The 67,646-nt window shown below is 47.8% G+C and overlaps 6 protein-coding genes across 7 annotated transcripts in view; all 6 read right to left on the bottom strand.

Moving 5' to 3' along the window:
- The window catches only part of LOC103904454 (keratin, type II cytoskeletal 5), a 3,987-nt gene extending 2,144 nt beyond the window's left edge, over window positions 1-1,843 (bottom strand). The window contains exons 1-4 of the mRNA XM_009285947.1: window positions 1,326-1,843; window positions 681-895; window positions 303-363; window positions 98-193 (exon numbers count right to left, since the gene is read on the bottom strand). Coding sequence (XP_009284222.1) covers window positions 98-193; window positions 303-363; window positions 681-895; window positions 1,326-1,820 — 867 coding nt within the window. The 5' untranslated portion in view covers window positions 1,821-1,843. The remainder of the gene's footprint in view (window positions 1-97; window positions 194-302; window positions 364-680; window positions 896-1,325) is intronic.
- Window positions 1,844-5,788: 3,945 nt separating this feature from the next.
- Window positions 5,789-10,281, bottom strand: LOC103904443 (keratin, type II cytoskeletal 6A). Its single transcript, XM_009285936.1, has 9 exons — window positions 9,778-10,281; window positions 8,533-8,747; window positions 7,924-7,984; window positions 7,632-7,727; window positions 7,218-7,382; window positions 6,874-6,999; window positions 6,408-6,628; window positions 6,094-6,125; window positions 5,789-5,985 (listed from the first exon to the last, which is right to left on the bottom strand). The coding sequence occupies exons 1-9, from the start codon at window positions 10,279-10,281 to the stop codon at window positions 5,789-5,791; spliced, it is 1,617 nt and encodes a 538-aa protein (XP_009284211.1).
- A 7,774-nt stretch (window positions 10,282-18,055) lies between these two features.
- On the bottom strand, window positions 18,056-24,521 carry LOC103904435 (keratin, type II cytoskeletal 6A). Its single transcript, XM_009285923.2, has 9 exons — window positions 23,928-24,521; window positions 23,104-23,318; window positions 21,302-21,362; window positions 20,710-20,805; window positions 20,247-20,411; window positions 19,585-19,710; window positions 18,881-19,101; window positions 18,463-18,497; window positions 18,056-18,336 (listed from the first exon to the last, which is right to left on the bottom strand). Exons 1-9 carry the CDS (start codon window positions 24,510-24,512, stop codon window positions 18,056-18,058), a joined length of 1,785 nt encoding a protein of 594 aa, XP_009284198.1. The 5' UTR covers window positions 24,513-24,521.
- A 5,265-nt stretch (window positions 24,522-29,786) lies between these two features.
- Window positions 29,787-34,705, bottom strand: LOC103904625 (keratin, type II cytoskeletal 5). Of its 2 annotated transcripts, XM_019473847.1 has the most exons (10): window positions 34,441-34,705; window positions 34,034-34,344; window positions 32,989-33,209; window positions 32,339-32,399; window positions 31,722-31,817; window positions 31,434-31,598; window positions 31,178-31,303; window positions 30,628-30,848; window positions 30,477-30,511; window positions 29,787-30,235 (listed from the first exon to the last, which is right to left on the bottom strand). In XM_019473847.1, the coding sequence occupies exons 1-10, from the start codon at window positions 34,703-34,705 to the stop codon at window positions 29,787-29,789; spliced, it is 1,950 nt and encodes a 649-aa protein (XP_019329392.1). The 2 variants fall into 2 exon arrangements, with proteins under 2 accessions (XP_019329392.1, XP_019329389.1); XM_019473844.1 differs by having other exon boundaries at window positions 34,034-34,705.
- A 4,510-nt stretch (window positions 34,706-39,215) lies between these two features.
- Window positions 39,216-46,015, bottom strand: LOC103904615 (keratin, type II cytoskeletal 4). Its single transcript, XM_019473832.1, has 9 exons — window positions 45,464-46,015; window positions 44,041-44,255; window positions 42,828-42,888; window positions 42,410-42,505; window positions 41,427-41,591; window positions 40,868-40,993; window positions 40,217-40,437; window positions 39,726-39,754; window positions 39,216-39,610 (listed from the first exon to the last, which is right to left on the bottom strand). The coding sequence occupies exons 1-9, from the start codon at window positions 46,013-46,015 to the stop codon at window positions 39,216-39,218; spliced, it is 1,860 nt and encodes a 619-aa protein (XP_019329377.1).
- Window positions 46,016-60,426: 14,411 nt separating this feature from the next.
- LOC103904605 (keratin, type II cytoskeletal 4) lies at window positions 60,427-65,975 on the bottom strand. Its single transcript, XM_009286102.1, has 9 exons — window positions 65,454-65,975; window positions 64,373-64,587; window positions 63,981-64,041; window positions 63,221-63,316; window positions 62,458-62,622; window positions 62,246-62,371; window positions 61,747-61,967; window positions 61,405-61,433; window positions 60,427-60,905 (listed from the first exon to the last, which is right to left on the bottom strand). Exons 1-9 carry the CDS (start codon window positions 65,910-65,912, stop codon window positions 60,427-60,429), a joined length of 1,851 nt encoding a protein of 616 aa, XP_009284377.1. The 5' UTR covers window positions 65,913-65,975.
- Between the last annotated feature and the right edge of the window lie 1,671 nt (window positions 65,976-67,646).

Genomic DNA, 67,646 nt, shown 5'->3' with positions numbered 1-67,646 from the left:
GAACAGAGTGGAAAATAATCAGTCCTGAGCCTCTGAAGTGGGAAAGGAAGGCAAGGACATTGGAAACTGGGAGAAGGACGTAAATGCTGGTGCTTACGGCTTCATAGAGGGCTCTGAGGAAATCTATCTCCTCCATAAGGGAGTCCAGCCTGGCTTGCAGCTCTGTCTTGTTCATGAAGGCAGCGTCCACCTCCTAGAAGAGGAAACACATCACAAAAATGAAGTGATTTTCAGAGCAGAAGAAAAGCTGGAGAACGTGTTTCTTGCTATGCTCGTGCAGGGCACAGTGTGCGTGCACCCACCTTCTTCAGGATCACAAATTCATTCTCAACAGCTGTGTGCCTGTTGATCTCCTCTTCATATCTGTGGGATGGAAATTGAGGGTTGGTCTAGGCTTGTACAAAAGTTATTTCATATTTTCAGGACCAGCCTCTTGGGGTTTTTGTATGTATAGTTTTGTACCTTGGTCTTTTAGACCTATAATTTTCTGCCTGTGACTTTCAGCCATGGGGAAGTGAGGCTGAATATGTCTCATATTAAACTTAACATGGGCCTTACTCAGAAGTTTATATCAGCAAAAAGGCCTTCTTTCCTTGTTTGATTGCACAGATGCAACAGAGAGCTGGCATCTGTTGCAGCCCACCCTGCTCTCCAGGCAGACCACAAATGGATAGACTTACTTGTTCTTGAAGTCCTCAGCAAGGCTTTGCACCTTGTTCAGCTCCCCTCCCAAGTTCTCCTTGTCTGTCAGCAAGCTGTTCAGCTGTCTCCTGAGGTTGTTGATGTAGGTCTCGAAGAGGGGCTCAATGTTGTTTCTGACTGTTTTGTTCCCCTGTTCTTGCAGAAGGGCCCACTTGGTCTCCAGGACCTTGTTTTGTTGTTCAAGGAATCGGACCTGGATAGAGAAAGGAGATGTTTCAGAAACAGTGGTTTTAGGATGGTTTTCCTAAGAGAGGCAAGGTACAATTCTGCAAGGATTCACTTGCTGAAAGGTGGGAGCTCTCAGCCCTTGGGGAACAGCTGACAATTTATACAAGCAAGCAAACATTGCACATCTGATGTTAACATTCGTGCTCTCTTTGCAAACTCTGCTTCCTTACATCCTATATTACCATTTTCCCCCTGTTGGCTGGTCTCATCTCAGCATTAATGTGAGGGATGAATGGTCTCAAAGCTGGAACCCCTCGTGTTTTATTCCCAGGCTGCTGATGTTAGAAATGGCAGTACAAGGGCAGCAAAATTGCTGATAAAGGTATAACTTGCTTTTCTTTGTGCTTCCCCACTGAAGAGTCAACACAGCATAACCAAGAAATCTTATGTCTCACCTTGTCAATGAAGGAGGCAAACTTATTGTTGAGAGTTTGAATCTGATCCTTCTCATCCTTACGGATACTCTGGATGTTGGGATCAATCTCCAGGTTGAGAGGTTTCAGAAGGCTCTGGTTGACTGAGACTTCATGGATGCCCCCAGCTGGGACAGCAGGGAATCCGAGGCCACCCATGCCACCACCAAACCCGAAGGCACCACCAACTGCACCACCAAAACCACAGGGTATCCCAGTGCCAGCACCAAAACCTGCAGGTCCGTAGAAGCCACCACCTCTTCCAGCTACGGAGATCCTCTTGCATCCACCAAGACTGTAGAGACTCCTGCTTCCAAAACCTCCAGCAAATCTTCCATACCCAGCGGCGGTACTGCAGCTTCCACCTTGGGACGCAGAACGTAAGCAGAAGCTGGTGCTGCTGGCATTTGGGATGAAGGCAGAAGAAGCACTGAAGCCAGTTTTGCTCTGGTTCCTTGCAGCACACTGGCGAGACATGGCAGCTGATGTGAGCAGGGTGAGAGCAGTAGAAAGAATAAAGCAGCGAGGAAGTGGATGAAGGCAGGAAGGTGAAGTTGTGCTCCCCCAAGCTGGGACTGGCCCTTTTATACCCTTACTAGCTGGGGATGGGTCTGGCATGGTGCTTATCCTGCTGATTAACTGGGCTCGGCACACCCAGCAGCAAAGCAGACGGTGAGTTCAGCATGAGCACAAGCACCTATGAAGCACTCACAAAGTGCAGGATTTGCATTTTTTTTTGTGACAGTCATGATCTGGCTGTCGAAATATCTGAGAAAACACTAAATACTGCCTGCTCAACTCTTGTTTGCAGCTATCCCTTTCCCACTCCCTCCTTTCACCTCTGCAGTAGATGGTTCCCCAATGTTGGGCAAGCGCTCGCTCATCTCTATTTCATGGATGAATCAATCCCTCTGTTGCGTAAAGGTGCATTATTTCACGGTGCAGTGGTCCGAGGTCTGAGAAATCTGTTATTGCGGGTCTGTGTTTTCCTGCTGCTGTGGTTTTGAATAAAGCCCAGCAGGGCATCAGCACCTCAGGCCCTGACTTGTCAGAAATTCTGGACTCCTGTTCTCATGCCCAAACAAGAGTCATTTAAACCAGAACTGATACAGAAAGGAGAAAGGGGTGATGGAGGGAAAAGCAGGATGGTGATGGGGCATTAGTGAAAGTCTTGGACCATCACCTATCAAAAACCAACTTGGGAGTGGGAGGGACATGTAAGGTAGTTTTATGAACGGTATTTTCAAACCTTTTCTTTCTGTGAAAAGTGTCCACGTTTCATCCTGATTCAGAATGACAACAAATGATGAAATACCAGAGTATGACCTGGGGGGGAGTTACCGTTGGCTGTGATGACACAAAACCTGAGTCGGCGATTTCTCAGGACTTCACCTTCACAGATTTTTGGGCTGTTTCCTGACTCATGAGGTGACCTTGCCTCTACACGGTGTGAAGCCTGTTCCCAGGCTGCCCTCCCCACATTTGTTGTCTTCCTCCTCTGATATCTCTTACTCACAAGGAAGTGCAGTGCTTGGGATCCGGGCTTACGACATTGTTCACAGACAACTCCCTTTACTGTTATTCTGCATAGCACCCAGGAAAAGTCAAATAGTGCATTTCTCTAGTGAAAGACACATGGTGTCTTGACTCGCCCTGTGCATGCTGTGCGGTAGCACTGTACGCACGGGCACTTATCCTAGAGCACGCAAGATGCTCAAAAGCAACTCCTAGTGTCTTGTCTGGATGCGCAGGGATGGACATGCTTCTCTTGGACCCTGCAGCCCTTTGGGTTTGCCAAGGTATGTCCCTCTTGTGGATGCCCATGCCCAAGCTGAACACCTACTCATCAGAGGAGGTAGCAGCCCACCTGCAGAGCGTTGCTGGGAAGTCGTAGCTTTCCCCAGCCATGAAAAAGACACGTGCAGGCCCCAGGGTATGGAGCAGGTGTTTGCAGATGCATCTTTCAAGTGCGCGCTTGTGCTTGCCATTTCACACGTGGAGGCTGGGCATTCAAGTGAGCTTGACCAGAAGGTCCCAGGAAGGTAATTTGCAGATGCCTGTCATCTCTTTTTGCCTTTCAGCCATGCTTCCCCCCCCCCCCCTTCTTCCTTCTATTTTCCTCTCTATTCTTCTAATGTTTCCATTACACACCCTGGAATGAAGCTAAAATAACTGTTCTGGGAGTGTTTCAGCTACTGTGCGTTACAACAAGCAGCAGTTTTTAAGAGAGAGGAGCTTCTGTGACTAAGCTACCGACTGTCTGTCCTAAAGAACTCTGTAAAAGCATTATGGGTAGCAATTAGCAATTGGTTCCCTCCACACATTGCAAATTCAAGCCCCTGAGTGCAAGCACCATTCATTTCATTATGACTAAGGTTTTAATCTGGGCTGTGCTAGAATTAACGAGGGCTGTCCTCTCCCCTGAAATATAAGCCCCAGGTCATCGCTACATCTGTTTAATTTGTCCAGCAGGACTGGATGCAGAAGGTTATGTACATGGTGACCAGAGCCCTGCTCTGGAGCAAGGGCAGCTGTACATTGGTCATGTATCCAGAGATGCGAACCTTTGCCAGGGTGTTTTTTTGTATCTTGCTTAAAAAGGGATGCCCTGGGAGAACAAATATTCTGGCTCCAACCTTTCCCATGATAGATGAAGGGCTTCGTAATCTCTGTGTTATGACCCGGGTGTTGATGCAATGGATGGCATCCGTCTGACGTGCCTGTTGGCTATATACATTATATCCTCTTTGGTTAGAGGGTGTGTTTGGGCAGCAGTGAGGAAGACCATTACTTAAACTGGCCCAGGCTGCTGTTCAGAGTGAGGGTATTGCTCCTTCCCAGGAAGCTGCTGTGAGTATTCATCAGGGAGAGGTGGTGGAGCAGGAGTGCAGAGCCGCAGCAGACCCATAACCAAGCCTGCAAGTTTTGGGGAAGGAGATTTCCTGAGGGATAGAGAGGACCATGCAGAGTTCAGAGCATCCTAGAAAATTACGGGAAACTGCTGGTCCTGAAGGAAAACCCGAATACAGCCTATCATTCAGGCACTGCCAATTCCCCTCTATTTGCCCATCTCTTCGAGTATTTTCCTAAGAGTACTTCTCTACCCATTACTTGAACTTATTGACATACATGGGGCAAGGGTTGGGACTTTTTTTCTAATCACATCTATTTGTTCAACTGATCTTCCAGCAATGAGATCTGTCACTCTGTAGCTTTCAGCCAGATGATGCTCTGCTTTTAGTTCTCAATTATTTTCTCCCGATTAGTCAGAACCACATCTAAAATTGCCACACCTCCTCTGTTTTTTCTCCACCTTCTCAAAACAAGATCTTGTCTCCAATGTATTCCAGGAATGTGAAGAAACATTGGATCTTGAAGACTTTCGCTTTCCAACAGGTATCCCATTCTTGGATATTTTTTAAAGTTCTTGGATGAGCAACATCTAATTCAACGTAGCATGTGAATGCATATGGACCAGATCCTCCACCTGCTTGTAGTCAAAGGAGAGGGAACATCAGCATCAAGACCCAAGATAAACACCCAAAACAGTGTGGCTAGTGCTCTGAACAGAAAGGGAGTGCTTTCAACCTGCTCAGGCAGATGTTTGCACTGCTGGCACCTAGGCTTAGGTGAGACAGCTCACAGTAAAAGGGGTTTTGAGATGGGCTGATATACTTGAACAAGTCAGGTGGTTGTTCTGACTCCCCTAGTAATTAGTTCCCTATTGTTAGAAGTCTATGCAGGTACATCACACACTTGGCAGTGTCCTTTGTACCCCCTGGGAGCCAGGCTGTTGGATGTTGTGTTGGCTGGAAGCTGCACAGTAAATGAATCTTAGACCTTTTCCCCTGTGCCCAACTCTTGCCGTGGCGTGCCCTGTGTTTAGCTTCCAGGTGTTCTACTTGCACGATGGGGAGAACATTGAAATCAACAGCAAACCTCCCTTTGGTGCTACGCTGTGCCTGTGTGTTTTGGCTGCTAATGGAGAGATTCAGGAAATGTGAATGAGGAGCAAAAATCTGCGCCTTTAACTGGGCAGGGCCCTAGGAAAAGTGCTTGTTATCTGCATTTGCATTTGCTGTTCCATGTCTTTAATTAAAAGGTCCACAAAATAGAATAAATTACATATGCATTTTTATTAGACAAACACCAGAAAGTGAAGAGAGACAGTCTTAGGACACATTTTATATACAAAATTCGGCCAAAAAATGCTGAGCTGTAACAAGCAAGTTGCAAATTTAAAACACTCGGACTCATGTTCAATTGCAGAGCCCTACACGATGCGTGCTAGACAACACAGCTGAGAGAGAGTTCCTAAAGTGAGGCTCCTGTGCGACAAGACATAGGGTTTAGGCGGCCCTCATTCTGTTGACCCCAACTACGCTTTAGTAAAGGACCAGCGTTAAGGTGTTTTCTGGCAAGTGAAGGCGTCTGAAAGGAAACTTTTAGCTTCTGTAACTTCTTCTGGTGGAAGAGGTTGAGACGAACTTCACGCTGGAGCTGCTGCCACCTCCAAGGGTGGTGCTGCTAACCCCGGGACCGCTTCCACAGCTGAAGTTGTTCCCCATATTGCAGATTCCCCCTCCCATGCTGAGGTTGCTTCCTCCTCCGTATCCCGTTCCCACAGTTGTTCTGGTCACGGCTGCATGAAGGAGAAAGAAAAGCTTTCAGTTTCTCTGGGCATTGGCTTCTTGTTGCAGAGACACACTAATGCTTAAATAAGGTGATTACATATATTTTAGAGACTTACAGATATTCACTGGGACGCCATCTCCAGCCAGCCTGTTAGGGGAGAGAACACAACAAGGTAAGAGAATAAGAAGTCTGTTGATAGTGGGGGAAAAAATAGGGTACACTTACTAGAGACCTTTGGGGAGAAAAATAAAACCTTGGCGTAATGTGGGGATGCTTCCCGCAATATTATTTCCATTAGCTAGGACAATCTTCCCCCCTCCCCACCCCCTAATGCCCTGTTTAGCATTTCAGAAATGCTGAGCATCTCCAGTGCTCGCATTGCTTTGCTCCTCCAACATCAAGACTAGAAGGGTTGTGTTTCCTACCCACCTGTTCTCCTCTCCCTCCAGCAGCTTCCTGTAGGTCGCGATCTCGATGTCCAGGGCCAGCTTGACGTTCATGAGCTCCTGGTACTCACGAAGCTGCCGGGCCAGGTCTGCCTTGGCCTGTTGCAGAGCATCTTCCAGCTCGGCCAGTTTGGCTTTGGCATCTTTGAGGGCCAGCTCCCCACGCTCCTCAGCGTCCGCGATGGCCGCTTTCAGATTTGCGCACTACAGAAAAGAAACCCCAGTCAAATTCCCCATACAAGACCTAGACTTGTGCTTTATCTACCCTGAAATCACAAGGTCTTATTCCAGCACCATCAGCTCAACCATTTTTAGTGATAGTTCTCTTTTTGAGAGAAAAAGCATCAAACTGAGCAGAACTTGCCTACGTTGCCTCTGACATTTTCCTTCCTCTCCCTTGCAAGTCAGGGGGTAAATCGGTTAGAAGTGTGGGTTTTGCTCCTTTTTACCTGTTTCTTCACGCTGTCAATTTCAGACCGCAGCCGCTGGACGTGGCGGTTGAGCTCTGAGATCTCCTGCTTGGTGTTACGGAGGTCATCCCCATGCCTGCCTGCCGTAGCCTGCAGCTCTTCGTACTGTCACAGAGAGAGGAACAATCACCCAAGGTAAAATCCATCGTTTTTGGAGTAACCCAGGTGCCTGAAAGCATGGGTCCCTCCTCGAGTCCAGACTAGCAGCTGGAGTGCTGCTGTGCAAGGCATAATATTTGAGAAGGTTTTCTTGGAAGAGAAGGTCTTTAACTGTTCAAGACAAGACATGAAGATAACAGCACGGAAACCCCCAGTTTCTTCACCTTGGTTTGGTACCAGGACTCTGCTTCAGCCCGGCTTCTGTTGGCGATGTCTTCGTACTGCGCTTTGACCTCCGAGATGATGCTGTCCAGGTCCAGGTTTCGGTTGTTGTCCATGGTGAGAACGACAGAGGTGTCAGAGATCTGTGTCTGCATCTGAGACAGCTCCTGCAAAGTGCACAGGGGATTAGGTGAGCTAATTCACTTGAGAGATGCCTTTTCATCCTTTCAGATGAGCACGCAGACCTGGGAGAGGCTACAGATTGTTATCTAAACAGCTAAGACGGTTGGTGTAACTCTAAGGAGGTAAAGGATTTAGCATCTCCTGGGGGAAGAAATTAACAGGCTTTCAGAGGAAAGGAGGGAGGGAAGCTCTTAGCTGAGGCCTGAAATGTCTTGGGAGGTGGTTGTACTCACTGCTTCGTAGAGGGCTCTCAGGAAATTAATTTCTTCAGTCAGCGCATCTACCTTGGCTTGTAGTTCCACCTTGTTCATATAGGCAGCATCTACATCCTGGAGGATGAGAGATTTAGGTAATGTGTTTTAAACTCTTATTAGCAAGTCAGGAACACGCGTATCTCTGCAATAACAGTCCAGGGAAGAAACCGTAAATAAATCTTTTGGAATATGAATGGATGGATTTGTGAATGAATAGGTGATTAGAGCTCTACAAATAGTCATCAGATGGTATTCTGTAATTTGCTCTCACCTTCTTGAGTGTCACAAACTCGTTCTCTGCAACTGTACGCCTGTTGATTTCATCTTCATACCTAATGGAGGGAGGCAGAAGGAGCATTTGTTTAGGCAAGTAACAGACGGAGGTTATTTTAGTTTGCTGGAATGAACTTCCTTAAGAGCATTTTGCATACAATCTTCTTTTCTCCTGCAGAGCATCTGAATAAGAGACCATGAGCATGGTCCTAGGCTAAACTAGTTAAAACAAGTACATCAAAAAAATTTTAAGGAATCTATTCTTTTTTTCCTATTTTTGGCCATTAGTCATACTCCTTCTGCCTGTCTTAAGCAAATTAAGCATGCTGTCCTGAAACTCTCAGACCAACCGTGTAATTTTTTTTTTTTTTTCTCAGTAGGTAATTTAGTTAATAAGTCTTTGATCATATTCTAAATTATTCCCTAAATGTTTGTGTATTTGGATCTGTTACTCCGTTACCGTTTATCTTGAGAAAATGTCACAACCTTCACTGTCGGGAATTCCTGTGTCCCAGACTCTCCTGGATCCCCCAGTTGGCTTAAGGATGTTGAATGGAGAAAAGCTGCACCTACCTAGGTAAGTCGACCACTATCTCAATAGACTTACTTCTTCTTGAAATCCTCAACCAGGTACTGTGTGTTGATGAGCTCTCCCTCCAGCCTTCCCTTGTCGCTCAGCAAACTGTTCAGCTGCATCCTGAGGTTGTTGATATAAGTCTCAAAAAGCGGCTCCAAGTTGTTCCTAACTGTTTTCATCCCCTGCTCCTGAAGCAGGCTCCACTTGGTTTCCAGCACTTTATTTTGTTGCTCAAGGAATCGGACCTGCAAGCAGAAATATCCTGAAGATGTTTTGAAAGAGCAGAGATTGTGGAGAGCTTTCCTTGCAAATGTGGGATGTCAGTACTAGCTGAGGTGGTGAAGTACTCTTTCCAGCTGGTTTTCATAGCCAAATTCTCATCTGGTAGAAGAAGGAATTTGCTATTTGGCTGCAGGGACCCTGCTCAGTATTGCAAACAAACTCTGGAACGACTACTGATTTTCTTGCACCATGCTTCCCCTTCATTGCTTTGCTAAATCAAGGCAAGGTGCATACATTTTGTGTGAAGAGTGCATGCAAAATCAGATAAGGAGCAAAACAGGGTTTGCACTCTTACTAGGAAAACAATAGTAAAGTGCCATTTCTCCTTCCCTTCAGTATAGCTCCCCCACCCCACAAAAGCTCCAAAACAATGTAGCATTTTCCTTGAAACCAAAGAGGAACTGCTCACCCAGAGCAGAAATCAAGCAGATTCTCTCGTGCTTCTAATACAGTTAACAAGGAAATGAAGTGGACAGACAGTGTTGGATCAGATTTTGCTATTTTGAACTAACAGTCCAAACATGCTGGTACTGTTGCAGAGATAGCTTTAAATGCCTTTGAGGAAATTAAAGCGATGAGAAGCTTACTTCTCCCTAGTGCCAATTCATGTGATTCCTTTCTTGGTCATTTTAGATGGGTTGCTTGCATCTCGCTTTAACCATCTAAAAGACTGTTATCAAGGCTCCTGTAATGCTCAATGGAGAGAGCCCAACATCTCCAGAAGGATGGGGTTGTCTTCTAGAGCTTTCTTTCTCCACTGCCTATGAGATGTCAAGCAGCAAATGAGGAGGACCTCGAATACTGGATGATTAATTCATAGCAACCACTATGTAGCAGGTACTGTTCCCTGGAGTTTCCGGGGACTGGGCATCTTCCAGTCTCATTCCTCACTTCTATTCCTTCTTGATCAGCTTATGTGCTCATAAAGCAGCTAAGAAAAAAGTCCCCATCAAAAAAATCAGGACAAGATATTTAGGGAAGCTCATGTCTCACCTTGTCAATGAAGGAGGCAAATTTGTTGTTGAGGGTTTTGATTTGTTCCTTCTCTTCCTTTCGGATCCTTTGGATGCTGGGGTCAATCTCCAAGTTGAGAGGTTTCAGAAGGCTCTGGTTGACGGAGACTTCGTGGATGCCCCCAGCTGGGAATCCGGAGCCACCCATGCCACCACCAAATGCACCATATCCATAGCCAAGGTTAGCTGGCATGCCAAAGCCACCACCGTACATGCTACCAGCGCCACCACCAAAACCTGCAGATCCATAGAAGCTACCACCCCTTCCAGCCACAGAGATCCTCTTGCATCCACCAACATTGTAGAGGCTTTTGCTTCCAAAGCCGCCACCAACCCTAGCAAACCCGCTGCCAGCATTGCAGTTTCCAACCCGGGTGACAGAGCGTGAACTGAAGCTGGTGCGGCAGGTGTTTGGGACGATGGCCGAAGCAGCGCTGAAGCCACTTCTTCCCCTCTGAATCCTCACGGTGGACTGGCGAGACATTGCTGGCTTTTGGATTAGGACGGATGCTACAGCAAGAGTAAAGGAGCAAAGGTGCTGGGCTGGAGCAAGGAGTAGGAGGGAGAGGAGAAAGATGAACCTGTGCTCTCCACGGGCTCAGGAGAGCCCTTTTATGCATGTATGAGACTGGGATGGGTTTGATGAGGTGGATCATCTTTCTGATTAATTAGGCTTGGCATGTCCAACAGCATTCTGGAGAGTGAACTCACTCCGCACACACGCCCTTCTGAAATAATATAGCCAGGTTCTGAGCAACCGTAGTATTGTTTGGGAATAACTGTCGCTTTCTGCCGTCTTTGTAGACAGCCAGACTCTTCACCATATCAAAGCATTTGGAAGTTGCGATGAGTCACATTGGGCACAGGGAGGAAAACACCGTTCAAAATGCCTGTCAGTCAACACCTCTCTCATTTGAAAACTTCATCCCTCGGGATTGCTTTCGTCCCTTTTCTGTTCACAAGCAGAGCTTTGAAAAGTTACAGTCCCTTGTGTTTTAGGAAGGGGATCTGTGTCGGGGAGAGCAGTGTTTTACAGCAAACTCTGCAGTAAATTGTTCTGTCCTGTGTTTTTGTGGTATGTACTGCATGGTCCCCTCTATGCCACCACAATATATCTGCAGAAATAGTTTTGCTTCCCTCCCTATAAAGGCTCAGTTCCCTGAGCTGATCTCTTCTGAAAATCCTGCCTCTGCAGACTTATTCTTCTGTCACTAAAAAAAATACAGGAATGAAAATGAAATGGTTTTTACAAGGTCTTTTGATCATGTGTGGATTTTGACAGCTGCCATTGAGCTCTATCACAAATAGTTGTGCTAGTACCTCGGCTTTGAAGACTTGGACTTTGGTATTTTAGCAGGATGGAAACAAACAAACCAGAAAAAAAAAAAAGAGGAGGAAAGATTGTGGGAATGGGAACTGCTTTGAATCCACTGGCTGTATGGAAATGGAGTGCTCCGGGGCTGTTCTCAACTCACAGTTTATAAACACGACGTAGTTTCCCCGAAGATTTAATCAGGTCTTTCAGTGCTGCACATCTGAATGTGTGATCCTGCCTGCTTGAATCCACTAGGAAAGTGCTCTACAGGATTCCCTCTGCCCAGATCCACAGCAATCTGGACACAGTAAGACATCCTGGATCTTTCCTTTCTCAGCTGCAGGTACCAACGCAGCCCTTCTTTGCTTTGCATTTAGCATGGCAGGCAGTTTGAGTAACAACTCAAATAGAAGAATGTGAAAAATAATTCATTTTGAGGGGCAGCAAGTGTTTCTGTCCCTCATTGTGTTTCGGGTTGTTCAGGAAAAGATGATTCATACGTGATTTATTTATACAAGAGACTTAATTTGCAAACGCGTCCCCCCCGAACAGCTTCCTCTCCTGTTGTCTGCGAGTCCGAGCAGCTGCTGGCTGCGGTACAGGAATAACGTAATATTGAGGAATCACCATGGTGGAGGGGTGTTGTGCTTCAATCTGCCCCTGTCTGGCAAGTGCAAAGGAAACTCCCAGAAATACTTTGTGTCCCTGTTGTTTCCCCAGCTGCTTTCTTACAGATGGATTCCATTTGCAATTGAGTTTTTAAATGAAGGGGGGAATAAATAGCAATTGTTAGTTTATTTTGCTGTCTATTACAAGACTGAGCTTTTATTGTAAGGAAGAGCTTAATCCTGCAGTTTTTGGCCAGTGGGGCTGTCTCATTGGGTCTGACTGTCTGCACATTCACACCCAGGGGAACTGGAAGTACATGGATTGTGACCAACAGGTCTGCATCCAAAAGGCAGTGGATTATTGGTCAGCCTTAGGGGTTTGCCCACCGATTGACGGATGTCGTGACATGAATGCATGAGATTGATTTCCCCCGACATAGCATGCTTGATTCATATAGATGCAAGTCCCAGATAGCAAGATATTCAAAGGCAGATGCAAATTGCCAGCCTTCTTAAATGCCTATGGCTCCTTTGGGAATTGCTCTCTCGGGTGCTATCCATCTCACATAACTTTGACTATCTGAAAGCTTTTCTGTATTCTTGTGTAGTCAGTGGAGATCACCACCAAATGGCAGATTCTCCCATCTAAAGGTAGATGGATGGAGAGGCCCCTGAAGATGGCTTGTCCACCTTCACCAACACTACGTGGGTAGACCAGATGGCTGACTCAGGGTGTGCGGAGTTAGCCAGGCTGAAACCCACCCTTGGTTACTAACAGCGTGATGTGTCAGTACTTTCCTTTTTCCCCTCAGGCTCCTTTTACATATGAAACTTGTCTTTTTTGGCTAAAGAATATGCCAACTGCGTTGGAGTCCATTGTTAATAATAGTAATAATACAGCTCCTCCAACCAAGTAAAAAGAAATTAATTTCTTTCCATTTCACGTTTGCACTAGGGTGGAGGTGATGCGGTTGTCACTCATCTGGAAGGAATTTGGGAGGTAATTACAAAAGGCAGAACTGTGAGCACAAGGAGCTGTAGCTACAGGTTTGGGGTATGGGGTGATGGCAAGGGGGGCCCCCACCCTGCTCTGTTGATGAAACACAGGGTTTCCAGGTAGCTCCTGGGAGAGTGTCTCCCGTGCACCCTGAAGCTCCAGGCATGTAATGAAATGCTGCTCTGATGCAGATAGCTTGCTCTGATACGGACTTTTTCTCCTCCACTAGAGGATAATGCTTGTGCTCACTCAAGCAGCTCTGTAGTTTTTCCTCCTAATCAAACAAAGGGAGCTGTGTTTGGGCAGGTCCCGCTGGGTGAGAGCCCCCCTGATGTGGCAGAGACCATCTGCAAAGTTGAGCAGGCTCCGAAGCCTTTTTCTTCCCTTTCCCTCCTCATTTCCTCCTACCAGGCTGAGCAGAGGGGGCAGGCAGCAGCGGATACAAGTGCCAGACCAAGAGGCAGGAGATCCCCTTACACCATGCTGTAAAGCTGGGAGTAAAGTCTTGGCTGAGTTTGGTTCCGGCATCATGCTGATATCAAGGTAGTAACTGTCCTTTGAGATTAAGAAAGTGAGTTCTGGCTCTATCAGGGCAATAAAGGCAACTCCATCCCCTTTAGTGAGAAGTTTGAACCATTTTCTGTGTACCCAGCCAGTGAACAGGGGATACCTCCACCAGCTTTTCATCACCTCTTCTCCATCTCTCTGCACCGCTGCTCCTCTCCAGCATCCGCCTCGGAAGCTTTCATCTGATGATGGATGCCCTTTCTCAGACAAGGCTGAAATTTTTAGAAGTGCCTCTGTGTGTTTTGTTTGCAAAAATACATCTATTTGTAAAATAAGAGCGTGTCTTACTAACTTGGGTTGGTTCACCTGTGCTACCTAATCTCAGTTTAATTATCAGTAAAGTCAAGGCTGTAATTTAGGTTAATTGCTTAAATTAAAGCCTTTGGGTTAAACTTGGGCTGCTAACCTAAATTCAAACCCTACTCATTTTGACCGTAATTTACTATTTCATCCCAAGTTAATGAAGTCCTGCTGATCACCCTGAGCTTTTTCTACGGGGGACCACGCAACTCAGAGCAGCCCTGTGCTGCAGGGACGGGGACCTCTGAGAGACCTCCTGAGCAGGAGGTGAGTGTCCGTGAATCTCATTTCCCGAAGGGATGAATTAGGATGAACTCCTCAGAAGCTTTCCCATAGGTGTTGCCCTGTGATGGGTGTTACAGTCCTTTGAGCCTGTTCCCAGCAGTATCTGGAGGCCAGTCAGCTATAACTACTAGATGACTTTGAAGTGTAGGTGTGACCTGCTTTCTCCAGATAATTGTTTTCTGTGCTAGCACAGAGACACCGATACAGCCCAGGGTTTTGGAATAACTTTGCCTTCATTATTGCTGTTGTTGCCAGATGCTTTATACAGAGTGGGGAGGTCTCATTTCCCCCGACGGCTTGTTGCATCTTGAAAGTGCCTCTGACCTTAGGTGTGTATTAGCTGATACCTCCTTTAAGCTATTCTGCATGCAACACTGGTGCTTAGATGGTGGTTCCCGAAGAAACCTAAATATCCCGAATTGCATTGTAATACTTTCTGAGCCTGTCTTTAATCCCTGAGTAGGGCTGCTGTGGGGCTGTGATGTCTGCAGAGCTCCATGTGGAAAGCAAGATCTTGCAAACACTGAAGGTTATCACAGCAGTATTGTAGCATCTCGTCCTTTCTCATGGCCCCAGGGTATGTCTTTTCTCCCGATAAAACCGAGCCCTGGAAGCGGTGTTGCTGGGAAGTCCCATTATTTCAGATCAGCTCTGTGCCTGCACGTGGCATGTCCCTCAGCTCCATCCTGCACCAAGCGCTGCTTCTGGTTCGAGTTTCCTTGCAAAGAGCTGTAGCACTTGTGTGAAGTTTAATTTCTCCCTATTAAAACAAACTGGATCCGCACAATGCTATTCTCAGAGCCAGTAAGATAAAGAAGGATTATTCATACGTCCTGGAAAGTGTATCCAGTCACGGTGCACCAATTTTATGGGGCCTCGTGTTTATTTACCATGCAGTGCTATATTGCACTGCACGTGAGTCCAGAGGTCCCTGCTGCTGTCCCACGGCACTTGGCATCACGTGCGGCCGGACTCCGATCTCTGACCGCTCTGGGCAGCGGGATATTGCTGCCCTGTTTAAATAGCAACGCTCAGACTGAACATGCCTCGCAGATGGTAGCTGGGAATATTGTTCCGCTGCTGGTTTTGCTGCGTCCTGTGTTACCTTCCCTGCAGCCATTTCGTGTCTTAGTTCATTTGCAGGCTGTGTAAACCATTTGCAAATTAAAACAAAATAATTTTCTTTGATGAAAATTCTGCTTTTGAGTCAAAAAGCTGCAAAGTTTCATTGGGAAATGTTAAGGGGAAATGTTTCAGCATTCCAGAGGCAGGATCATTCCCATAGGAAACACTGAAATTACATGTTGGGTTTTAAAAATATATTTCACCTAATGTTTAAGTTGCCAGCTAAAATTACTTGTCAAGTTTGACTTGAATATGTGAGTTTTCCAGGTCTCTGCAAATCAGAAGAAGGTAACTAGAAGATGACTTTTTGTATCTGCTGTCTGCTTTCTCAGAGAAGAGGTGCCAGGGTGGGCTCTTAAAACACTTCTCGTGGAAACAGAAAAGAGACCGAAAGCTGCTCAGAGCTTTTTTTGCCTCGGTAGCATCCTCACCCTCAGACTGCAGGAGAAGGATCTGACAGCAGCCTGTGGCACCAGACTGACGGAGGCTGCAGAGATGCCCAGGTATTGCGGGGATAGGTAAGGGCTTGGCAGCGCGGCTCACAAACAAGTTTCATGGAGGGTTCAGTGTCGGTGGTGGCCCACGTGTTGATGCGGCTGATGGCACAGCAGCGTGTTGTGCACACTTCTGTTAAAAAAGCAAAACAAACTTACATTTGACATTTTCAATAATTAAAAAAAAAAAAAAACCACAACAAAATATAGTTTAGCAACAATAGCCCAGTTGGGATGCCCTGCCTGTTATAAACGCCTCTGCTTTGTAAGCTTCACTCTTTTTCCTTAAAAAAGTCTAAGAAACATGGTCAGGTGCTGGAAAACTGATGCAAACAGTTAAATGAATGAAGCCCAACCCATTCACCCTTCACAAAACCTCCTCTGGTGCAAACGGGCTGCCCCGACTTTCCAAACCCATCATTTCCTTGCCCTTTCCCATGTGCTGGAGGGGAGACTCGTGGGTGTGAGCCCCACCCCAGCCCCACCGTAGGACCGTCAGGGCTTCGAGCCCTTGCAGGGCGGCACCATGCCTTTCTCTTGCTCTGGGCCCCCACCTGCTGGAGACACCATGCTGGGTTGTCCGGTGCTTGCACACCTCTGCGCAGCATGATGGGTGTGCAGGGTCCCGTTGACTCAGGAGCTCAGAGGTGTTTCCCCATGGTGAGCGCTCTGGCATGTCGTGTATGAGGTGCTTTTGCCTTGCAGACATGGCTGATGCCCCCCTCTCCTCTCACTCCTGGGGTCCTGCCTGGGTGCATCCCCAGTTGGAGTTTGCAGGGAGTGACGGGTGGGTTGGTGGACACCAACCAGTCTCCTTTTGGGACCGGCATCCCCAATGGGCTGTGGGTCCTTCCTCATCTGCTCCCCTCCTGCCTTGGCCCCTTTCCTCACCCTTGGTTCATGCTCCAGCTCCTGCCTTTGGGGCTGGGTTCCCACCTTGCACCGTGCTTCCCGATCGCTGCTGCCAGGATTCACACCTGGCCCTACAGCCTCGCAGGGAGCAAGAGCCAGGGGATGCCTGTGGAGCCACAGGAGGGAGCCCGGGAACAGCGCAGGAGCCTGGCTGAAACCCTCCGTCCAGGCAGGTCTTTGAAACCTCCCCGGGGAGGCTGGATGGGAATTGGGAGGCCAGGTGCTACAGGCACCTTGGAAGACCTCAGGTTCATTCAAAATGAAGCTGAGGCCCTGAAACAGCCCTTCCAGAGGAGCAGCCAGGATATTTAGTGAGATATTTGCGTGTGCTAGGGAAACCTCGATGTGCAAATACTGCACGTGCAGATATTGGGCGCTTCACCCTGTGTCCACCCCTCTTTGCTCCTGCTGCCCTCCCTCCAATTGCTCTTTCTGGTTAGGGCGATGTTTGGCTGCTCGATTCCCCTCCCTGTTTGATGCCGTTCTCGCTGCATCCTCGCTGTGGTGCTGATGCCAGAGCTGGGCTCCTCAGCCATACAATTTCCTCCTGTTTGCATTGTTAACTAATGGCTGGGCTGAGCCATGCCCGAATGTGCTAACTCATTAATCCCAGCTAAACCTTTGGGAATCACCTTCCTTTTCCCGCTCCCCTGCCCTTTCTTGCTGCTGCAGTGACGGGCAGAAAGGGCAGCTTTGCAGTTCACCACCACTGTGGGATTCATCCAGCTTTTGGCTCAACCCTGAGGCAGCTTTTCCTCCCCGTGCCTCAGTTCTCCGTCCATCCCACCCTTCTTTCCACGCTCCCCAGCCTGTCCCGGAGCCACGCCAGAGCCTGAGTCCTAAAACTGAGGGTTTTTTCCTCAAGGCAATGGTCCTTTCTCATGAACTGCCTACAGAGAGTCCCCACTGCAGCTGGGGCACAGCACGCATCCATACCCAGATCAGCAGAGAAGAAAAGCCAAAAAGCTGCCAATTTTAAAAATGACAAATGCTCTTTATTGGACCATACAGTATGGTAGGCTTGGAAGTTAAGAGGCTGTAGCCATGAGGACAAAGAGTTAGAAATCAGTGTGGCAATTCATATGCACAGAAAGCAATAACCTTTCCCACAGGTGCCTGAGAAGACAGAAGGGGATGGAAAAACCTTTACTTGCAGACAACACATTTGGAGGTTTTAACAGGTGTTGCAGGCAGAGGCTTTTAGAGCGTCTTGGAGCTATTTTCATTGCTGAGGACCCGGTGGTTTCACAAGGCTGTCACCCTCATTTTAGGACGAATGAAACGAATGTGCGTGGCCAAGTGCGGCTGTCCCTGTTCAGCAAAGTGCTTCCACTTCACTTTAAATGCATGACTCCAGGGAGAGAACAAAGGAAGAGCAAGGACTGTGCTGAAAGAGGGCCACCACCGGGGTCCACGACGGCTCTACAAAGCCCTGCCAGTGACCTGTTACAACCTATGCTTTAGCCAAAGGTGCTCCAGATTCTCGCGGTGGGGTCCTGGTCTCCCCCCGCTGCCCCAAAGGTGGAGGGTGAAGGACGGAGGAAGGAGAGGGTCTAGCGCAGCTATTTACACCATTGATTTCGTAGGGCAGCACTTGCTTTCAGAAGGCAGGAAACACGTTGTCGTCCGTGCGGGGGGCCCCGTGCTCGCCATCCTTATCTGATGGTCTTTTTGCTAGTGGTGGTCTTGGAAACGATCCTCACGCTGCCTCCCGTGCTGGAGCTGATGCCTCGGCTGCTCCCGGAGCTGAAGGTGCTGCCTCCTCCGTAGCCGAGCCCCCCGCCGAACCCTCCGCTCCCACCTCCGAAGCCGCCGCCACTGCTGCTCATGCTGTAGCTGCCGCCGCCGCCGCCACCACCTCCCATGCCGAGACCTCCGCCCATGCCCAGGCAGCTGCCACCGCCATAGCCCATCCCGCTTGAGCTGCTGACCACGGCTGCAGGGAGACACAGTGCACACCCACTTTAGGTTCCTGTCGGCTGCCCAAGGTGGGAGGACCTTGCACCATTGCCCCTGCGGTGGTGGGTGAGCGAGCAGGGGTGGAAGTGGGGGAGATACTTACAGACGCTCACGGCTCCGACTCCTTCTCCGGCAAGCCTGTTGGGAAAACAGGAAAGTAAGCAGTAATGCAAAAGCACAGACAAGATATAATATTAGCCACTGGGACCATCTAATTAGACTTTCGTGGCCTTCAGTAGGTACTATCCTCTGGTGGGGTATGTCTGCATCACATGTGAAAGGTGATAGTGCTCATTTTTCTTAGTGCATCAGGTTGCAAGAGCTGGAGAAACCCATCTTTTCCTAGAAAGCTCACAATTTAAAGTATCCCTCTCTCCCCCCTTGTTTTACATCTTGGTGCTCTTTTACATCTTCACCAACTTGGTCCTGCAGCCCGTTGGGGTGAGCTGTCTCTTTGAGCCCAAGGAGATGCACCCTGCTCTGAAGAGCAGCACACAACCGGTCCATGTGCTTGTCCTCACCTGCTCTCCTCTCCCTCCAGCAGCTTCCTGTAGGTCGCGATCTCGATGTCCAGGGCCAGCTTGACGTTCATGAGCTCCTGGTACTCACGGAGCTGCCGGGCCAGGTCGGCCTTAGCCTTCTGCAGAGCATCCTCCAGCTCGGACAGTTTGGCCTTGGCATCCTTGAGGGCCAGCTCCCCGCGCTCCTCCGCCTCGGCGATGGCTGCTTGCAGGTTGGCACACTAAAAGCAAGGGAAACAGATAGTTGTTTAACTTGGGCTACCCTAAACTGCTCTCCTGAGTATTGTTATGGTATTGTAGATACTGGCTCCCAGCGTGGCACTGAGAGCTCCTGATGGGCCATTGGGAAGGCGCCACAGGGTGGGTAGCTGGGGAGCTGCAACCATAATCCTGTCCCCCAAGAAAAGGAGAGACATCTACATCTCTCTGCTTTGCTACATACCTTTGCTGGGGTGGCTTAGTAGCTCACAACTTGCTTCCCCAGCAAGAAAGCGGCTATCACAGCACAGCACTTGCACTGAGGGACCTTCTCTGGTGGGCAGAGACAGAGGTGGCCATGCCCTCTTTAATGCAGGGGAGGAAGCCTGGCCTTCCAGCCCTGCTCCAATGCCAGGAGCTGGCTCTTTCCACCGTGCCTGGCCACCATCACCTCCTACCTGCCCTCCACCATGCAGCAGCTACTCTGCAGGAGCATCCCCTCCTACCTGTTTCTTCACGCTCTCGATCTCATTCCGCAGCCTCTGGACCATCCGGTTGATCTCTGAAATTTCTATCTTGGTGTTACGCAGGTCGTCACCGTGCCGCCCAGCGGAGACCTGGAGTTCCTCGTACTGGTATGCAGAAAGAAGGAGAGCGCTGGTTAGGCACCACGGGGCTCAAGGAAGGGTGAGGGGACTTCAGGGCACAAAGTGCAAGTCTGGATGCAGGTTAAGGGAAAACATTCCTCTGAGCAACCTGCCCATGGAATAACAGCATTTGCCCTTAGTTATCAATAGATGCTAAGGCAGCAGCTATCACAATGCATAGAGCACCTATGGGTTGTCACCTACTGTTAAGAACCTGGAAGGGAAAGAGGAGTGCTCTGTGTCTAAGGCCAGATCTACCAGTGACTCCTTGTGAGGCCAGGGTCAAGGCATTTAAGCATCTTGTCCCTTGGTTTTACCGCAAGGAATATAAGGCTGGTCAAGAGTAGCAGTCCACAAGCAAACACTGGCGATCTGTACGCAAGAGCCTATTGCAACATGCATAGAAAAGAAATTAATCTTTGGTGTAATGCTGTGATCCTTCCTCCGTTAGTCCTGCCTCCCATCAGCTAGTGTGATGCCATGTGAATCACAGAAATCAGTCTGTCATTCTGGTTACCCACCTTGTTTTGGTACCAAGCCTCAGCCTCAGCACGGCTCCGGTTGGCAATGTCCTCGTACTGTGCTTTGACCTCTGCAATGATGCTGTTGAGGTCCAAGTTACGGTTGTTGTCCATGGACAGGACCACGGAGGTGTCGGATACTTGCTGCTGCATTTGGGACAATTCCTGCAGAAGATGCAAAAAATTAAGTTAATGGTCTGGTATCTGGGGTGGAAACCATACAGACAAGAGGTGGCTTGGGAGCCCTCTCCGCCGAGCCATTTTCTTGCATTTCCCCCTGCTCTGTCTCTAACAATCTACCCTGTTCTATCTTATGCCTGCATTATAATTTCAAAAAGGCAGCGACCACCTTCTCTTTTACTGCTGTACAGCACTGAGTGTGGTGGCTGGAGCTCCAGGGCATGGAGAGCTGTATGGCAGGGAGCTGTGGAGGATGCTATCGTGGGGAGAGCTGACTGCTTACCGCTTCGTAGAGAGCTCTCAGGAAGTTAATTTCATCTGCCAGCGCATCTGCTTTGGCCTGCAGCTCGACCTTGTTCATATAAGCACCATCCACATCCTAAAGAAAAGAAAACCAAAGACTTCTGATGAAACCACAAGCCAAAGGGTCTTCAGGACATCAGTGGGACCATCTCTCTGCTTCCAGGTCTGTTATTCTTTAGGCTTGTTTTTATATTGCTATGATCAAGGTATTCTTTTTTTTAATGTAATGTTGGACATTTACTGTGAGCCAGAACCAGGTTCTTGGGCAGAAGGCAAAGCTCTGACTCATGGGGATGTGACCCAAGACAAAGTTGAACTGAGCCACAAGAGGCCAGATAGTTTGCAACTGGAGGAGCTATCTTCAGAAAACAGGGCAGCTCCATCGGCATGGAGAAGGTTATGCCCATTCGTGGCCTCAAGAGGACCCAGCCCATACTTACTCCTAGACATGCCAACATCATAGCCTGACCCAACCATGAGGTTGGAGGACCTCAGCTCCCATCAGCTTTGCTTGAAATCTATGCAAGCTGATTTAATTTCATTGTCTGTCCCATAATTCCCAGTTCACTCACCTTCTTGAGGACCACGAACTCGTTCTCTGCACCAGTGCGCCGGTTGATCTCATCTTCATATCTGTTAGGATAAAAGAGTGAGAGGGTTTTGGTGGAAATGAAGAGCGAAGCCAGCATGGGAAGCAGAGATGGGACCACTCTGGTCCTAAATCTTTAGTTGTGGCTCACAGATATATTCCTTACTTCCACCTGTTTACAGTCCAGAGCAGATGCAGAGCAAGTGATTACTGACTCTGAGCCTGCAAGACTCCATGGTGTGAGTAGTCCCAGCTAAAATTAATAGATTTTAATCACTGCCCTTAAAGTCAAGCTCATACGTAAATGTGTGCAGGATCAGAGCCTGTTTTGGTAGGAAGCAGGAGCAGGTATTCTTGGTGACCTTTGCCCAAAGCAAAGTTATGCAAAAGGCTTTTAACGAAGCTGCATTGCAATGCCTACAAATCTATAATAATGTAACAATTTGATATTTGATATTATAATAATGCTAATGGCTCTGAATAACCTGCTGTAGCATTTAATTAAAAAAAAAGTCTGTGATTCTTTAGCCGTCGTTGTGCAAGAGCAGATCATTATGCCTCAGACTATGTTTCTGTGGAATTTTTTATGGCTCTGAGCAACATCCTCTCATCAGATAATCAGGGCAGGGCTTAGCTAGAAAGTAGGCAAAACATGTAGGCTGTTGAGGCAAAGACCTGGATTTTAAAGGCAGGTTTGTGCCAGTCCTCTCACTAATATTGGCAGAGATATCCCTGCAGATGGATCTCCAAGCGGACATGGGAAGAAGTGGAAATTAGCCAGTGGACTGGGAACGGACTCTAGACTTGAAATAAAATGCGTTCTCTTTCCCAGAGAGTAGCTCCAAAATCTAGACAATATCATTTGTCATTTTTGGCCTGATCAGTATTTCTAAAAGCCTATCATACATATCGAGACCTTAAAGGCACCCAAGTACAGCATACCAGAAGCTATCTTAGTCCATCCTGTCAGCTCTAAGTGCCATCTCCCCATTCCCCCAAAAAAAATCTGTTTCTTCACATGCTTAACTTTCTAATACAAACATATTTCAGGCCTCCAGGGTGTTTTTCTCAAATTTGCACTTGGCCAGATCTGGTTGAATAAGGGAGAGATTGTTCTCGCCAGACTACAGCCAACTAAAAATGAACGGCCTCGCGTAAAAAAACCACCTAAATGTCCCTTATAGTCAGCAGACACCAACTGGCATGTCCTTAAAATGATTCATCCCACCTCCGCTGGACACCTTATCTCAGGATGGGATTAATTGCCTCCCCAGGGAAATCATTTTCTTTGACAACAGTCAGAGAAAATAGCTGAGCATCCTTCATGGGATCAGAGCTGAGCAAGGCCGAGCGCATGCAGGTCGCCTGGGGCCCTCTGGAGACGCTGGGATTTCCTTTGCAAAAAGAGAAATGGGCGCTTTTGGAGCTGGCAGTTTATGGCTATGTTTCATTCCCTTTTTGCATGTCCATTATACTCATGAGTTGCGCGTTTTTCTGTCTCCAGGTGTATTATTTTGGGAGACTCAAGGGATCAGACCGTGACCTCCGTTACACCGGAGCAGCTTCCCACGGGTGCATGAATTCTGCGCGTAATGCTGATCCTGCGCGTAAGAAATCTGACATAACTAGAGGTAATTCTGAGATCAAGTTTTGCTTTTATATGTTCATTTTGCAAACTGGAAGAGGAATCCAGTGCAAACACACGGTGCGCACCAGCGAGCATGAACCGCCTGCCCTGATTTTCCCATCTGTTAATCATCTATGCTACAGAGCATGATTTCTTACTTGTTCTTGAAGTCTTCCACCATGTCCTGCATGTTCCTCAGTTCAGAGTCCAACCTTCCCCTCTCTCCCATAAGACTGTCTAGCTGCCGTCTGAGGTTGTTGATGTAGGCTTCAAAAAGGGGCTCAAGGGACTTCCTGGTGACTGTGTGACCCTGCTCTTGGAGGAGGCTCCACTTGGTCTCCAGCACTTTGTTCTGCTGCTCCAAAAAGCGCACCTGGGGAGAAACAAAAACAGGCACATGCTGAAGCCCATGTGAACAATGCACAAAAAACCCCACTGCCAGGAAAAGGAGGGATCATTCAACACGGAAGGAAAAGGTCAAGAGACACTGGGACAGTCGGGGGGAAATTATTAGGATCTTCCTAGTTTAGCGCACCGGATTCTCGAAAGTATCAAAAGCGGCTAAGATGTTTAGCGAGATTTTTCAAGAGCTATTAAGCAGGCCAAACACATGTATTTGCAACTTTAGGTGTTTCTCCCCCCACTAGATGCTCAGCCCACCTTACTGGTTTAAGTTGGTGTTATCCCATTGAGTAGTGTAGAGCTTTGCCATTTTACAACCAGTAGAAGATCCATCCAGCCCCCGGGATGTTTTTTACAGGGAGGAGGGGGATTTACTTTTTCAATAAAATAAGGCGCTGAAAAACTCATCCTTGCAGAGAGGAAACATAAGACAGTTCTTAGTTTTCAGCCAAACCCACGCTGTTTGTCGGCTGGGATTAGTTCAGGCAAGCCCCTAAATCCAAAGGAAGTTTCTTCCTGTTGTTCTTTCCCGAGGCAACTGATACTATGCATGGGTTGATGTTTAAGACCAAACTCTCACCTTGTCGATGAAGGAGGCAAATTTGTTGTTGAGGGTCTTGATCTGCTCCCGCTCCTGTGTTCGCACCTTCTGGATTTCCGGGTCAATATCCAGCTTGAGGGGTGCCAGGAGACTCTGGTTGACGGTCACTTCGTGGATGCCACCAGGTGGGCAAACAGGGAACCCGGGGCCACCTCGGCCACCAAATCCAGGACCTCCCAGCCCAAATCCACTGCCCAGCCCATAGCCGCCACCACCACCAGCTCCTCCTAAGCCAAAACCAGCGCCTGCTCCACCACCATAGCCAAGACCAAAGCCAGCTCCTCCACCAAAGCCGTATCCACCACCGGCTCCACTCCGTAGACCTCCACCGACTGAGCTGTAGGAAATTCTTTTGTTTCCACCTAGGTTATAGAGACTTCTGCTGCCAAAGCCACCACCAGCTCCGAAGCCTCCTCCACCTCCGGCTCTTCCTCCTCCAACTCTGGAGACAGAGACAGAGCTAAAACTGCTTCTGGTACCACTGCCACCTCCTACGATAGCAGAGCCTGAGCTAAAGCCCCTCATGCCCCCTCCAGTAGATGATCTGAAAGAGATCCGACTCATGGTGGCTTGTTCAATTGGAAATGCAAAGAGCAGGAGAGGGGAAAAAAAAAGGCTGGTGAATAAAAGCTGCGCGTCAGGAAAAGAGCAGAGGGCAACGGAGGCAGAAACCCCTGTGATGGGAGAGCTTGGGAGCCTCCTCTTTTATCTGCTTGGAAAACTTGGCACGGGAATTCAGAACTTGACGTGCCTTGCAGCAACTTGCCTTGTCAAACACACCTAGGCTACAGCGAGGCGCTGAAAAATGCATTGTTTGCAGGCAAGAAAGTAACGGAGTGAGGGAGCTCCCCCCTCTACCAAAGCCTGCCGCTCTGAGTCATGAAATTAGAATTGAATGGGACAACTCGCTGAGGTCTGCACTCAGGAGCAGGATGCAACACGATTCTCCCGAGACCCTGGGAGCCGGTTTTCCTTAGGTGAGCCAAGGGCTCACTCGCTTGAGTAAGGTTCCTTGCGCTGAAGCTTTTGCGAGGTGAAGTTTAGGGTTTAACACGTTGCACAGCAAACAGGGCAGCATAAATAGGGGCTTTTCTGAGGCTGCCAGCTCTGGGTCTGGACGTGCATGTCCTGTTATAGGCTTGGGAAAGCCGGGGCTGAAGGTGGTTTTACTTATCAGTGCTGCTCTTTTGACTTCTTTCAGAAATGGATCTAAATGATCATGGGCTTGCAGAGAATAGCTGACTGGAAGTTGTCTCGTGATAGTATTTTCTGGGATCTTACAAAAAAAATTGTCTCCCCTCACTGCAGGGGAAACTGAGAAATTAGGTAGCATGGCTTTCAAAGGCAGCAAGTAAATCCCTTTTCCAAAATAACTTCAAATTACATTAAATAGTACTACGAGACTTATAAAATAGTTATTAAAATGATGCTTGAAATGATTGCTCTTCTTTTGAATCTCCTTGTCAGGCTCAGAGTTCAAAAGCTCCCTATGAAGTGGTATTTTTATCACTTTTTTCCGCCCCCCGTATTTAACCAGCAGTTTCCACGTCATTGCTGGCTCCCCTTCGTATTCTGTGAAGGGGAATTCACCCGCTTTTCTTCCAGCTCTCTCTCACCCCCTCCTTCACTCTGCTGAGATCATTCAGCCCCTGAGGAAGATTTTTCTAAAATAGCCTTTGCCCCTTGACCTTGGGTTCTCGAGTGAACCCTCGCCCAGGAGCTTCAGTTCCCCCGGTGAGGCTGGGTTGTGCTTTAGGACGGTGTAAAGGCAGGAGAGCCAGGGACCTCTTCTCTTGTGTCCATGAAGAGCTGGACACAGGTTACAAGAGATCTCCCTTCCCTCCCACCCAAAATACTTCTGCAAACCGGAATCTGCTCAGCCGCATCCTTGTGCCGCGAGGGCTGCCCACCTCGGTCATGTTGTATGTCAGATAAAATAATAGTGCAAGGCAGAGAGATGAAACCCCCAGTAGCTAAATCACAAAGATTCTCAAAATTGGCTACGTGAGCAGTAAGTACAGGAGCTTAATCCAAAGTGAGCGGCTTAAGGGTATCTGCTGCATCTCATAGCTTGTTTCTGTTGATGTGTTTCCAACCGCCGTTTTCTCTGTCTGGGAACTTGAAAGAACCTGAGTAGAAGGGGTTTGGGGGGGTTTTGGTTTTTTTTTTTCTCATTGCAATCAGAAAAAGCCAGCGCTCACAACTATCATCTCCTGCAAGCGCTCCTGTGGCTGCTTATTGCCAGTAGCATGAGTCACCGGCACCCGCAGCGCATTTGGGCAAGCTATCGGGAAGCTGATCGTTGGACGGGCTGTTGCAAGGCACCCTCCTGCTGAAAGGGAGACGGCTGGGCGGTAGCAAGGGGGTGCTCTCGCCTCGGGAGTGGAGATGTAGGAACCTCCTGGGTGCTGGAAACGCAGAGTTTCACAGGGAAAACTGCACCCGTGCTCCAGAAGCAACAAACCCCCATTTCACAGGTGATGCACAGCGGCAGGTAACCTCCGTAATAACACCACTGGGGTTATGCTGATATTGAAAATAAATAAATTCTGTTACAAGCATGCCAGATGTATGGAGATTTGCTTTCCTAAGCCTGCAGATGTGAATTGGCGCATGTGTGCCGGATCCTGTGGACGGGGGCCAGGCAGGGAGCCTGCCTTTGACTTCCAAAGAGCTATGCAAAGTCACACCTGGGAACCAGAGCACAGGCTGCAAATGTTTTAATTAAAGCAAAGAAAAAGGATTCATGTTGAAGGCAGTCATTACCTCCCCAGCTCTTCTAGGAAAGCCTGTTGCTGCAGACAACGGTAATTAAGTGGAATATTAGAAAGGATCTGGAAGAGTAAATCAAATGATTGTTTAGGCACCAAAACAAGGAAAATTCTTGCAGTATCTCTCAGTCCCACACAGTTTCCTTGCTTGGCTTCTGTCGCTCATGTGCCCTGGCCTCCTGAAGCTGCTCTGGGTCGCAGGTGGGCTGTGTTTGCCCCCTCAGATGGGAAGGTTGCTTGCAGGGAGGATGTCAATTTGGGAGGCAGGGTTTGCTGCAGAGGGGTTGCCTGGAGGGTGAGGACACTGCTGGGGGTGGTGGGTGGGCTGGGGATACAGAGCAAAGGGAGGAGGAACGGGGCCAGCTGAGATGTTTGCAGGAGCTCAGCTGCCCGTGAGCACTGCTTTTGGACTCTGTTATTTGCTTTTTTTTCAGCACAGGCTGGAAGAAAGACATTCAAAACTTTTAAGGTTAGTTAAGGTTAGGTTGTCATTAGCTGTATTAATTCCTCACACCCGTGCTGTGTAATTCAGTGTTCGCACAGGCAAGTACAGAAATCGAGGTGACTCAAGAGTTTATTTTTAACCTTCACTAATTTTTGGCCGGCCTCTCTGCAACATCCTCTGCGACAGCAGGGATCGAGGAGTTGGGTTTTGTCCCCAGACTTTGGTCTTTCTTACTGTGGCTCCTTTGATTTTCTGGGTGAAGGGAGATTTGATGCTCCCGTGTTTCGGTGCATCTGGGTTTCAGTGCGGTTTTGCTGAAGCGGTTGTGCGTGTCTGCTGTAAACTTTCCGGGCTGGCGTGTACTCGCTTGCTCTTTCCCGTTTGCTGTACTGAGTTATGTAAAGCCGGGATGTTGAGTGGTCAGGGAAGAGCAAAGCGTCTGAGTCTTTGAAATGTAACAAGGTGTGAGTGTTTGTCCGAGGTGGGTTTTTTCCCCCTTTTTTCTTTTTTATTCTCCTTTTGCAATGACGGCTGACCAAAATACCTGCATCAGTTGGTGAGTTGCTCTGCTCCAGCTCACTGAAACCCATCCTCAATCTAGATCGTCCTGATAAAATCCTCCCCCAGAGCCCTGTATATGCTTGGGTTTGCTATGTCTTTTTAAGAAAGCAAAAATTAAATACTGGTTTGGGGTTTTTCCCCAAGCTAGCAGAGCTGTGCGATACCCTCCCTTCCATGGAAGAAAGGCTTTTGGATTAACCCCAATCATATGTTAAGAAACGAACGGTGATTAATTTTTTTGTCACTTAATGGATAAATCACCACCCTCCTCCTCCTCCTCTTTTCTCCAATTCTTCAATTTGCTGTGGGACAACTGACTTCAAGCTTTTCATTGCAATTTTATCAGAATTTTGAAACTTTTCCCCCAAAGCAAAAGCCTCCTCCAGCTCACTCTGCTGAAGGTTGGCAGTATTTCCTGCTACTGAGTCTGCTTTAGAGTAAAAAGATGTAGGAACAAATAAATTACAATCCAGTTTTATTGGACACATTCCAAAAAGAGAGAGGAAGGAAAACACAGCGTCATATCACTATCATCGAAGTGTAAAAAGCTGCAATTTTCTCTTTTAATAGTTCGTTCACAAAAATAAAAAGACATGGTGGAAGGCTAAAGGGGTAAATTCCATCAGAAAGGGGAAAGTAGATTTTGGGCACTGGCGTGCCTTTGGGCTCTCGCTCCCGATTGCCTCATTTCCCATGTGCTGGGCTGAAGCCTGACTGCACTTTTCAGTTTACCAAATGTCTTTCTTTTGGCAGAGAAACCCACACACAGTGGAGATGCTGAAATACCCCCAGGAGCAGCGTGGACGTGGCCCTTCGGGCAGTTTTTTTCAGTGTATTTTTCACTGTCTCAGACTTTCACCTCGACTGCTGCTACCAAGACAGTGGGGAAAGTCAGTGAGACTTGGACTGTTGGATGTTTTTGGCATTTTTTTAAGCCATTCCCACAAAACCCAGCATGAGACAGGACAGCAACCCAATTTAACTGCAAACACTGAACTTGCTTTTGAAGAACTCTCTGCCTCAGTTATTATTTAGAATTAAAAAATGCTGTAATTTAGAGAACAAGCCCTTTTCCACATGCTTTGGATCAGTCACTGGTGGCTCCTCTGACAAAATACACCCACGAGATTACATGTAAGGTGCCACTATGGGCGAATTTTCATTTAGGAAGAGAAAGGACAGGAATGTGAGAGTAGTTGGGCTTCCTTTTAGATAAGCTTGTTGCAAGTTGAATCCGCATCCCTGTGGGTGGTAATTTCCAGATGGAGGTATCTCAGATTGCTTTCCTAATATTACGCTCTGAACCACTGGCCGGGCTCATGTGCCTGACTTCACACAGCTGCAATGCTCAGCACATCTGGAAGAAACATGTTTTTCGAAGCTCGGCTGTGAATGGGGAAAAAGGGATTTTCCGTCACACTCGGGTGACTCAGAAGTGACTCCTAATGGGCTCTGTGCTCCCATAATAAGGGATATTTTAGGAGGGGCCCCGCACTTGCAAACCACTGCCTGGGATCTTTCAGCAGCCTCCTGGGGTAATTCTACATAGCAGAAAAATAACCCGCATCTCTGATAAAGATGAGTTGCTTAACTTGAAGGAGCAAGTTTTGTTCATCCCAGCAGTGAAGACAAAGCAGGCTGAACTGAAGCCAGGTTCCCAGCCCATCCCTGGCCTTCTGTGGGCCAGAACTGAGCTAAAACCCCAAGTTGTCGCATCTTCACTGCTATTTGATCTGTCTTAGCTGATAGCTGTCAGCTAGCCACAATTACAAACAAGCTGCTCAGCCTCATTAAAAGCAAACAAACGAAAAACCCCAATTCCCCATTCAGAAAATCACTTAGGCCTGTGTTTTCCTTTTAATCCCATTTCAGGTACTTTGAGAGATCTGGTCAACACGTGCTCCGCTGCTTTTCTTGAACTGTGATCCAAATGCTTAAGAACTACAGTGCGAGGAGCCGGGACAGAGGTAGGTGGAGGGGATGGTGGTGTGCAGGAGCGATACAGGAGTAATGCAGGAGCAATGTGGGAGCAATGGTTTTGGGGAGGGTCTGATGTTGGTTTTACTCGGGCTGTGTAGCATTCTTCAGGCTTTGGCTTTTTATGCTCTTTTTGCTGGAGGAGGTTTTGGAGAAGATTTTGACACCTGGGTTCGTGCCTTTTGCACTTCCAGAGCTGAAATTCCCTCCGCTGGTACTCAGACCACTGCTGCCACCTCCTCCATAGCCAAGACCGCTCGCAATGCCGAGACCACTGCATCCTCCAAATTCACCTCCGAGACCACCACCACCCCCGAGTCCAAGTCCTCCTCCGCTTCCAAAGCTGTAGCCTCCACCACCGCCACCTCCAAGACCAAAACCACTTCCGCCGCCTCCTCCAAGACTGAAACTGCTTCCGTCGCCTCCTCCAAGACTGAAACTGCTTCCACCGCCTCCTCCGCTTAGGCTCAGTCCACCAGCTCCTCCTCCTAACCCAGCTCCACCAGCCATGCCAGAGCTGGTGTGCGTGACAGCTGCAAGAAAAAGCAACCAGAGGGTTGGACATCTGCTTGGCAGTCACCCAGTTCCAGAAAGCACCATCATCAGGACCTTGACCCACAGGACTTGAACCCAACTTCTGGCCCCTGTGCAAGCCGCTAATGCTGGTCGAGGGCTTGGAACGTCTTACATTGAGCAAAACCTCCCTTTTCCCAAGGTTGCTCACAGCCTCTGCTCCCAATGGGCCCAAAGCAAGACAAGCACTGCAATACTTACAGTAGCTGATGGGGTTGAGTCCCTCTCCGCTCAGCCTGTTGGAGGGCAGATGAAGGGGAGGTTAGAGCAAAATGGAGACAGGCAGGGGGAGAAACTGCTGGCAGGGGCAAAGTGATAGTTGCTATTATTCCTGCAGGGATTTTGCTCCCACCTGCTCTCCTCGCCCTCCAGCAGCTTCCTGTAGGTCGCGATCTCAATGTCCAGGGCCAGCTTGATGTTCATGAGCTCCTGGTACTCACGGAGCTGCCGGGCCATGTCAGCTTTGGCTTTCTGCAGGGCATCTTCCAGGTCAATCATCTTTGCCTTGGCATCTTTGAGGGCCAGCTCCCCACGCTCCTCGGAGTCTCCGATGGCCGTCTGCAGGGTGGCACACTGCAAGAGGAGGGATTGGGACTCCTAAATGCTGCTTTTCTTTTTGGGTAAGAGTCACACAAGGAAGAAAACCATTCTGCTTGGGGTGTTAATGAAAAAAGTTATGACTGAGGTCATTCACCCATAGCTAACATTGCTGGAGTTGAAATGCCAGCCTGGCAAGAATGATTTAATACATGTTATAGCGTGGTACCCTTTTCAGGAGGAAATTCACGTTTAGTGAGGTACATCATACTCTGTGGCTGCTAAAGTCCCTGATCAGGAAAGCAGAGCTGCGGTGCTAAGGGACCACAGAACAGGGCTCTGCGGGTTCCTTTTGCCATTCCTACCTGGTTCCTCGTGTTCTCTATCTCTGACCGGATCCTCTGGATCAGCCGGTTGAGCTCAGAGATTTCCCACTTTGTGTTGCGCAGGTCGTCCCCGTGCTTCCCAGCTGTGGCCTGCAGCTCCTCGAACTGAGGTTCAGAAGGAAGAGTAAACCGTCTGAGATGTCCAGGTGGACAAAATGTGGCTCAAACAGCCTCATATGGGGACAGCAGTAATTTTCCCCAGAAATGCATCCATGGCATCTATAGGTCTGTTCACCTTGGTTTGGTACCAAGCCTCCGCCTCGGCCCGGCTCCTGTTAGCAATGTCTTCGTACTGAGCTTTGACTTCAGCTATGATGCTGCTGAGGTCCAGGTCCCGGTTGTTGTCCATTGTCAGAATGACGGCGGTGTCGGACACTTGCGCACTGAGCTGAGCCAGCTCCTGCAAGGAAGCACACAGGGTCCCGGGCCAGCTGCACTTACCTTTTCAAATGCCATGAATGATGGCAGTCACTGTCCAGGGGGTGACAACAGGATAGAAATCAGGGGAGGAGGGTGTCTGTACCGCATCGTAGAGGGCTCGGAGGAAACTGAGTTCGTCGGTCAGGGCATCCACCTTGGCCTCCAGCTCCACCTTGTTCATGTAAGCAGCATCCACATCCTGGAAAAGAGCAACCATGGGGACATCTACAGCACCTGGTACCTCTTCTTTAGCTCAGTCAAGAACTGGCCAAGCCTGGAGATGAGGCTGCCCCTTTCACTGCTGCAGCGGTGCTGCCTGACTGGAGAGGCTGTGCTTGGCACATCCACCTGGAAGAGCACCAAGAGGGTATCTCTTGGCCAGAAGAAGTGCTGCGTGTAACTTTGTTAGTGGATAAGGAGGGGGGTGCAGGCCATTTGGCCTTGGTACCTAGGGTTCCCAGCACTGCTGACCATCTTTGATTCTACATGGTCTCTTTTGCCCAGGCAACCATGTGTGTATGTTGTGGGACAGGAGTGGGACAAGAATGCACGTCCATCCTCCGACCCCCTCCATTCCTTTCCCCCAAAACCGCAATCCAAATGACAGCTTTTAAAGGATGAGGATGCAGCTCCATGAGATCACCCATCCTTTAGGACTCTCGCAGCCTGTGCAACGGTTAGGGTTAGCCCAGCATCTGTAACATCTCCTGTCTCACCCACCTTCTTCAGGACCACAAATTCGTTCTCCGCTGCTGTGCGTCGGTTGATTTCCTCTTCATATCTGCAGGGATAAAGGGAAAGACGTGCTGGATCATACCGTGGTAAGCGGAACAGTTGTACGGGTAGGACTGCAAGGTTATCTGGGCTGGGTATGGCATTTCCAAATCAGCCTCCTGGAAACTGCCCAGCTCTGATTTGTGACACACCCATTTCTCAAAAGGTTGAAATGACATTTTGACATAATGCAGATGAAGCAAGGAGGGTAAAGCTTTTTTAGATTATTTTCCTTTGCAAGTGTCATCACAAGTTGTTGTGTTCTGGCTGAACTTGTGTTTTGTGGTTGGAAAAATGTCGATGGACCACCTTTCTGCCGCTGCCGAGGAAGGAAGGGGTTCTGCAGGGAGAGATACCTCACAGAAGTAGTATATTAGAGGGAGATTAGTTAGGTACCATGTTATGGGCTAGAGCACAGACTGGAGATATGTTTTTTCCCTTTCCTGTAGAAAGTTTGATGAATATCTCAGGCTAGATGTCTAACTTTCAGAAAGCTAAATTTAAGTGAGATTAATCCTACTGCCTAATGCTAAGCAGAACCATTTGCATCCCGTTTCACCCCAGGGTGCCTGGATGTGCCGGTAACAGGCACTCACTTGTTCTTGAAATCCTCAACGAGGTCTTGCATGTTCTTCAGCTCCCCGTCCATGCGTCCTCTCTCGTTGAGCAGGTTGGCCAGCTGCCGTTTCAAGTTGTTGATGTAAGCCTCAAAGAGTGGGTCCAGGTTGTTTTTGCCTGAGTTGTTTTTTTGACCCTGATCCTGCAGGAGGGTCCATTTGGTCTCAAGCACCTTGTTCTGCTGCTCCAGGAAGCGAACCTGAGCATTGGGAAGCAGAAGAGGCTTAGCAGAAGATACCTGTGAGCATGCTGATGGCCAAGAATCAGTAACTGGGACTGATGCATAGCACAAACCAAGGAAATCCCAAACCAAGAGTATTAAGTCCAGCTGTGAATATCCTCCAGATTATCTAGGGTTATGTTAGCCATCCAGTAGCTAAGCAAATCTGCCCTCAATGGACAGTTCTCTTTAGAGACAATTCAATTTAGCAAGTCAATGAGCAATCATCAGAAAATGTGGGTTCAGCTCTTTCATCATTTGCTTTCTTTAACATCCTTTGGTTTTTCCTTCTTTGTAAGAGATATTTATCTTCCTTCATTAAAGCTAAGGTCTGAGTACTACAGGTTAAAAGACAAGTACTTAATTACCTTTCCTTTTGCTCATATATACTACATATTTACCCAAGTAAAAGCCAAGGAAGGACTTAAGTTGAGTCAATATAAAAAGGACTTTAGCTCGCGGGCAATAAAACAATAAGGAATAACATGTCTGCTGTGATTCCCCACAGAGAGAGCTGTGTTAAGCAGCTAGGTCTGGACCTGAAACTGGCTTACTCCACTTGAGCTAATGTATCTTCTTGTTCAGGCACAAAACCTGGATCTAATCCTCTTATTACTAGTTACTTATGTCTAGTTTTCTGCCTTGTAACTGTTTAGAAGAATGTTCTTTTTTGATTACTTTAATGAAGACATGCAGATAGGAAATTGCAATAGTCTGTAGATCTATGAAGTCATATTTTTGTAGCTACAAGACTGTCTCGCTCCCTCTCTGTCATGATTCCACAGCACTTGATGAAGTCTCACCTTGTCAATGAAAGAAGCGAACTTGTTGTTGAGGGTCTTGATTTGCTCCTTCTCATCTTTTCGCACCTGATGGATGTTTGGATCTATCTCCAGGTTCAGCGGTGCCAGGAGACTCTGGTTGACAGTCACTTCTTGGATTGTACTGCCTCCAGGTGGACCACCACCAAATCCCAATGGGTTCCTGCCACCACCCAGCCCTCCACTGAATCCTCCCAGTCCCCTTGCTCCACCAAAGCCAAACCCTCCACCACCTCCCTGTCCACCACCAAAGCCAAGCCCACCAGCACCTCCACCAAAGCCATATCCACCACCTCCACCACCGAGACCAAGTCCAAGACTACCACCAGCTCTGCCACCACCAAGTCCACCACCACCACTACCGCCACCTCTCAGGCCAGAGCCACCACCAGCTCCACTCCCAAAAGCAGCTCGGAAGCTGCTTCCAACACCGATGGATATCCTCTTGCTACCACCAAGGTTGTAGAGGCTCCTGCTGCCAAAACCGCCGCCACCTCCTCCGATGAGCCTTCCAAAACCCCCTCCACCTCCTCCAGATCGTGCCACGGACATCGAACTAAAGCCAGCCCTGTTGCCACTTGGAATAATAGCTGAGGCAGCGCTGTAAGATCTGCCTCCACCTCCAGCTCTCATGCTGTAAGTTTGCCGGTTCATTGCAGCAGGAGATAACAGCCCGGCACTGGCAAGAAGCAGCAAACTGAGGGAGTGCAGCGCTCTGATGGAAGGGAGTGCAGGATGCCCTTTTTATCCCTCTGGGGATCTGGGCTTGGTTGCATGGAAGTCCAGTGATCAATTTAGTGCCTTCATGGTTTTGACGTGCCAGGCAGCCAACTGTCTTATTGAAACTTGTTAAAGACTGATTGCACTCAAACACACCTATTGGAGCCGGTGTGAATCTGCTCAGCTAAAAGAGTTACCTAACGCCCTGATTTTTGGCAGGGAGAGCTCTTAGTGCAAAGCCTCTGCATGCTTGCAAAGATGTATTATTTTATTTCTTTGCTGCGAAGCAAAAGAAAAGAAACAAAAAGGAGTGAAAAAGGGAAATAGCTACCCGGGTACGCCTATGCTACTTATAAGATGCAGTAGATCAGTACAGAGCTTAGTGGACAGTCCTCTGAATTAACTTGAGTGAAAGGCAGTGAGCCTAAAATGGCTAAATCTGAACATAAAATTTTCACGAGGCTTCTTCGCCTGAAAGCAAAGTGCGAGTGTGATGTTCATGAAGCCTGACGTCTCTTTCAGGGCTCTAATTTATCCAGTCTGCCTGTTCACACTAGTTAGGCAGAGACTGTCTTTTTGAGCTGACTGGCGCAAAGAGGTCCTGATCCATGATTTTCCTCTGAGACACTGTATTTAAATGTCACCTCAAATTTTGGCCATTTAGTATTAGGTATTTAGTCTATAGCAGGTTTCCTAGGCTTCCTTTCTAGAGATATGGGCACCTCCAGAGGACAACTCCATCCCACCCAGAGGTTGCCGTTGCAACGTCCCCAGCCAACTGATGATGTGATCAATGCATTTTCACCTTGATCTAAAAAGCATTTCAATGAAAGAGGCAGATTTTCTGAAAAACACTTTGGCCAGCTTTGTGGAACTGTATTATTTGCATGCTAACATTAAGATGTAATCAGTCTTGAGTTTCTAGCTCTTTACAGCTGTGATTTCTTTTGCAGACCTTTGAACCTTTCCGTTCAAAATGTTGCCAAAAGCAAAGATTTAACCAGCATGAAAAATACTCCCACAAATTCTCATTATTTTACTTCCTGGAGTCCTTGGGAAAAAGAGCAAATTCAATAGGGTGTGGTGACATTTTCTGGCATCTCAGACTTTGTGGAATTGCGGTGTTTAGAGTATTTTATTTTTCGTACTTAAGAACTCATTTTTCAGCATGTTGCTGTCCTGGTGGCATTGCCCGTGCTGTGCGCATGACTGGAGCTTAAACATATTTGCAGGACAGGACTCTACATGCCCTTCAAAATACATTAATGTGCCCCAGTGCTACAAAACCATTAAGTACGAGCTAAAAATCCCACTGGCATCTCTGGAAGAACAATTAAGCAGGTGCTTCGTGTTCTACCAAATACAGAAGACCAAATACCTGATTATCCTTGGAGAGATGCTGCCAGGCTGGCTCAAACCAGGAGAGTTGGGTCACTCAGAATTTCTTATTGCAGGGTGAAATTCCTGGTTGGTACAGGTTGGCTTGCTTCTCTTTGGAAAATCTTGGGCTGAATCTGCCTGGGATGTCACTTGAAATTCATGAACATCTATTGCCTTGATTATTTGCATAAATTTCAAAGCCCGGGTGTGCTGGTAAAATGAGATTGTCTTCATGCTTTCTTGACCCCAGTAAAGGCAGATTGTCCTGAAGCTGGCAAACGGGTTCAGATGAGATATTAGAGCTGAATGAATATAATGGGATTAAAGGTGGGGCTGCCAACAAGAAAGAGCGAATTGTCATTTTAGGCTACCACACTCTTCTTCCTTCAGCCCACTGTCCACAAGGTATGCGAGCGATGCAAAGGCTGGGTGAAAAATGCACCGTTCTTTACCAGGCTGGTTTATTGTGTGGAGGAGCTGAGGTTTGTGGGCTCCATACCCAGAGGCAGAGGTGGATTTTTGCATCTGTCAATTTGGATCAACTCTACTAGACTCTGTCGATCTACAAAGGGGCATGTCTGGAGTGACACTGAGCAGGATTTGGCCCCCAGCTGCCCCAAGAAATTTGCTCCTGGCCTTTTTTCTCCAAAATAGCCTGATCTACATGAACATTTTCAAGTAGGCAGCAGAAAACATGGGTTTTGCAATACTCGGGGATTGAGAAGGACAGGGATGATTAAAGGTATTCTCCCAGAAATGCAAGAGCTGCTGGGCTGCTTTGGTACCCTGGGGAGCCGGCTGGTTGTCGGTGTGCAGGTATTGTTTTGCAGGGAGGAGATCGACATAAATTATGAGCTGTTGGGGCAATGAGAGCTTCTTGTCTGGGTATTTCTGCTTGTTATTTACATACAAATGGGATGAAGTCCGAGTTGTATGCCTTGAGACAGAAAAGATGAAGATAACCTTTTGAAAAACATCCTCTTTTAGGTGGGTGGGTTTTGCCTTCTCAGCAAGGGCTGGTCCATTTGGATTTCACCACCCCCCAGCCCAGACAGTGTTGCTAAGGCATGTCATTTATTAAAACATTATTAGTGATCTGCTACCTGCTGATGGCATCCAATAAACCATCTTGCTTTCCATCAGAAAAGCACTGCAGACATGGGGAGCCTGAATCCACCACACTCGGCACAGCCTCTGTGCTGGGAGAGAAGCACGGGCAGATGCTCAATTAGTGGGAACCAGTGGTGGGTTCATCACCATCACGCCGGCGTGGACAGACCGAGCCTGGCAGGATGGTTGAACTCGCCCTCCAGCCATGGAGAGGTTGGGGCAGAGACAAACCGTGAGTCAGCAGCGAAGTCTAGGAAGCGGAGTGGGACGTCGGGGAATAAATTACGACACCCGGTCCTCAGTGTACCTTTCATGGGGTAAATTAACCTGCCCACGCCCTGTGCTGCTTCCAGACTGGATGAGGAGAGACAGATTTCTCCAAAGGGCAATTCAGAGCAAAGTTGTCTCAGGGGCTTTCGGCTGTGCCCAGGCGAGCCATGGGAGGGAAGAAGACGGCAGGGCCGGCCGGTTTTCCCGGCATCCAACTGTGCATCCAGCTGTGATGAGTGCCCCCTTGGCAAGCCCTTCCCAGCCATGTTATAGAGACCTTTCAGCAGGTCACCGTCCCTCGGAAACTGGGGACCCTCGCAGAGAAAAGGGAGGGGGCAACCTGATCTCACCTAAATCCCAGTCTCCTAAAATGATGGGAGAGGGTTTTCCCCTCCCTGCAAGAGATGTTGAAGGGGGACATCCAGGCATATCCTACAGACTCTGCTCTTCCCGTAAGCTGATGTGTTTTAAGGAAGGTGGGGCATTTGAGGAAGAAAGGCCCTGATGCTGCATTTTGGGAAGGTACACTTTTCTCTTACGTTCTTTTAAAATTAGCCTACTTTTGTGAGAGGGTTTCAGGGGTGGGGTGTGGGATTATTTTCTTTCTGTTACTACCTGAGCTGGTTCTCACTGATTTCTTTAAACAAGGGCCTGGCTGCTTTTTTTGTTCTGCCTCCAGAGATCCCAGACAGTGTGAGAGATCCCAAGTGAGCTGCACATCCCACGAGCGGTTAAATGTCCTGGTTTACACTGCCTTTCCAGACTTCCTTGTGGCCACGTTAATCTCTGGATGGAGTAAAGGTATGCAAAAGTGCATCAGGAAGGAGAGCAGACAAAGTCTCAAAAAAAAAACTTTGTTAAAACTCCACTTCTTGCGAGCGACCAACTCCGCCCATTTGGAGATTCATGTTTGAGAAAATATCTACGCTTTTGTAGTATCAGGGAGGGAAATAAAACCCGTGAAGCAAAGCATGAATTATGCATGTAGTTTATTGAAGATACAGCTGCAAGTTTGGAGTAAGCGAAGGATAATCAACTCTGTTCACTTACACATTAAAAGCATTAAATCCGTCTGTCTGGTACACGCACAGGAAAAACAACGCATGCATTTAACTACAGAAATATAAGGTGCTCATCTGTATGTAATTAAAATCTGCTCTACCAAACCTGCTGTAGCAACTTGGACCAATTTACATAAGCATTACCAACCCTCTCATAAACAGGAAAAATTGGATTTTCTGGTGTCATTAAAGAAGTTAAATAATAGCTGCAGCTCCATCTCGGACAATTAAAATGTGGTTTCTCTTTCTGAAGTTGGGATGACCAAATTTTTCATCCTTTTGCAATAGCTGCATTAGGGAAAGAAAATCCCTGCTGAAAAGGGGTCAAGTAGAGAAGACTGATTTAAGAGGCAAGATGATGTGTGAAGACAGGTATGGACTCTCTGAAATGAAAGTCTCACCTGGCTGAGACCGTGGGAGTAAGTTTCCCCCAAGCAGGACATGCAAGAGAAGGTGGGTTTTGATCATGCAAAGAGTTTTCGGCAGAGCGACTAGCCGAATTGTGTGGGCATGGGCAGCGCATGGTTGTGTGATCCCTATAGCTGTCAGAAGGAAGGGGAATACTGTTTTATTGCAGAAATGCTGATTATTTTAAAATATGATGTGTCGTTGCCCTCCCGTCTCTACCGGCTTGTTCTGACCACACGCACAGCTGTGCTGTACCTGCTCCCGGTGCTGCAGACTCCTGCCCCGGGAATGATGATGGCTCCCGGGCTGCACTGCTCCACGCCAGCGCACATGACGTTCCCCAGGTTGCCCACGCCAGTGGTGCACTGCACCCCCTCCACATTGGGGATGACTTCTCGCCCCACGCAGCTGACCGCGCTCCTCGCCCCAAATCCGCCCCCCACCCTGGGGACGCAATCTACGCTCCGGGTGCTAAAGCCAGTGTTGCTGACACCGAAGGAGGAGACCACCCCTAACCCTGCGCCGGCCCCTCCTGTCTTGACAGCGCATTTGCCTCCGATTCCAGATAGGGATCGGCACTCCCCGATGGTGCCACCACCGCTGACCACAGCTGTGGGAGAAAAACAGGCTCAGTCACTCCCAGAGCAGCTAAAACGCAGCTTATAAGGAAACTTATAAGCTTAAAAGACTTGTAAGGAAATTAAGGGAATGCTTCATTAGCTTACCTACGCTCACAGGGTTGCCGGTACATATCCTGTTAAGAAAAGAAATGTCTCAAAGATGTATTTAGGAGAATATTCCTCAAATACACAAGCAGGTAGAGGTGCTGCCCAGCCATTGCCTCCTTAGAAACCTTGCAAGTACTTCAGCTTTTCTGTTCACCCACATGTGAGGTCCTGGTCCAAATTGCCCACCGAAGCACTGCGGGGTTGGATCCCCAAATCCCATAGACATCTTAATATCCCATCCTCTTTTTGTACCACGAGCAAGGGATCTGACTGCAGCATGCTTGGTGCGCTGCGATCCAGCTGCCCTGGGAGGATGAGGAGGAAACAGGGGCAATGCTCCCCTCTGCACCCATGGGGAGAGAAAAGGGACGATGCACCCCTCTGCACCCATGAGGAGCTGCCTCCACCCAGCATTTCTCACTGCCTCCCTCTCCTCCCGTTGGGTTTTGCTAGCTATCGTTAGAAAGTGCAGCCAGGGATGCTCCTACCTGCTCTCTTCTCCTTCCAGCAGCGTCCTGTAAGTGGCAATCTCAATGTCCAGGGCCAGCTTGACGTTCAGCAGCTCCTGGTAGTCTCTCAGCAAGCATGCCATCTTGTCCTTGGCTTGCTGCAGTGCAGTCTGCAGGTCGATCAGCTTCTGCCGGGCATCTTTGAGGGCGCAGTCGCCCCGCTGCTCAGCATCGCAGATGGCCGTCTGTAGAGCTGCGATCTGCGGACAGTAATGGGCAACAGGGTGGCCAGTGGTGATATTAAGCCGCATCTCCACAGGGTTGCTCATGTACCCCCTTGTTTCTCAGCTAGGAACTGCCAGAGAGCATGGATTTAGGCTGGACACGTGATGGCCAGCCTATTTGGGATGAAGGGGATGGGACCTGTTGGCTGCACCCCAGTAGGAAGCATACAGCAAACACTGTTTCTGTTATAGCCAAACCAACTGGCTTCTGCTTATTTACTAAGTGAGAAATCAATTTGCTTCTTTATGTATCAACAGCAGATGAGAAGCTACAAATACAGGCTTCAGCTGGGGCGGGGGGGGGGTTCTTTGCAGCTCAGCAGGGTGGGAGCTGGTGAGGACAAAGCCCTTTGCTGGACAAGTTGCACACCCCGCTGCCCATGCAGCATTCAACCCTTTGTCCTACCTGTTTCTTCACATTATCCGACTCGCACTGCAGCTTCTGGATCATCCGGTTCAGCTCGGCTATCTCGCTCTGGTTGTTTCTCAGGTCATCGCAGAACTTGCCCCTGCTGCTGTGGAGCTCCTCCAGCTATTGCATGGGAAGAGGATGATGTTAATGCGCCCGAATCGCCCCTTCCAGGGAAGGTGGTGACTCTCCGGAGCCACACTGACGTCGGTGCTCCCAGGGAAGCACCCAGACATGACCTCAGCCCAGACAAGGCAACAGTCCCGGGTAGGTCCTAAGCATTTGCCCTTTGGGAAGGGGATGGTGTTCCTGATGGGTGTGCACAGAGGAGACCTCTCTGAAGCAACACTGTGATCTGCTGTGCTGTTTTTACAGAAAAGTCTTAAACCACAGTTTTAAGGTTGGGGGGGTGGTGGCATTACTTTTTTTAGAATACCACAGTGCATGCACGCTGTGGGGTGGGTTTAAGTTGTGTCATAGAGGACAGAAATGGTCCTCAGAGTTTTGTTGGCTAAGGGATTTCATTGCCATCTGTGCTGGTGGTGTGAATACTCACTCTGGTTTGGTAGAAAGCCTCCACTTCAGCCTTGCTCTTCTGGGCAATCTCCTCGTAGCAGCACTCAACACTTTTGATGATGCCCTCCATGTCCAGGTCCCGGCTGTTGTCCATTTGCACGATGACAGAGGTGTCACACAGCTGGCAATCCAGCTGAGCTCTCTCCTGCAAGATCCATCACATGTCAGCCCCCTTCCCTCAACCAGCCCAAGCCAGGCATGCAGGTACCCTTGGCAAAGGGGGGGGGTCTGGTGAGAAGGTGGAGGGTTGGGGAAGATTCTCCCATTAACGCCCAACTAGAGCACGGGGTTCTCCAGGTGGGTGACTGGTTTCCAGCAAGAGCTGACAGCTGGGACCTGTTTTGGTGGCACAACATGGGATTGCTGCATGCAATTCCCTAAGGAAGGGTGGAGAAACTCGCTTCATTGAAACTCGGCATTTCTGGCCGCGTCAGCAGTTTTCTGGGCTGTGAATCCCTCGGGGGTGAGTGCTTTGGGCCCCATTGCCTACAGACTGCTGGGAGGTGTTTGGCTAGAAAAGGTGCAAATACAAAGTGTCCCCTCTGCGTTTTGTTAAAAACTTGCTACATTTTAGACAAAAGTATTACTTTCACCAAAATATTTTTACTAATGTAGCTTAAAAAATGAAGTGCTAAGAATAATTGGGTTTTGAAGAGTGAGATGTTTCAGTGGTTCCCAGGGATGGTTTGGATTAGAATTTGAGAGGCTATTTTCATGCAAAAGATCCCTCCCTCTGCAGCCAGCGATATAGGAGACAACCGAGAATGCCCTTTGCCTTCCCAAAGTGTGTGCAATAGTGTTGTTATCAAATACCTATAAAAGAGAGAGAGATTTCTGGGATGCAATTTCAGGATTTTCAGAAAAGACACCTTTCCCTGCATTTAGTTTTGTTGTAAGAGCTCAGGGGGGCAGCAGATGATGCATCGTCCCTGGGGCAGCAAAGAGGGAGCCGGGAGCTCTTACCTCGGCGTAGATGCACTTCAGGAACTCCAGCTGCTGCCGCAGGAGGCCCACTCTCACCTCCAGCTCCTCCTTGGTCAGGTAGAGACAGTCCACATCCTGGAGAGACACCACGTATTCGGTGAAAAGAGGTGAAGAAACAAGGACTGTGGCAAAGCCCATGTTTTCTGTTAGATTTGGAGGAAACCTCACTATTTCCAGCCCTTAAGACTATCAGGGTTTGCGTTGTATGTGCTTACAACCTGATAGGGGTTCTCCAAAGTCATTGGGTTGCCCCTATTTTGGGGCTACCTGATGAGGACTCAGGCAGTGTCATGGTGCCAGGACTCCCCACTTCTCTCCCTGGCCCCACGCCCAGGTTTTGCCCACGCGCCTGCCACTCTCAGCTGGTCTCACCGGCGTTGTCCCTAGCGTGACTCACCTTCTTGAGGACCACAAACTCGTTCTCCGCAGCCGTGCGCTTGTTGATCTCATCTTCATATCTGCAGGAGGAAAGGAGAGGGGTGGGCTGCTGAGCCCTGGGGGTCCCGTCCCCACCACCCAAGCGGCCAATGCAGAACATGGGAAGCGTGATTAAAACCAGAGCCTCTCCCTGTTCCCTTTGTACCTCCTTTTTGATTTTTGCTTTGTTGCTATTTCTTTCCTCCCCACCGGGCTTTGTTCAGCAGTTTTAAATAGTCCATGCCAGCAGTATCAGTGGCTGGAGTGAGATGGCAGTACATCAGGCCAAACCACTAGAAGTGCAAAACCCTGTACCTCAACTGAAAGCTTGGATTGCTTCTTCTAGCCCTGCTGCTTTATGTGATGTTTTTTTGAAGCATCCAGGACTCTGCTCTGAGTGTTTATGGGGAGACTGTGGCCAGAATGCCCCAAGGGAGGTCAGGAGCTTGAGCAATGTTTGAAACTCCCAGGTGCAATGGGAAGGAAAGCCAGTGCATAATGACCAAGTAATTGGGACCTAGAAGAACTTTCACAAGATGATTCTATGAGTCTGACCTCCTTGGCGGTGGCTCAGGGAGAAAAAACATCTGAGATGCTTGATGGTAAGATCTCTGGAGAAAGGATTACTCTTTTATCCTGTGCTGTATACCACCAACCACCAAGTGTCCTGGTTCGTGGCTTAGCAGAGCACACGGAGCTATTAAGGAATATCTGCAGCTTAGATTAAAGAAACAATTCCCACGTTCCCTCTGAGAAGAGAGAATGAATCCCAATGGAGACGATGTGGATAAAGCGTGGGGTGGAGACAAACAGGTTGAGGGTTTTGTGGGAACGGATGGCACCAGGGACACGAGATTTGGGGGAGCCACAGGCATAGATGGTGTGGGAGATTTGATACAGCAAACCACGGTGGTGTGCAGGAGCATTAGGGAGAGGAAAAGCGGTTCCCTGTCTCTCTCCCTAAGGAAACACTGTGGTTGAAGAGCTCTCCCAGTCCATCACCAGCATCTGAGGTGCAACAGTGGGACCCCAGTACAGGAAACCAGCCCAGTACTGGTGTGCACTGCCCTGCTCCCCTCCCTGGGCCCCAGTTTTTGGACCCATCCAGTGCAATTGCATTGGCTTCACGCTCAGAAACACCGCTCAGGCCAGCAAACAACCCGGTCTACGGCTTCTCTCTGCGTACAACTTACTTGCACTTGTACTCTTGAACCAGGTCCCTGAGGCACCGCTCCTCATTTTCCAGCCTCTCTCGCTCCCCCAGCACACACTCCAGCTGCTTCCTCAGGTTGCAGATGAAGTTCTCGAAAACGGGCTCCAGGTTTCTCCTGGAAGCTGGGAGGACATACTGCTGCAGCAGCTCCCACTTGGTGGTCAGCACTTTGTTCTGCTGTTCCAGCAGCCGGACCTGGGGAAGCAAGAGATGCGAGAGTCATGCAATCTCCTCTTGTCCCAGGCAAAGGCGCTTTGGGTTTCTCCACTTCCAAAAGGAAAAAGTAAAAATAAAATCAGAAATGCACATGGTTAAGTGCTGATTTCTCAGCAGCCTGAGTGAGACCAGCATCTTCTCAGAGCTAAACCTGGTCCCACCCAGGACTTGTATCACAGGCTGAACAACATTGGTGCGTTCGCTTTGTGTTGAGGCCAATCATCTGTTTGACCAAAGCTCAGTTCAACCAAACTTCTGCCCCTGTGACAACTGGCTGATGGAGGATCCACTGCCTCCCCTGACGGGCTGAATACAGTAATGAGTCTTTCGCAGCACTAAAAGCGCCATCCAGGATCTCATTTGAATGTATCTGATGTAAACTCTAACCATGGATATTTATCATGCCTTTCACTTCTAGATTAAAGAGCTCTCTAGTACTTGAAAACCTTTATGGATCATGAATAAGTCATTTTTCAAATGGGAGGAAGCAGAGTTGCTCCTCTTACGTGGGTTTGGTTTTTCCAGCTGCAGAACAGCTCACAAGGAAAATCAAGATCAGACAGAGCGAAGGTGTCTCTGCCATTTGAAAAAACATTTCCTATAACACATCTCTAAATAGCAATGAAAACCCTTAGGCTTAGCTAAGAAAACAACGATAAATTACATCTGTTTAGGAAATCACCAAATCATTTCATTCACAGAGTAGAGGGGCAGAGAAGTTAAAATTGTTCATCTCATTTTAGCTAGACATCTGTCTTTCTACATCTCCTTGATGAAGCACACAAACTATTTTAAAAATGCAAAAGTCCTTTGGAGTTTATAGAGGTGTGATAGCAATGTCAGTTTATACATTTGTAATAAAACTTCCTATTTTGCCTTTTTACATTTCCGTGTCTCCATCCCTTCTCTCACAGGTTTTGATTTACTGTATCCCTGGAGCCGCTCCTGATTTAGCTATTTAGCAGATTGGTGATCATCGAAAGGTAAAATACCGGTGCGGTTGCCTTGGTGCAAGGCTTAAATCCAAACAGTCTCCAGGTCAGGACCACCATGGTCTATCAGAAGGGTTTACAATGTCAGGGTGCCAGGAGAAATAGCTACCGACGTTGTCTCTCTAGAGACAATCCATCCATCAGAGCCTATAGACATGAGACAAACAGCCTTCGCGGAGGGAAGCGGGGTCTCACCTTGTCGATGAAGCAGGCGAACTGGTTGTTGAGGTTCTTGATCTGCTCTTTCTCGTGGGTCCGCACTTGGCACTCCTCGGGGTCGACCCCCACGCAGAGGGGCTTGAGGAGCTCCGGGTGGATGCTGACGCCCCGAATCCCTTCAGATCTACCTCCGCCGAGGCCGATGCCAATGCTGCCACCGTAGCCTCCAATAGCCACGCCGTCCCCAAGACCTCTGTAGCTGCCCAGGCCCCCGTAGCTTCCGCAGTTACCAAACCCCACGACCGTGCCCACGCCAAAGCGGCCTCCGCCGTAAGCCACACCGCAACGTCCGACGCTGGCACCGCTGTAGACCCCACTGCGGCAGCTCCCGCCAAAGGAAATCCTTTGCCCTCTCCCCAGGTCGCAGACGCTCCGGCTGCTGAAGCCACCGATTCCACATCTCCGTCCCACTGGCTGGCAGACGGAGGCTGAGCTGCTGTTGCCCCTGCCGAGGCCGCAGACAGCAGACGCGGAGGAAAAGCCCCGTCTTCCCAGGAGAGAGCTGGAGGTGTAGCACTGTCGACTCATGGTGGCTGGGGGAGACGGGAGGTGAAGCGGTAACGACAAAGCAGAAGAGCAAGAAAGGAGCAGGGAGTGAAAGAAGGAGATCTCCTTTAGCTTCTCTGAGGCAGAGCCCTTCTCCTTATATACATTTCAGGAGGTGCCTGAGATGCAAAAATTTAATTTATCCACTGGGTTTGGTCTGCCTGGCAGCAAGGAATGGCTTCCAACATTTTAAACCCACAGCAAACACTTCTATCTCATACGAAATAATGTGGAAATTAAAATAAACTGCTTTGCTTGCAAGCTTCAGTTTCAGGACTTATATTTTACTTAATTAATCTGCTTCCTTATTGTGTAATTATAGTTTAGCAAAATAATTCAAGGGGTTTTTATTCATGGCTTGTTTACGGTTCGGTTTCACCACAGCGTGGTGAAAATAATTAAATGTTTCAGGACCTCCTGCAAAAATGTCGTGGCAATGCAACCTCTTCCAGGGTCTCGCGCCAGCTCAGGGCTGGCTCTTGAGCAATGACCAGTGGCGACAGGGGAGAAGGAAGGCATATCTGCCAAAGCACAGCACTGACGTTGTCGGGAGCGTTCTTGTAAGCATTCATTTCTTCCTCTCGTGGGTATGGCTACGGCTCTCATAGGCGATTCGGTTGCAGCCATGTTTGCCGGCTCGCGTGCTGATAAGCGGAGCAGGATGGGGTTGGCAGTTTCCTTATCGATGGAGTGTGAACTGCGCGAGATGGTGCCGAGGACGAATTCGATCATGGGGCAGATGCTCTGGCAAATTGGGGGTTCATGCACATGAGGTTGAGGCACTGGCCCAGCTGGGCTTCATGTGCCACTTAGAATGTATGGAATTGAAGATAAGGCATTTCTGGGAAATGCTTCGCTGCAGACAGAGATTTATTGCCAAATTATGTGCCTGGGGAAGGTGATAATGGTGTTTAGTATCTGGGTGTGATGTGACTGGTGCGCACGGTGAATTCACGCAAACGATAGCTGGAGGTGCAACAAAGAAGTGAAGCAAAGTGTTACAAACAGGTTGAGAAATGTTAGCTGGAGTGAACTTTTTTCCTCGTATTCCTGTGACACACCTATTTGACATTAAATTATTCTAGTAATATCTGTTAATGAGAAGGTACCATACCTTAATTAAAATTCTTTAAAAGATTTTTGAATTTGCTTGGAAACAAATAAAGTGCCTTTTTTGCCTTAACAAAGGGGTCTAATCACAGAATCACAAGTGATGGCGTGGCTTGCCCTAAGAAGTCTTTGCATCTTTGCTGAGGCAAAATTAACTGGTTCTGGGAGGATTCCTAGTCAATGCTATTGTAAACTTGAAATAGGTTGTCTTGAATTAAAAATAATGCAAAGGAATTATGATGATTTAGAATATTTGTGGAGTCTCTCTAGGTAAAGATCTTCCTTTTTTTTTTTAACAGGTCTCATAGTGGGTTGAAATGAACTATAAAATACTATATGCAATTATAATCATGCAGTAGTTCCGTTGTAGCTCCATTGGTCTGAGTATGTTAGGATGCACGTCTTGCAATGAGATGTACTTTCATTTGTGAGATTAAGATAGTTGGAGAAAGCAGATGAGCTTTTGGGCACTGCGTCCTTCATGTCATTCTGCCCAAGGTAATCCAAGCACCAGGACCTCTTGCTAGTAAGTGAAAGGGAGAATTATTTCGGAAATGTATTTTATTTTGTGCTGAAGTGTTGGTGCAAGCAGTGTGGAGGACAATTGGGTCCATGGTCTGAAGCCGAATCTGGAGCACTGCCTAGGAATAGAGCATTCATGGATGGGCTAAAACATCACATACAACATGACTTTCATGAACTCTTGTAGGTGGGCATAACCACGGGCAAGCTGAAAAACAGGGAGAAGCCAGGCCATCAGTAGCACAACTGGCTGTGGTCCTGCTTTCTGCATGACTGAGCCCTGCACACTGGCTTGATGCAGCTGCAGTGGGGCAGAGACGAGGCACCAGGGATGGTGACCAGAGATATTGGGACGCAGCCGCTGCTCCGAGCTCTCCCATCCAGCAGGAGCACAGAGAGAGACTCCAGCTGCTTTTCATGGCAAGAAGGACATGGCCCTTCTTCTTTGAGGGTAGTGACTTGCCAGTTTTTCCAGCTGTGAGAAACCTGGATCTGGTTCGTATCAGGTCCCTGCTTTCCTCCATGTCTCTGCTGGGCTGCCCACTGTAGAGTGCCTTGTGCCGCATGGGTGATACAGGCACCATTTGAGGGCTGTAGACCCTCCAAGCCCCTGGTTTTGTTGGAAAGCAGGGAAAATGTCACTTGTGGGACAACCATCCACGTTCATCCACCAGCTGCAAGCCCTGAGATCCCTTCTTACGTACGATGTGCTGCCAGGCTGTTTCCCCACAGATCGAAAGCCACAAACCTGTGCTTCAACCTTCGGCTCCTCCTCGCAGCCCTAAGAAGTGGCTTCTTCCAGGTGCCCAGCCTTGCACATCAGAGGGAGACGGTTCAGGGCAGCGCTTGTGGTTTCCATCTGCTGAGCTTTCACAAAGCCGGTTCGCAGTCACGTGGTGGAAGCCCTGAGCACTGGTTACATCAACTTCAAAGGAGGAAGCACTCTGATGTGATTTGGTCTTCTGAAGAGAAGGGTTGCAATCGCTTTTATTTCGTCGGCCACACACATGCACAGCACTGGCTCAAGTCAGACGCAAATGCCTTCTTCGTAGAGACCTTCTTCATGTCTCCATGCTTTGTCCTGGTGATTACACGTCAGATAGTGTTTGAAGAGCTGTAGAAAGGGACTAACCTTCCTCTTTATAAGGAAGAGATGAAACTGCTGTTTTCAGGCTGATGGGATTCAGCAAAGCTTTAAAGCAGCAGCTTACACCCAGATTTACCGGGGAAACCCCTGAGGTCCTTGGCCCTAAATATGCCTTGAACTGTGGTGGCTTCCATGAGACATGCCTTTGAGATTTACATGTACCCAGATACATTAGGATAAATTAATTCTGCATAAGTACCTTACTAAATTGGGACCTGTTAAGCCATCCATGCAGATAGGGAGAGCCTAGGGGTTTTTCCAACCTCCTGTTACGATTCCAGCTGTAACAACCCAGCCATCCAAGCCTGCTTTCTCCCAGAGAGAAAACCGCTTTTTAAGACCCTCCCCTGAAAAAACAGGGTTGTCAGGGCTGGCCATGCTGGTGCTCTCCCTCCCTCCCTGCAGGCTGGGCAGTTTTTGTGGCTCCTTGAGAAAGGGACCTCGAAGTTGCCATTAAAATGGCTAGTGAGGCCCCTGGGACATCTCCCTTTGGTTTCACGGGTCCAGCCCTCCAAAGGTGGCTGTTCCTGGTCTCTTAACTGCAACTTGATTCTGCTCCCACATCAAAGCAGATGGTGGATTTGTGGGGACTGGGGTAGAGATGATGGTCTGGGCTCCTTCCATCGCCACTGGGCACCTTGCTTTCCTCCCCATAACCTTGCTCCACAGCAGCTGTTCACCCTCCGCCTGGCTTGTCCCTGGCCATTACGTAGCTTTTATGCTGCTTTGGGGCAAAGAGATGGATAAGATAATTCCTGAGGTTCCCTCCAGGCCATTCCTGGAGCATCGGTGGTCACTGCCCATAGGCACCATCTACATTTGCAGTGCTTCCAGATAAGGCCTTGCCAAAACCTTTACCCTCCTTCTGCAGTCTCTCTGCTGGACAATAATAAACTGTGGGTGACCAATGTCAGTCACATCACCAGTATTGGTGAGAAGATGTTGGGGTATCTTGGACGGGGGTCTGAGCAACCTGATCCAGTTGAAGATGTTCCTGCCCACAGCAGGGGGGTTGGACTAGATGAGCTTTAGAGGTCCCTTCCAACCCAAACTATTCTAGGATTCTGTGATCATGGCAGTAACTAAGCAGCAGAGAGTATAGCTCCCAAAAGCAATGCCTCATGCAAGCAACATGGAGAGCTACCTACTAGCCAGAGCTGGATGTCTGCCCTGCCTGTGTCCACTGTGATGCACTGGGCATGCTTGGTGCCCTGACAGCAAATCCAGGGCAACTTTGTCATATTCTGGGCAGTTCTTTATTCGTCTGATGGAAAACCTGGGCGTTGGATGCAGAGCTACATGCATCTTTCAGACAGAGCTTCTGTGACTTCTGGATGTTTGACTGCAGTAGGCAGGGTGCCAGCAGCAGCACAAGGCAACCTGTTTGGATTTTTAAAATAGCCATTTCAATGGTGTTACCAGGTGACCTAAGTCGAGAAACACTCCTTCATAGTTCTTATTTACCATCTTATTTTGCAAGAGACAAATAGGTTTCGTACCAAACACAACAGGTGTCCACCCCCTTCCTTTGTAACGTTCCTCTTTTGCATAGAAATTTGTAAGGCACTTTTGCATCATCTGACCAACTTTGTGCTAACACTCGGGGCCCGATGGACTATTAGGGCTCTGAGTAATGGGGTGGAATTGGTATGGCAGTGGCATGATGAAAGCACAACAGCCAGGACTCAGCATTGGGAATTGCCGCTGTGGAGGCAGAGCAACTGCATGCCAAGGGAAGGGCACGAGGTTTGCACTGAAAGTGTTTTTCTGAGGAAAGGTGGGCAATCCTTGTAAAAAGCAGCCATGAGAACCACGTCAGATTTTGAGATTGGAAATACTGCTGTACTGTTTCACAGGACAGTTGTCTCTTCTCTTCTATGATACAGACTTTTTTAACCGGAAAGCGTGTTCCTTCATGCACTGAGCCAACCAGGGACTCCAGAGATGCCCTCCAGCAGCTGAGTGAGAGGGGAGAGTGTGGGAGGAGGGAAATTCAGCCACTGAGTTTCAACTAGTTCCCATTGAGAGGTCTGTAAATCTGTCTGGTGTGCACATGAGTATATATAATAATGACCATAGAAGGTAGCTGTTCAGTGTATGTGTGGTTAATGTAATAGAGTTAATTTTGCAAACTTATAAACAGGTTTCTTAAAAAGTGAAGTAGAGACGATGCACAAACATTGCGTGCAGCGGAGCAGAGAACACAGAGCTTTTATCAGCAATACGATCTCTGTGTGCCGTGTTGAATTAAAAAGCATCACTCTGCAGAGAGGGACAAGGAGAGATGTTCAGTAGAGATCAAACCCTTGTTACTGGCCTTGTAAAAATGACTTGGCAGATGAGATAACATGAAAGAATAAAAACACTTCTAGCGTGGGAGTCCTCTTACCTGAATTCAGCTACCTAAAAACTAGTCACCAAGTTGATGGTGGCTAGGCTTGGGCTCCATGAATAGTCAATGAGAGAGCTTGGTATCATCAAGCAAAAGATTGTTTTCTAAAGTCACCAGGGCAGGAGAACCTGGAGACAAGGAGTTACGCTTTGCAGGGCCACGGGTGCCTGATCCAAGAGCAGTGGTGGTATCTGTACACAGCTACCAGCCTCAGCAAAATAAAAGGACAAATAGAAACCAGGAGAAATAACAATGCTGTGTTTATGAGCACCTATTCATTAAGCTTTCCAGATGGACACTCAGATTAAGGAGATTATAGAAGGTACAGCTTCTGGAGGACATACCTATTATCTTAATGAATGGTTGGAGTCACTTTTGTGATTCATTTTGCCACCAACACACAAAAAACTCACAATGTGTCACTCCAGAGGTGGTGGCTTGGTGCATAAGCTCAGTATTATGGTTGTCTCCACTGGGTTAACTAGAGATAAAGAGCAGTATTTGTCCTAGAGGAATTTGCAACCAACTTCTATTCATCACAGCCCTAATACTCAGAAACACCTGCTCCAAAGTTACCTAAAGCCCCAGTGCTATCTGCCCTGGAGAGCAGCCAGCTGAAACATTGGGCACCACAGTCTTTATTTCCCCAGCTCAGCAAGCCTATAGGGTTGTAACCTCCATTTCCAGAGATTAACTCTCTGAATTGCTAGCAAACCACACATTCAAGGAGATAAAGGCAAGCAACGGTAATGACTATTCCTCTGGACTGGTAATCCCTCTTCCCGAAGCTAAACGCTTCTCTGCCGCAGCTATGTCCTCCAGCATGCAAGATCACTATGCCTTCAGAGATGCAAAGTCATGCTTTGATTTCACCGTGTCTCTGAGGTGGATTCCTTCACTTCTTGACCTAAATCTCCTGTTTTAGGAAACTCTTTCTTCCATGGCCCATACTGAGTTTGAAATTCAACCTGGCCACCGTCACCATCCATTGCACCAGACTTGGGAACCTGTGCTGCAAGAAAACCCAGCACTCAGTAACTGGAAAAGAAAGCCAAAAACGGCACAGAGAAATGGAAAAGAGAAAATCTTCCTGTGAACCATACATTTTTCATAGCTGTGCCAACAGGACTTCCTGGCCATGCTCTCCTGGAGGATAAAAGGAAATTATTTATTAGGCAAATCTGCAACTTTCAGAAGAAACTGCACTGAGTGGGATCTTAGAAATTCACGGTTTCATTTAACAGCTACTCTTACGCCAGGTGATCCCGAGTGAATCAGGCACCCATCTTCCTCCTCTGCTCAGTGGGGATGCACACACTGAGGAGATTCAGTTGGGGAACTCCGGTGTAATTTCTTGAAGCAACATCCACACATCAGTGTGTTGCCTTGTTATTCTCTTTGTTCTTGTTATTATGTGGTTGCTTTTTCTTCTTGAATATCCTATGGGGTAATCCGCCTGCTGGGCACTGCATGTGATACCAGGGAGCGTTAAGCACCTGCCTCTCTTGTTCTCCATCCAGAAGTGGCTTGCATGTGGAAATCTCAATGACCAAAAACCACCTTGGTGTTCAAGACATCCTAATAATTGCACACCTGGCCTTCCAGCTCCTCCTTGGCTTAACGCAGAGAGCATTTCGTGTTTTTTCTCCCAGGTGTTTTTGCGAACACTGTCACCACGCTGCTCAGCATCGCAAATATCCGTCTGCAGACAGGCTACCTGTCAAAGGACGAACGGGTGGCTTTACTTTCCCTGTAATTACTGAGCATGACAACTGTGGCTTCGTTGTCCTCATTTCAATTAAGGACTGACAAACACCCAAGGCACACTGTCCCCAGAGCGTCATACCCCCTTTGAGTGACTTCTTTCAAGTTACTCCAAGAGTATATGATAAAGAGAACCAGTTGCTTATGAGATTGCTACTGGGTTTGGCATAATTGCCAGTTGTTCCGCAGAGGTTTAGCACCTCCTTCCCACCCAAACCCTTCATCACTGTCACAAGCAGAGCACTGTGGGGCAAGCTCATGGTCTCATCTCAAAGCCAGAGGTCTTGGATGCTGAGTGTTCAGACCCTGTTTCTCAGTTACGCTGAATCCTCTTTCCTTGACCCCAGAACTGAAACAGCACCTTAAAATGTAAAAGTTTTTTATGCTTTACCCTTCCACCTGCCTGCTTTCTTCACATAATAGCATTGTTAATTTAATTTCTGTTGTACAAAATGGCCCGTTTCAAGAAAGCTAGCAGACGTCCTGTTTAATACACTGTCCTAGGTCAACATCTGGGCTGCTCCAGAGCTGGGGGTTGCACTTGTGCAATGGTATTCAGTAGCTGACGTGTCCTTCATTTATGGCACAAAGCCTTGATGTCTGCTCTGAGCTCTGTTCAGTGCTGGGGTTTCTGATGGTGCCCATCTCCCATCGGTTGTCCATTTTCACAGTGACAGAGGTGTTGCAAAGCTTGTGCCTAAAGGTTGCAAAAAAGTTGCAGTCTGGAGCAATTCCCCCTCATTTGCATCACTTTTGGGGAAACGCAGAACTAATTGTATAATGGGAGTCTTCATCCTGCAGCTAAGATCTGACCTGGAGTGATTCATCACTGAGGAATATACCAAGCCTTCTTTAGTCCTGAAAAAGGATAAATCCACCTACTGACTGGACCATGGCCAACGAGCGTTAGGTATAGACAGAAGATTCCCCATGTAGGTAACACTTGATCCCTGAAGAATATCAGTGGGATTTTTGTTCCCATATGCAACTAGAACGTAAGCCCTATTAGTGAGTATGTTGAATAAGTAGACGGTCCAGCTCTGAAACCTAATTCTGTCTACGCTAAACTGGGCTGTGCTGAAGTTGAGGGTGTTTCCAGGAAAAAAACGTAACCTGCATTTCGCTGCGGACAGAAAGGGAGGAATCGCCACCTCTTCAAACGCACATCTCGGCAATTCCAGCTCCTGCCTCAACAAATCCGCCCTGCCCCGTGGCTCTGTCGTGGCACAGCGTGAACCATCCAGCTCCTCAGGAGCTGACACAGGACTGGCTGCATGCAGACACCGAGCAGTTCACACTCAACTAGCCAGTTGGTTTGCATGGCTGGTTTGGGTTTGGGTTCCCTTCGTTTATTCTAAGCAGACTTGTGGATCGTGTTGTCTGCGGTTAGGAGTTTCCTCGAGCCACCTCAATGACACAAGCCTAGAAAAAGTGGAGAAGGAAAGTTAAATCTGCTGGCCGGTGTTTCGAGAAGAGTAGACCTCCTGAAAAGGTTTTATTGATGTAGAAGAGCAACCCTGAAATCCTGACCAAAGGCAGAAAAAAACTCTCAGGGGCAGCCAGGTCAGAATTTACCCACATGTTTGGTTTGGCCACCAAACAGAAAGGTCCAAAATTCACTTTGTTCTAGTGCAGCTGAGTTAAAGCATCCAAAGAAAACTGATGGTTTTCCATTAAAAGCACCTTAAAAAGAAAGCAGTTTTATTTAAGCAGAGGAGAGAAAGATCCAGCACCATCCTATATTGCTTGTACCCAAGGAGGTGGAGAATCCTCCACCCACACGCTGAGCCTGGACCACAAGCCCAGAGTATCTTGCCCCTACCCTGATCCATCCCTTTTCAAGTGAGATCTCTGACTAAAAGCTTCCCTCTTCCTCCCGTTAGTAATATTGACCACATCACAAGAAACAACTTGCTTTTGAATATAATGTGGATTGTGGAGCCGTCTGGCTGCAAGGAATGAGTGTTCACAGGAGGAACTAATTACTGGCTAATTCCTTACCTGTGTTTATCCACAGTCTGCTTTGTGGCAGGCTCTTTGGGTATCGTTTGTTCCCACCTGCTGTGCAAAGTGTCTATCCGCTTCCTCGGGCTGCAGATGCAGGGCTAAAAAATACAGCCTTGGATTTCCCATCTGTGCGGCCACAAGACACGCCACTTGGCTGCCTACCCTGTGTGCTGGTAGTAATAATAGTATAGTAATGATTATAGAAAATGGTGTGTTCGTTAGAGAATAGAAAGCAACGTATCAGGAAGACACCTAGGCCATCCCATTTGGTGCAGGGGTCAGAAAGGGGAAATAAAACCACTGTGCTTTCTGGGAGCTGGATACATAGCTTGAAAATTGGATATCTGAAGCAAAAAAAAAGCAAATGCTCCCTGATAATGATTCCCTGAGTAATGGTAAAAAATGCAATAAATCTACATCCGCTTTGTCAGACCGCAAAAATGCAACTTCTGTCCTCCAGGAAATTCTGACCTAGTTAAACTTTTTTTTAACACCTAGGATAAAAAGCCGAAATTAAACAAGTTGGGGTTTTTTGGGTTTGTTTTGTTTTTTTTTTTAAAGTGAGATATTCCAAACCATATCTTTCTGATGTGGCTGGGGACTTCCCAGTTTGGCTCTGTAAGGAAATCACCACAGGATAAAGCAAAATTTCTTCTCCTACCTTATCAGCAAAGCAGGCAGATTTGCTCCTGAGATTTCCTTATCTATGTGTTTCATAGTCCCAGATGATTCAGCCGCAGAGCTGTACCATTGCTGGGAGCTTTCATCTATGCTGATGCTTTGGCTGTTTTCACTGCTTGCAGAATGAGTGGGGCCAGGATCACCATCACCGTGATTCATCCTGCAAGCTCCTCTGCTGCTATAAACTCCAAACCTTCTGCACTCACCGGGGTTCCTGCAATCTCTGCGATCTTTAAAGCCAAAACTATGGTACGTATTTCACATCTTGTGCCACCCTCGCTGCGTCCTATGTGTGGTCCACCACCAAGGTCTCCATAGACTTGCAGAGAGACCAAAGGGGGTCCTTGTCCCAGCAAAGCCGTTCAGATTTCTTGCTGTTGCTGCTGATTCAAAGGCTGGGTGAGTTGGAAGCCTTTTTAGTTCACAAGCAGCAGAAAAGGCAAAAGCAAAGACCCATCGTCCAATGCTAGACTGCAGAGGTTGCATCTTTAGCTCATTCCAGGTAGGGAGAGAAGAAGGGAAGGGGCAGAGCAGGAAGGGAAAGAGCCCGTCTAGTGGCAGACTTTGAAAATATCCCTTATGTTGGGCATGGTAGGAGGAGATAAATGTCTTTGAGCCTGCATGGTTTTGTTTGGCTAGTGGTAATTGGTACCTGCTTTTGACATGAAAAAACATTATAGTAACTATCACACACAGAGAATAATGAGCAAGTGAAAACACTTAAATGACAATCTTGGCTCAGAGAACATTTCCTTGTTTAATGTGTTCCACTTGGGTTAATTACCAGTTCAAATATTTACTGCAAAGTGTGTTCTTTCAGTTGATTGCTGTGGTTGTGCCATCTCTTCTGCCTCGTACTGCAGGGACACGCTGTGGAGGTGACTTTCTTGGATATTACTTTCTCTCTGTTCCTGTAAGAGTCCCACTTCTTCCTCCTCTTCCTGCGTTCTTGTCTTGGTATATTTAGTGCAGAGAGATGATTTAGGAGAAGGCGAGTCACCCTTTCTAGTCTATAAATTAAGTTCAGTGTGATAAGGCTGTCTTTTTTGAAGATGAATTTATGGCAGAAGCGTTCCATCCTGGACAGGATGGTTGAAATGGAAAATGCTGGTTATAAAGGGTGGTGACGTATTCGCAGGAGGTTGCCCGACGCAGGAATAGAGTCACCCCTGTCTTCATATTGCTCTTTTTTGCAACACACCCAGGACACGCTTGTTTTTGGAGGGGGCACCCTCCAAGTTGCCCATCTGTCCCCATGGACGATGGAGGAGACCTGGATCATGCACTTAGTCTAGATGGCTTTGCTTCTTCCCACTTTCTTCTTCATCTCCTTGACCATGGTAGGCTTTGGCTTGGAGTGCTTGTATTGGTCAGCCAAACCATCAAGACTAAAACATTTCATATAATAACATTACTGGAATGGTATTTTTAAATTATTAATATTTTTTACTAAAAGAACTGAATGGAAACATTTGTCAATTATCGAAAGGTTTTTCTCTGGTTATTTTTAGCTGACAGAAAATACAGTTCCCCAACTTAAAACAACTGTTTGTTTAAGATAATTGCGATTAGAAAGAAAAGCAAAAAAATAGTCAGAACAGTCCTCAAATTTAAAAAAAAAAAATGTGGGAAGGAAAAATAGCAATCATTTACCAGGAAATGTTCCTGAACCTGTAATACAAGCTTTAATGAATAGTTTGAAAACCATTTCACATGAACCTTTTCCTTTTGGTACTGTGACAAAATCTTAAAAGCTAGCCCATTCAGCTGTAGCCATAGAGAAAAAATAAATGCAGCCTTCATTTTCCTCTTTGGTTTGCTAAAATTATAGCTAAGAATATTTGGGTGTTGGCTCAAACATGAGGAGGAAAGGAGCTGCCCTTGTTTTGGAAGAGGTAGTATCATCTTCCTTGCTTCTCTCTATTATTCAGTCCAGTAAAAGATAATTATTCTCACACTGAAATTAGGCAGTCACCTACTGCTTCCTCGGTTGGGATGGGAGAAGTCACCCTTGCTAACATGAGGAAGCTATTTTAGACTCCTGTCAGCAGTTCACCCCTGAAGCAAGAGAATGAGGCACTGCGACCGACAGCCCGGGCTTGTGTCTTCTCTTATGTGGGGACACCTTGGTGTCCCAACTTTAATGGTCAGGAGGGGAAAGCTCTGGAAACCCTAGGGCTTGCTGGGCATTCACCCCTTCGAGGCTGGGAACGTCATGCAAAGCCAGTTCCTGTTTCGCCGGACCATGGAGGGAGAGCAAGCAAGGGCAAGACCAAAAGGTCAAGTCAACCAGCAGCAGCTGGTGAGGACTAATCCCGGGTTTCAAAGCTGTGGCTTTCTCCACCTCTTCTCTCTCAAGCAACTGTCTTTTTCAGCAACAGCAAAACCCAACGAAAAGTGGCCTCTGAAACAAAGCCAAGCTGAGTCGTTCTGGCTATGGATTGTGAAGGGATGGCCATGCCTCCTCGTAGCCACAAGGAAGACCCAAACTTGGAGTCACAGTGGTTCCTGGACAGCTGTCCTGTGCACGCCGCCTGGCTGTGGCTCAGAGTGATGTCTTGAAACCACACAGGGAATTGGTGACGTTCAGGCAATTAACTGGAGCTGCCTAATGGCTCAGCAGGGACTCTAGGCATTGGGCTTGCCTTCTTTCCAAATTACATTTGCAAGTGATGAATGCATTAAGCTCAGATGCAAAATTACCCACCTAGATGGGCTCCACCTCGTCTAATTGTAGCCACTTAAAAGTTAGATAAACTGCTGAACTGGGTTTCCTCGTTTGAGAGGGGCTCAGGTGGAGGACTGTCCACCTCACCTAACCGGGGCCTGACACGCAGATGGTCAAAGTTAGAGGAGACAGTTTCTACTCTTAGCATAGAAATGTCTTCGCATGCCCTTCCCCAAAGGTGCTTATCTTCTTCCTTGCATCAGTCTTTAATATTCACTTTTTTTAGGTTGCAATTAGAATTTTGCCCTGTGAGAGCAGGGAGATTAGTGGTGCCGTGTGGCCTGTAATTCTTCATGTGCTGGAGACAGGGAGAAATTCACTGTGATAATAGCGTCTGCAAATCCAGCGGATGACAGCGTCTGAGTACATGCAGGCGTCTTGCATGGTGATGTCTCCATTTGCACTAATACCCCGGCCCCGGGCTGCCTGCAGAGCCAGGAGAGATCTAATTGACGCAGTCAGTAGAGTCTAGAGCTTGATGCATTTTGTCCTAAATTAGGCGCCTGTGTTTGGTCAGATGAATCACCCCATGGAAATGTTGATTTCTTTCCATGAAATGAGCCCCCAGCAACCAGCTCATATGTTGAGCTCTACGTGGGAGACTTCAAAACTAAGACAAAGTCGATCCCACCCCGTTATGGGGTGGGATCTCATAACTTATCCCTTTGCCTTTTAAGTCATACAGGGTAAATGTCACACTTTGTCAGCCCCAATGCCACTGAAGCAAAGGTTTTTATGTCTGAAATACATATGACTGGCAAAGCACAGCCCACATCACAAGCCTGTTGAGCTCAGAAGGTCAGCGTTGGCATCTGTCTTCATTCAACTGCTGTGACATGGAAGGATCAAACAAATAGGTTGTTCTGAGGTTGCAGCAATGAATGAAGCTACAGGCTGGCAAACTTGTCACAGAGGACATCTTACGGTGCTCAGAACTGTTTTGGGGGTTTCTGGCGATCTTTGACATCAGTTGCTACTGGGCTATAAAATATCTTACAGGTGATATAAGGAGGTAAATAAAACAGAATAAACACCATTGGACTCTCCTGGCATCTGAGTCCCACCATGCTCCAAACTGTCTAAAGAGAATCAAAAGATCTGTTCGGTCCTCTCTTCCCCCCGTAGACTGTGAAAGAGCACTTCTTCACCCATTTTGAAATTTCTTTAAATACCGACTCTGGAAAAATTCAGAGACAAACCATGTACTTTCAATGCAGTTTATTGAAGGCGCAGTGAAAAGCTGGGAAGTTTGAGCAGTCAATGAAAGAAGCTCTGTTTATGTGAGTACAAGATGTCAACTCAGAAGATTTATGCACCAATAACTTCCCTTGGCATTTCAGGGGTGGGGATGGGGGGGTGAGCTCTTCTAAAAATCAGCACGCTTTGAACTAGCCACCCCTAACATGCAGAAGCAAATGAAAGTACTACGTATTCATCTGTAAGCAAATTCCACAAAAAGCCTATGGCTGCAGTGTAACTAGCAGGTGCTTTGAAAGTTGACATCGCCTTGTTTAAAATTTAAGCTGAAATTTGCAGCTCAGGGTTTCTTCTTTGACCAAAAGAAAAAAAAAAAAAAAAGAAAAAAAAAGGGAGCGTGCTCTTTGCAGTGCCTCCTGGGAAAGTTAAATCATCACTCTCTTTTCTGAAATGCTTTGGGAGGAGCTGGAAGAAAAAGAGGTGTCTTGTAAGGAAGAACATTGTTAATGAATCTGCTCGTTATGGGAAAAGCCAGAGAGAGAAGGCAGCGCAACAAGCAAACCCTTAAAGCTGTGATAATGTAGACAGTATAAACTCAGAGAAATAATACTGTGTTGAGCACCTGCTGGAGAAGCTTGCTAGATGTGTCTTTAGGGTTGGGGACTCTGAAAACATAACTTGGTGGGGTACATACTTGATGCTAATAAATGTGGGAATGGGCTTGGTGACAAATGTTGCTACTAGTGGGCAGAGAAACTATCCTGCATCATCTCAGTGGTAGGAACTGCACGTCTAAGCGTTGTCCTCCAACGTTGCTGGCTGTGCCACCTCCCCAGCTGATGGCCCTATGGAACAACGCACGGGTCCCTGACAACCCCATAGTTCCCCACCACGCCGTTGTTGCACCCCACAACTTCAGGGCTGTTTGCAACGACGACGGGAGAGCCCCCCAGCTGCCTGATGACGCAGCCTTGGTTTCCGAAGCTGACCACCCCACCAGCTTGGCAAGCCCCCATCCTAGCATTCAAGCTCCCGTTTCCCGTGCTGATGACGGTGCGGGCTGGGTACCCCCCGCTCCGGGAGCTGAATCCCCCATTTTTGCAGTTGACCCCTCCGGCTTGGCAATACACCTCTGGGACACACTGCTTAGCCACCGAGCTAATGACTCTCTTGGGGTGGATCCCAGCGCTCCGGGAGCTGAATCCTCCATTCTGGGAGCTGTGTCGTCCGGACCGTCTCCCCAGGGAGCCATAGCCACATGCAGCCCCGTTTGCAGCCAGCATCCCGCAGTCATCGGGGATATTGTAGCCACTGCTGACCACAGCTGCAAGACAGCCCACAGGATTAATTATTTAGAGAGGAAAACTGGAAGACTCCCACAAGGCAAGTTGTTTCATGAGTGACAGAACCGACCAAACCTGATTTCCTCTAGATTTGTCCAATGTATCTGAGCCTCTGCTCCTTCCAACTCCTCCCCCATGTCCCAACACACCCCCTCACAGATCCTCCCAGTTCCCACGTTGCTCATCTGGCCGGTGGCATATTCTTCCCCAGGTTGCCTGGCGGGTTTGCCAGGACAGCTCGCTGTTTCCTCCAAGAGCAGGAAAGGGTCATGAATTTGACCTCCCCCCCTCCATCCAAAAGCTGGGGTTGTGTTAAATTCAGAGGTATTTGAGATTTCTGGGACTAAACCTTCAACATCAGCCTGGGCCGAAATGGAAAAGGGAGGCAGAGGGAGCTGGGGCAGACAGATAATGCTACTCCATAAACTGCCTTCCCTAAAGTGATGAGCCCTCATGGCTGAAAATCTTCAGGTTACTTACACACGCTCACCGGGTTCCCCACACATATCCTGTTAGGGGAGAGAAGAGAAATGCATGTTATCCTCTTAACCAGCAGCATGCACATCTAGAAACCTGACGTTTCTCATAACTTCCAGCCATACGTCCAGCCCACTTAATTCCTTGTTGTAACACGTCTGACTATCCCTAGGACAGGAACTGTTTTTGCTGGCACAAGGGTGGCCTGTATGGCCTCCAGCCATCTCTCCAGCCCCAGTTTCTGTGAGCCTGGGAGGATCCTGGAGCTGCAAAATTCACTTGGGAGCTGGAATCATTCTGGCCTCTGATATACAGGAGAAAAGGGACAAGATCTCTGTCACCTACCTGCTCTCTTCACCCTCCAGTAGAGTCTTGTATGTTGCGATCTCAATATCCAGGGCCAGTTTGACATTCAGCAGCTCCTGGTAATCCCGCAGCATGCAAGCCAGCTCATATTTGGCCTTCTGGAGGGCATTCTGCAGCTCAACGTGCTTCTCCCGGGCATCTTTCAGGGCACAGTCCCCACGCTGCTCAACATCACAAATGGAGGTTTGCAGGCAGGAGACCTGTCAGAGAGGAGGATAACAGTGCAGGTGTCTTCAAGGCTTCGTTTCCTAATTCCTGGACAGTCTGGTTTTGGATTAATCCGCTCTTCCAATTGCAAAAAGAGAAAAAAACCACCAGTGTCCCTTCTCTCTATCCACTTTTCAACTATACACTTTCCAACTGCAGCCTAGAGCAGGTCTTAAATCTACTAAAGGCCAATGCGTCATCTTCCCTCATATCTGAGCTGTCCTCCAAGACATTGCCCTTTCTGGAAACATCACCTCTGGGCCTCTCCTACCTGCTTCTTCACGTTCTCCAGTTCACACTGCAGCTTCTGTATCATCCGGGTTAGCTCTGAAATCTCACACTTGTTGCTTTGCAGATCGTCGCAATACTTGCCTCTCTTATCCTGGAGCTCCTGAAACTGGAACCAAGAAACAAGACAATCGTCGTTTTTGACCTGCAGCCTGTTAAGTTGGCAGGCAGACACCCAGGTTGCTTCTTACTCACCCTGGTTTGGTAGAAAGCATCAACTTCTTCTTTGCTCTTCTGAGCTATTTCTTGGTACCAGCATTCAACGTTCTTGATGATGCTTTCCATGTCCAGGTCTCGGTTGTTGTCCATTTTCACGATGACCGAAGTGTCGCATAGCTGGCGATCTACCTGAGCTCGTTCCTACAGGTTGGGGAATGGCTTAGTCAGCTGTTAGCACTTCTCAGACTTTGTAGTGAAGGAAGGGCTGGGACAAAGAGCCACACTGCTGATGGATATAACAAGTCAAGAAATGTCCCTCAGGTTGGCTCAGCAGAAAATCCTCCCTGCTGGACGAGTTGCCACATGTCAGCTGCTGACCTACATGCTGACCTGCAGCAATTCTGCCCACATCAATGGCAAGGAATTTGAGTGACTTAACCCTTGGTATCCTGTCATCTTCAGCTGCTTTACTGATGTTAATGACAGGATTAAGCTGGGAGTTTCTGTAGCTCTAATCAGACAACTGCAATCCGGAGTAACTAGACAGACGCATCTCTTTTCTCAGGGGTAGAGTTAGGACACAGCTAATTCATACCTGGAGCTGCTTTAAGAAAGGGGGAACCACCCTATTTCCAGCATAATCATGTTAATATTATATCAACCTTGTACTTCCATGCTTTCAGGTATTCAGGGATTGGGACGAGACACGTCCAAGAGGGGTTTCAAGCTGTAGAAATTTGGAGCACCTGAAGGATGAGACAGCAGCACCAAACTCCTGGGAGGGACCAGAGAAACTCACCTCCTCAAACACACATTTCAGCAACTCCAACTGCCTTCTCAACAGATCCACCTTCACCTCCAGCTCTTCCTTGTTCAAAAAGATACAGTCTGCATCCTGAAAGACAGGAGACATGTTCCAGCCCAATCTCACTGAAAACATTGGAGAAACACACAGAAGACAGAGGCAGCGCCAATAAAACAGAAACATGTTTCAACAAGATTTCAAGAGCAGAAAGGTGTGAGTCAAGATGCCCTGGTGTCTCCTAAAGGAAAACAAAACCATTCCAACATGACTTACAGGGATTAGTTTACTAGTTTATTACTTAGGACCTAGCTACAAACTCAGAATTGACTAATGAGTATTTAAACATAATTTTTTAATATTGTTCAAATGAATTCTGCTTTTCTGATGTCCAAGAATAAAGGATGTGAAGAGACTGTCAGAAAATAACCAGCATCTTAGACACCGGGTATTCCAGTGTGACCTCTCCCATTCTGTCCCCCTTCCGCAAATACACCCTCCCATTACGCTTCAAGAATGTGCTTGGGGTAACAAAAGTATTGCTGTGGTGCTGATGATGTAAGCTTTGAGGATACATTATTTTTACTTTCTACTTGCATTTGCCTCTTTTTCTGACCCTGTGCCTCTTTACAGGCCTCCCTCCTGCTCATTATAACACTTTTGCCAGGCATTTGCTGACAATGCACTATTTCAGCCAAGCTTTACACCAAATAAACCTATTACAGGTATAATGATTGATGTATTTTGAGCTTCTCACCTTTTTGAGTGCCACAAACTCATTCTCCACAGTTGTGCGCCTGTTGATTTCCTCTTCATATCTGTTGGAAAAGGAGAAGAAAAGGGCTGAGCCAAGCAGTGCTATCAGACACACAGACATTAGCCATCAGGTATAAATCACAACCTTCGCTTGCTCAGAGGCTGCCATCGGGCACTGTAAGATCAGTGTCTGGAGACCAAACTCTAATGACCATCCCAAGATCAGAAGCTTCTTCATGAACAGCAACATTAACAATGCAAAGAGTTTGCAAGTGGGACAGAAGAACGTGACATCCCCAAAGGGGATGCACCACATGTCTGGGAGATGTTGCCTGAGATGAACCAGAGGAGAAGTGAAATGCCAACAGCTAGAGGAGACCTGAAGGTCCTTACTTGCACTTGAACTCCTCCACCAGCTGGCTTGTGGCACACTCTTCGCTGCTCAGTTTTTGCTTTTCACATAGCAAGCAGTCCAGGCGCTTCCGCAGGTCACAGATGTAATTCTCAAAGTACAGTTCAAGGTTTTTCCCTTTCTTTGGTAGGACGTATTGCTGGAGGAGGCCCCACTTGGTCTCCAGCACTTTGTTCTGCTGCTCCAGGAATCGGACCTGCAGGCCAAAAAATAGCAATTCTTCAAATAAAGAGATGAATGCAGTAACTCGACAACTGGTTTAACTGTCTGCTCTCACTGTGAAACTGCAGGTGTAAGAATAGGATTTTTTGAGAAGTGAGAGGTGATAAACCACAATGATCATAAAACCTGCCTTTATTTAGAAATTTAAAAGTCACATGCCTAAATTATTTAGAAATCTACAAGTCACAGATGTGACTTTTAGATGTCTAAAGGCAGATGTCTTAATCTGCCTTTCTCACCAATGAAGAGAAATAAAGCTCCTCTGGATGGTGCCTCTGATGTATTTTAGGATGAGGTTGAGTACCCGGAGGGTGGAACCTGTTTGTCTCTGTTTTTTCTACAAAGGGGTCCTAAGGTGACAGCTCAGACTTAGATATCTGAAGTTTAGGTGCCTGAATCAAGATTAACCCCCTTTGCCCTCAGGAATGTTTTTGGAACAGTCGCTGTATTTAAAGACAAAGAGGGAAAAAGGGTCTAATACAGGGCAGAAAGATGAGCCCGTCAGGGCTGTAACTTCTAGCTGAGCTAGAACAAGGATGCAGTGAGAAATCCAGCCTTGAACTGAGGCCATCCAGAGAGGAGACACCTGCAAGGAAGTCCAGTGCTACCGTGGCCACAATACAAACACCATCAAATACGGGGACCGGTATGTGGCTGAAATGAGCCCTTCCCCAGTACTGAAGATCTCACTCTGAACCAACATGGCTCTGTGGGAATCTGGACCCTTGCATGGACCCAGGCCAGTGAATCATGCCACGAGGTGGACTGGGGGTTTGGAGGAGGTTGGTTGTGTTTTATTTTTCTCAAAGAAGTGCAAGTACAGAGCAGGTTTGCACTCACCTTGTCGATGAAGCAGGCGAATTGGGTGTTGAGGGTCTTGATCTGTTCCTTCTCCTGACAGCGTATTTCATGTTCCAGCGGGTCGACCCCAACACAGAGGGGCTTCAGAAGCCGTTCGTCAATGCAGATACCTTGGATGCCATCAGCCTTGCGATCGGGGTAACCTCTCACAATACTATATCCCCTGGGGCCACAAAGGCCAACCCTTCCTCCAACATTACCGTAGCCTACGCCGCCGAAGCCGAACTCTCCAAAACATCCAGTACCGCAGACCCCGTTCACGTAGGAAATTCTCCTGTTTCCACCCAGGTTGCAGACGCTCCTGCTGCTATAGGCACCAGCTCCGCATCGGACAGGTTGGCAGGCAGAGGCGGCGTAGCTTCGACCACAAATCTCCGAAGCTGAACTGAAACCTCTTCGTCCCAGGACAGATCTCACTGTAGGCGCCTGTCTGCTCATCGTGGCTTATTTGAAGGTGGAATATGAAAGTTTAGGGGAAGCGCTTCTGCAGGAGAGGAACAGAGATCCCGCTGAAGTGACACAGTGATGCTACCCCTTATATACGTTTGGGAAGCTGGCCTTGATAGGATCAGGACATTAATTTAAAGTGCTTAAGGGTTTGGTTTGCCTGGCAGCAATAAATGCTCCTCAAAATGCAAAACAGCCCAGCAAATACTAACTACTGAGGAAATAAAAAGGAATCTAAAAGTGCTCTGTTTGCAAGTTGGCTTAGAATATATTACGGTTTGAAGTGTTCCCCTAACTTAGGCTAATTATAGTTTAGCAAACATTTTTGAAGAAACTCTTTGTGATTTGTTTGCAGTTTGTCGTTTGGGGTTTTGTGTCTCATGGGTTTTTGTGTATGATGGCATGTTTTGCAGGCTTGCACTTTGTGGGGGTAATTTCACAATCTCTCCTTTTTTCTCTCACCGGGCTTGTTTTGGGTGCGGAAAAGTAACCAAAAAAAAAAGAAAAAAGAAAGTCAACCATGGAAAAACACCATGGAAGTCGTGTTGTGATGGATAGATCATTTCTGTGCCTGAAACACTAGCACATTCACTGAGTTACGGGTCTGGATTCACATGCAAGGACTCAAAATGCCCCCCCAAAACATTCCCATGCAGCATTTCACGCTGGCCTTCTCTTACCACATGAAACACCACCAAAAGAGAGCAGGTTGCATCCAGGAACTGAGGCATATTTCAGTTTTCTTACTAGCTTTATGTTCTGTGCAGTCAGTGACATTTTCACTTGAGTAATGCTGCAAACTCTTAACCTGAAGTCCATTTGGCACGGTTAAACCTTTGGCCCTCGCTATCTTGGAGCTTCTACCAAGCTGGATGTTGGAGACCTTTTTGATTCATCTTCTGGTAGTCTCTACAGGGAACAAAGAAGGAACAGTAGCGCATTTCAGCCTGGTGAGATCCACCTCATTCAAGAAACAACAGCTAAGAGTTGGGTGACTTTGCCAGACACGTCCTTGACACTCAATGGAGTTACACCTCCTAGAGAGAGGCAACAGCCCCTGGGTCCGTGCTTAGGGGAACTGGGGTGATTCACTCTCCGCAGGCGCTGGTCTTTCTCCATCAACGGAGGAAGTCTTAATGAGTAGATTAGGCTGGACACCAGAGATGGCTTTGACTCACATTGGCAAGATGAATCTCTCTCTCTCCTAATCACCAGCCCAAGGAGGTGAGACAGTGAACCTATCTGCCAGCTATCTCAGGGCCTTCTCCAAACTGGCATTTGGAAAGTCAAAACAATAGGGCTCTTTCAGCTCTTTGAGAGTAAAGTGTTTGGGAGAAAAAGAGACATTATAGTGCAAACAACTAAATGCCCTCAGCTCTTCCTAACTGAAGGGGAGCAATGCTTGGAGAAGTCTGCATGTTATACATACAACCTGGTAGTATCTAGAGACACCCGGTAGCTGTCTTCCCCCATCCTCATTAACCCCCTCCAAAAACATTTTCCAAGAGGTAGGATCAGGTGGTGCAAATCATAAAAACAGTGCTAAACCGCCTTAAAACATTAAACCTTCTAATACCAAGTTCTTAAAAAGAAGACATGCACACCGAAACCATAGGACGTGACTGCAGCACCGCGGTTCACAAGGCTATTAATTGAACGTGTAATTGCCACTTATGTGAGTTTGAGGGGCTGGTGGTATAAATTAGTTGCATAAACTGATACTTT

Source organism: Aptenodytes forsteri, unplaced genomic scaffold, assembly GCF_000699145.1.
Source record: "Aptenodytes forsteri isolate BGI_AS27 unplaced genomic scaffold, ASM69914v1 Scaffold268, whole genome shotgun sequence".
NCBI lineage: Eukaryota > Metazoa > Chordata > Aves > Sphenisciformes > Spheniscidae > Aptenodytes > Aptenodytes forsteri.
Note: the sequence above shows the minus strand (reverse complement) of the source record. Positions and strands in the feature narration are given on the sequence as shown.

Coding starts and splice junctions, on each gene's coding strand:
- LOC103904443 (XM_009285936.1), bottom strand. CDS start 10,281: ATGTCTCGCCAGTCCACCGTGAGGATTCAGAGGGGAAGAAGTGGCTTC. Junction 7,985..8,532: donor GTTGAGGATTTCAAGAAGAA/GTAAGTCTATTG, acceptor TCCCTCCATTAG/GTATGAAGATGAAATCAACA. Junction 7,728..7,923: donor AGTTTGTGACACTCAAGAAG/GTGAGAGCAAAT, acceptor CTCATCCTCCAG/GATGTAGATGCTGCCTATAT.
- LOC103904435 (XM_009285923.2), bottom strand. CDS start 24,512: ATGAGTCGGATCTCTTTCAGATCATCTACTGGAGGGGGCATGAGGGGC. Junction 21,363..23,103: donor GTGGAAGACTTCAAGAACAA/GTAAGAAATCAT, acceptor TTATCCTAACAG/ATATGAAGATGAGATCAACC. Junction 18,498..18,880: donor CTGGAGGGAGAGGAGAGCAG/GTGAGGACAAGC, acceptor TTTTCCCAACAG/GCTTGCCGGAGAAGGAGTCG.
- LOC103904625 (XM_019473844.1), bottom strand. CDS start 34,705: ATGAACCGGCAAACTTACAGCATGAGAGCTGGAGGTGGAGGCAGATCT. Junction 31,304..31,433: donor AGGCTTGGTACCAAACCAAG/GTGAACAGACCT, acceptor TCTGAACCTCAG/TTCGAGGAGCTGCAGGCCAC. Junction 30,512..30,627: donor CTGGAGGGCGAGGAGAGCAG/GTGGGAGCAAAA, acceptor GCCCTCCAACAG/GCTGAGCGGAGAGGGACTCA.
- LOC103904615 (XM_019473832.1), bottom strand. CDS start 46,015: ATGAGTCGACAGTGCTACACCTCCAGCTCTCTCCTGGGAAGACGGGGC. Junction 40,994..41,426: donor AGGCTTTCTACCAAACCAGA/GTGAGTATTCAC, acceptor CCCATGCAATAG/CTGGAGGAGCTCCACAGCAG. Junction 39,611..39,725: donor CGGCAACCCTGTGAGCGTAG/GTAAGCTAATGA, acceptor TTTCTCCCACAG/CTGTGGTCAGCGGTGGTGGC.
- LOC103904605 (XM_009286102.1), bottom strand. CDS start 65,912: ATGAGCAGACAGGCGCCTACAGTGAGATCTGTCCTGGGACGAAGAGGT. Junction 62,623..63,220: donor TGAAATGTGTGTTTGAGGAG/GTGAGTTTCTCT, acceptor CCCAACCTGTAG/GAACGAGCTCAGGTAGATCG. Junction 61,434..61,746: donor CTGGAGGGTGAAGAGAGCAG/GTAGGTGACAGA, acceptor CTCCCCTAACAG/GATATGTGTGGGGAACCCGG.